We start from the raw sequence: 72,089 nt of genomic DNA on the forward strand, positions 1-72,089 counted from the left end.
TCTCGATCCACAAAATTCATCTCTGTGATGAAAACAACAAGTTGTGCAAGGAAAGGATCCTTAGTGTATATGATTTCCATAATCATTAACACTAAAGGAAAGGAATTGAAAGATATTCCTATAGTATCTCAATTCTCAGATGTTTTTCCAGAAGAGTTACCAGTACTACCGCCAGACAGGGAAGTCGAATTCAGAATTCACCTGCTACCAGGGACAGAACCGATTGCCAAGGCACCTTATCGTTTATCACCAGCAGAGATGCAAGAACCGAAGAAATAGTTGGATGAACTTCTGGAGAAAGGATTCATACAGCCTAGTTCCTCGCCATGGGGAGCACCAATCTTGTTTGTCAAGAAAAAGGACGGATCAGTGCGTATGTGCATTGATTACCGAGAACTCAATAAAGTCACGATTAAAAATCGGTACCCATTACCGAGATTCGATGATTTGTTTGATCAATTGCAAGGAGCTCGATTCTTTTCCAAGATCGATTTATGCTCAGGATATCATCAATTAAAGGTACAGGAAGAGGATATTCCTAAAACTGCCTTTAGAACAAGGTATGACCATTATGAATTTACAGTCATGCCATTTGGTTTAACCAGCTCTAGCTGCATTTATGGACATGATGAACAGAATATGTAAACCATATCTGGATAAATTCATAATTATCTTTATAGATGATATTCTCATTTACTCTAAGAGTAAAGAGGAACATGCAGCGCATCTGCATGCACCCCTTACATTATTGAGAAAAGAAAAGCTTTACGCTAAATTCTCAAAATGTAAGTTTTGGTTAGAAGAAGTGCAATTCCTTGGACATTTAGTTAATCATGAAGGAATTCATGTGGACCCCACAAAGATCGAGGCAATTACTAAATGGAAAACCCCTGAGTCACCAACAGAAGTAAGAAGTTTTCTAGGACTGGCTGGTTATTATAGACGGTTTATCCGAGATTTTTCTAGAATAGCTATTCCCTTAACAAAACTAACTTGTAAATCTGTTAAGTTTGAATGGGGACCAAAACAGGAAGAAGCCTTTAGAATTCTTAAGCAAAGATTAACCAACGCACCCATATTAGCATTACCAGAAGGCACAGAAGACTTTGTAGTCTATTATGACACGTCTAAGTTAGGTTATGGATGTGTGTTAATGCAACGTCAAAAGGTTATAGCCTATGCCTCTTGACAACGTAAGAATCATGAAGAGAATTATACAACCCATGATCTAGAGTTAGGAGCGATAATTTTTGCCCTTAAGATTTGGAGACACTACCTGTATGGTAGCAAGTTTACTTTTTTCACCGATCATAAGAGTTTAAGATATGTTTTTGGGCAAAAGGAGTTAAATATGAGACAGAGACGCTGGATGGAAATTCTTAGTGATTATGATGGTAATATCCAGTATCATGCAGGAAAGGCTAATGTAGTAGCTGATGCTTAAGTCGAAAATATCATGAAAAGCCAAAAAGGGTACGTTCTCTTAAATTACATCAGCGGATAGATTTAAATGAACAAATTAGAGAAATACAAGAATCAGTAATCAAGGACGATACTGAAAAATTGAAAGGAATGATTAAGGAATTAGAACAAGGAACATATGGAATTTGGAGATTCCATAAGAAAAGGATCTGGATACTTAAACAAGGAAAACTACGTCACCGAATATTAGAAGAAGCCCATAAGTCTAAGTACACGACACATCCTGGAAGTGATAAAATGTATCAAGACTTAAGGAAGAATTTCTGGTGGATAGGAATGAAAAAGGATATAGCAGCTTATGTTGCCAAGTGTTTAACCTGTTCACAAGTTAAAGCTGGACATCAGAAACCCTCAGGTTTATTGTAACAATTAGAAATGCTAATATGGAAATGAGAATTGATAACAATGGATTTTGTTACCAAATTACCCAAGACACAAAAGGGTAATGCTACAATCTGGGTGATTGTAGATAGATTAACCAAGTCTGCTCATTTCTTACCAGTGAAGGAAACTTTCAGCATGGAACAGTTAGCTAAGCTATATGTAAATGAAATAGTTTTGTTACATGGAATTCCTTTATCCATAGTGTCTGATAGAGATAGCCGTTTTACTTCTCATTTTTGGACAAGTTTCCAAAAATCAATGGGAACCAAGTTAAATCTAATCACAGCTTATCATCCTCAAACGGATGGACAAAGCGAAAGGACAATTCAGACAATGGAAGACATGCTTAGAGCTTATGTAATTGATTTCGGAGGAAATTGGGATGATCACCTACCATTACTAGAATTTTCCAACAATAACAGCTATCATACCAGCATCAATACTGCACCTTTTGAAGCACTTTATGGACGAAAGTGCCGAACTCCAGTCTGTTGGGCAGAAATTGGAGAAAAGCAATTATCTGGACCCGAGATAGTACAAGAAACAACAGACAAGATTATTCAAGTCAAGGATAGACTAAAAGCAGCACGCGATCGTCAAAAGAGTTATGCCGATAATAGGCGAAAGCCATTGGAATTTCAAGTAGGAGATAAAGTATTGTTAAAAGTTTCTCCATGGAAAAGAGTGGTCAGATTCATCAAGAGGGGAAAGCTAAGCCCCAGGTATGTTTGACCTTTTGAGATTATTAGAAGAATAGGACCAATAGCGTACCAGCAACAACTGCCAAAGGAAATGGCAGGAATACAGGATATATTTCATGTACGTAATCTCAAAAAGTTCTTAGCAGATGAGTCATTAGTGGTACCTCTTAAAGACATAGAGGTAAATGAGAAACTTAAATTTGTAGAAAGACCTCTACATATTGAAGACAGAAAGATCAAGAATCTCAAACACAAGAGACTAGTTCTAGTCAAAGTGAAATGGGATTCCAAGAGAGGACCAGAGTACACTTGGGAGCTCTAATCAGAGATGCAGAGGAAATACCCACACCTGTTCCAGTAGACCTCGAGGACGAGTTCTAAAACAAGGTGGGGAGGATATAACAACCCTCCTAAAATATTTATAACATCCCTATATGTCCTAAACTACACCCCGTATACGAAAAACGACCCCAAATACCTTTAATTTTACAAAAATTAAATAAAACAAGTCTATGGGGCGCTCGCGGGCCACGACCCCCTAGACTAACTCTGTCGCGTGGCGCGACCTAGTGCCACCAGGCTCAACCAGGTTCCGACACGTGGCTAGGTCCCTGACTCAGCCAAGCTACGCCCTACTATGCCTAGCTCGCGGGGCGCGACACACCCCTGTGTGTCTGTCGCGGGGCGCTAGAGACCCCCTGATCAGCCCTATAAATAGAGAATTCGAGATTTAGTTTTCGTCGTTCAAATTTCTCAATCTCTCTTTAAATTTCTTTATAGTAGAAGTAATACCCGGGCATTATACCCACTAAAATAGCAAAGCTCTGCCTCGATGTAAGTATCATAACCCTCGGTTACGTATTAGATACGCTGCCTGATTGATCTAGTGCTCCGTAACGCATGTCGAGACTCTGCCTGACTCAGTCGTTGGAGTTCTATCTCGGGGAAGGTATAACTAATGTAAATTTGGGTTATTATACTAACGCGTGTGCATTGTTTAAATTTAATAGATTATAATCAGGAAGTCACAGGGAAGTACCTAAAATAGCATATTGAGTGATTCCTCTTTTCACAAGTTGTTTTTACAAAACCTAAATTGTTTTTACATTATAATTAACAGTGATTGAGTATTTGTAATTCTACAATTATCGTCGGTATGTTGGGGTTTTGTATAGAAAATTTGTTACTACACTGTGAGTAGTAACATTACCACCAGTCAGGATTGACAGTACCGTGGGTGGTAATTAAAGTAGAAATAAACAAATGTAATTGCTGGATTGCCCTCAATGTTGTAAAATGATAAAACATGTTTTGATTAAACTTGGATTCACTCGCTAGTATGTCTTGCTGATAAAATGTTTTTAAATGCGTTTCAGGTAACAAAATGTGAAAGCCAAAAAGAAGCCAGCTGGAGAGCACTGAAGGCTTGGAAAAGTGGCTATAAAAGTTACCTAAATAAAGAAAAAGATTTATTTCAATAAATTAGGGTTTATCCGTATAAACATGTTTGTAATGGAAACTTGGGTTTATCCAAATTTATTATAAAAATGTGGTGTTTTACTCTGATAAAATATTTCCTAACTACGGTCCTGATGAAATTTCCGCTGCCAAATTAATGATAAACACCAATACCACCAGCTCTAAGTAGGTCGCGGCCGCCCGCCTCCCGGGGCAGGGGTCGAGGTTTGCGACACTTAATCTTCTTCTAATCTTCTTATTTGGCTTGTGCAAAGTTGTAAGACTCCTAAACCCTATTTAAGTTCATTATTATGTATGGATTATGGTAGTACAAGTTGATCATCATAAAGATTAATAAAAAACTCACCAAAAACCCTAATCTCAAAGCTAATAAACACTAAATATAACTATATTATGTGTTGATTTGTGTAGATTAGTTCATATGATCTTGTTGTTATATTGATTATGTTATGACTATTTGTATGAAAAATGACATTATGATGATCTCAATGCTTATATGTTGTAGTAATTTATAAGCATAATAATCTTGTTATGTTGAACTTAAAAATGTGATTTAAACATATATATGTTTAAATCACACAAGATGATCAACTTCAAATGTTATGAGCATGTTTATGTAAACATGATTAAGTAAGTTTTAAACCAAGAACAACCATGTGGCAAAGTCTTAAAAACTCTAATGAACTTGATTTTCACATAAAGCAAGAGTCTTAAGAGTTATTACAAGATATGGGAATTTTTAAGAATGAAAAATACTTAGAATCAAGTTTATATAATGGTGAACTTGAAAAATGGTTATTTTAAAGTCTTGGATAGATTTGTGTAAATAACATGCTCATAAGAATTTGAAGCTAAAAGCTTGTGATTAATGTTTGTAAAAATGATTTTGGTAATACTTGATGAATTAATGATGATTTGAAAATTGATTGGTGATTTAAACACGTTCTGAAAACGTGTGAAACGTCATAGATTAGGGGAAACTATGGCGAATTTTTCTAAAAATATAATCGCGATTAAATTTGGGGTTAAAGGGTGATTAACGAAGTTAAACGCGATCAGTGGTCTATGACGTGACCGTGTCGTCCCGATCAGTCAAAAACCCAATTAAACCTAGGTAGCTAGGGTAAGTCGGGTATCGAATCCACGAAGAGCAGGTGGTCAGTATTGCATGACCCGTTCGATTAGTTATACTATTTACAAATAATGTACAAGATGATTATGAAGATTGCTATTTTTATTTATTTGTTTGGTTTTTATAATAAATCGGAATGAACCGACAAATTGATGTTATCGAAAACAATGATTTATTAACTAAACTTGTAAAGTAAACTACTTAATTGAAAACAGGAATTAAGAATACGGATCATACCCGGTTTCGGTAATTGTAAGTCCTAGGGTTCCTACATGTTTTAATTCAACTCAATTGCATACGATTAGCGGATTTAGTGTACCGTGACTTAGGTGCCAATAACTATCAACGTCCCGAAGAACGGACAAGAAGGCACTTTGTAATCAACACAAGTAAAACCTAACCACGACAACGCATAACTACACATAACCATTTCGCAAAGTCATAACTTTTAACATCGTTCGACAATTTACGAATACGAAACAAATGTAAACAATTGTCAATGGTTTCAAAAATCAATACAAATTGTCACAAAGTCGAATCAAAGAACAAATGCATAAACCCTAGAAAATACAACTACCTACACCGGGGTGAAACCGAAGAGACTAGCCGCTCATGGTTGGGTGGACGCGATCACCGGCCAACGAACACGAACACGGAACCATGACCTTGAGTCTTCAAGAGTGGAGGAGGTTAGGGTTGAAGGTGATGATGGAAGGTTGAAGATGGTGGTGATGGTGGAATGATTGAAGGTTAGGGATTATGGAGAATTGGTTAGGGTTTTGATGTTAGAGGTGAAAGAAAGATGTTAGGTGTGGATTAGAGAGGTAGGTGTTAATGGTTCATTGGGAGTGAAAGAGATGATAGGTTATGGCTCCAAGAAGTGGTTTCAAACTCAAGTCCAAGTGTAACTCCCCCTTTTTTCAAAATTGACTTTTTCTCTAAAAAATCCCATTTTTACCAATCAGCCGGTGTGCAGAAGATAATGCATCAATTTCTGGCCTTTCAAAACCTTATATTTTGATTCGTCTCGTCGAGCTATCCCAAATGCATATATTATAAGCCCCGAAACTCATTTTCTAGCTCAGGATAAGCCAAAATGAAGTTTGGACTGTTTCTGGCACAGAGTTTAGCTCAGTTTTGCCTCTTTTTGCATTTTCTTCAATTATGCTCTCTCTAGCATCCACCCAAAGCTTCAGTAAATCTCCAAAATGCACCTTAAACCCGTCAATGCCTGCAAAACACAAACCATATCAAAGTAGTGTTAACCGAAATTAAAACCATTAAGCTATGGAATTTTACCAACCCATCAGTCTAAAACGTCATTATGGAAGCTTTCATGAAAATGGTTAAGTCCTAAATAAAGAGTTCTTGTGAACTTGAAAATAAATTTTTACAAAAATAATGAGTAAAAATAATAACCATATCTAATAATAAACGGACGAATAAACAAAATGGACAACGGGTGAGTTCACAAGAAATATATATTAAACGATCACAACGACGTGTCTAGCAATATATTTTAGACAACCGGGAAAATATATGAATATATATCACTGTTAACAATTCCGGAAAGTTGAAAGAAAAATACAAGATTTCTAAGCATTCTTTAATAAAAGAATGAAAATTATAAAAATTACATACTTAGTAATTTTTACAAAATGCAAGATTTCTGAACATATGGATTCAATATTTGGGCTAGGGCCCAATGCTAAAATGCAAGGGCTAGGGCCCAATGATAAGATATTTGGGCTTGGCCCAAATTGCTAAAATACAAGGGCTAGGGCCCAATGATAAAATATTTGGGCTGGGCCTAAATTATTAAAATACAAGGGCTAGGGCCCAATGATAAAATATTTGGGCTAGGCCCAAATTGCTAAAATACAAGGGCTAGGGCCCAATGATAAAATATATGGGCTAGGCCCGGCCAAGGCCCAATGACATAGAAACGTGGGTTAAAGCCTAATGACATAGGTTCGACCCAATGACACGCGTGCGAAGCATGAGGACATGTGTAGGGCGAAGCCGTTCACAAATAATTCAATGCATATAAAATATATGTATGCACCTATGAAATCAATATCCATAACAAGTGAACGAACAAACTACCAACACTCTAAAATACAAAGTTGTTCCAAAACGACAAGCGAAAACACAATAAGAATTCAAGATGAACAACTTGTACGGGGTCCGAAAGACCTAGTGTCTAATAAAGTTAGTACACCTGTAGGTTACTCACACGGAAGCTCACTACGATATCATGGTACACGGAACACAAAATAGTGAGTTCATGTCCCTCCTTTCAATGAGTTCAATGTTTTGATTTTAAAACAATCGAGGGGAAATACATGCTAAAACTATGGGTATGTTAGCTATAGGTTTAGATGATAACACGATCAATGTACATAAGTAGGATGATGACATAGTAACCATTAATCACTTAGTGACCAAGGTGCAAAAGGTGTAGATCTATTGAGCTTGAGACACGTTCCACTCCTGGTTGGTATACCCTAGAGTGCTTTTGTGATCCCAGAAATGTCAAACTTGTCTCGGGTTGGTTGCGTACTTATGGTACATAATGCCAGGGGCTCGCTACCCACTGATAGATTCTTAAACTCCATAAATGCTAATAACATACCAGGATTTCATTTCAAGAATACAAAGATTTCATATGATAACAATAACTACATGAACTCCCTCAACTTTTGTTGACTTTTTAAAACTACATGTATTTCAGGAAACAAGTCTTGAGCCGGTGATACGCTACAGGGAACGGGAAAGTCTATGACAACGATGGCCGCTTTTGGAGGGTTTGTCTTTTATATCCCAACTTCGTATGGGTATATAGGGGACAAAACCTCACTATGTTTTATGTCAAAAACTATCTTTTGTGTTATGTAATATAACTATGTCTTGGTTGACGTTTGTGAACGTTGTGGAAACTAGAAAACTATGTTGGAAACTTGTAAACTTTGTTTGAAAACAATATATCTATAGCATCGTTGTGGTTTATTATGTTTACACATTTGGATGCAATGATTACCTTTCTTACGTCACGCGCAACACGCTTCCGCAACTAGCAGGGTGTGATTAAGATTGTCTCAACTCCAACATGGCATTTTGTATACTAAGTTAATTTACATACTAGCATGCACAACCTAAGTGCCAAATCAAAGATTCCATAAGTGTAACCTTGTCAACAAGTGAACAAGACCGTAGGTGATTGAATACTTAAGATAGACCACGAATACAGGCATTGTGCTACTCCTATAGCGCTATACATGTTAAGGTCGGCTAGAAAAGTTAATGACAAGTAGTTCGCATGTAAGAATGATTGAATATCTAGCATGAACAACCTAAGCATAACAAATAGCATGTTTGATGATTTGAGTGAATTCGTAAGTTTGATTGTGTGCATAAGTGAAATTCTTTATGTTATACATGTTACACCCTAAAAGTGATTAAAGCGAAAAAAGTTATTCGAATATACTCACGGTTTGCAAAGCTTCCACAAACGTGAGTTGATGAGACTTAAGGGTTGGACACTGAAGTTACCCTACAATGGGGAACGAAGGTGTGTGAGTTCATGGATCTGAATGGATGGATTACGTTTGGAATTTCAATGGTAGAAAAGTATATTCGATAATGAGGTTTCGTAAACCAAATGAGTATTAGAACTCATGTGATATGGTTTAACAAAGCCTACATTCTAAATCGGAACCTATCCTAAGTGCCTACGACCCGTTACGACTCGTTAAGGTAGTCTACGCTACTTAACGCGTCGTTCGCGCAAATGCGCGTTCGAGACGCCTAACTAGTCCTATGACAAGTACTATATGCCCTAACATGTTTAAATATGTTGCATAATCAGTTTAAGTGACAAAAATTAAGTTATATATGCTTAAATACAAGTTGTGCATGAAAAGGGCATTTTGGTCATTTCCCTAAGGCATATAAACTACCTATCATACAACTAATTAAACTTAAGTGACCATAAGGTATAACCTCGGAAGGTTATTCCCTATACAACTATGGTTACAATATATGCTTGGTCGGATCCTAAGATCGACCAAACGGGTCGGGTTCGAAAGTCTAAGCGGTTGTCAAGACCGCTTGACTTACAACCCTATACAAGCACTAGACTAAAAGTGACGAGTTAAACATGTTAAAACATGTTTAACTAAGTTAGAAAACAAGTTTGATATCAAAACAAAGTGTTTTGATACCCGAAAATAGTTTCGTCGCAAAATGCGCATAAACGGCATTTTGACCGAAACTTTGACTCGTCACTTCGACTAATCGACGTGGTAATCAGTAGGTATAGTCACAAGGGACTATAACCATCGTGATTACGCTCACGTTGCAAAGCTCGATTGAACTTTGACTTGACCAATTCATGGTCAAAGCAGAAAGTCGAACACTGTTTGACTTTCATGCTTGAAAAGCATAAACAAGCATGAAAGGAGCTTACAAAAGGTCCAAGCTAGGAAGAATTGAACTAAAACACTCAGGTATGAAGCCTTAGCTTCAACTTAGAGCAGATTAGATCAATTTGAGCAAGGAACAAGAATGAAACTTGATGGGTATTTATAGGAAACTTGAATTCACAAGATCACTACATGTGTTTTTGCAAGGATCAAGGCTTGATCTCAACCATACACATGTTACCCATAGATTACAATACAAGGGGAGCACAAAAATAAGCAAATGGTATGCTAAATCAGGGATTAAAACCATGAGAATAGGCTATTTCAACCAGATTCAATGTTTTTGTCCAGATAGGGGCCTCACCGTACGCTACGGGTATTCACCCAGGGCGTCGCCATACGCCAAGCCCCCCCTTCTGAAGTTTCAAAAATGGCAGAACAGGTCCCTACACATGATTTTAATGATTTTTGTCATTTTTAACACCCGTTAACCCATTTTCAAGGCTCAATGATGAAGTTAAAGAATAGGGAACATGAAATATGCTTGAAAACATCTCGGATGTCGGTTCGTTTGGTCGTATGGTCACGTTATTCGGTTAATTACGACGAAACACGAACGGACGCGAAAAACGATTCAAATTGTGCGACGAATGGTATTTTAGCATTCCAATCACTAAAATAAAATATTTTAATGATTACAAAAATTTTTGGATGTCCGGATATGTTCAGAACGTAAGATATGCGCGTAAATGCAAACTTATGCACTTTTTGACGCTTTTAGTCCCTGTCTGATCAAATAAGTTTATTTTCGCATACCGAACCCCTCAAAGCCTATTTCTAAGCTATGTAAAGGATATTTATGGTATTTTTAACTTATGAACATGTTCCGGAGTGTACGTTACTATACGAATCGGCAGACTTTCGCAGTTTGACGCAAATAGTCCCTGCGATCGAATAAACTTGTTTTTGCCATACCAAACCCTTTAAAACTTATTTCTAAGTTATGTAAAGGTTATTTAAGGTATGTTAAGCATATTTCACTGTTCCGGAGTGTTTGTTGCGTTAAACTGATTACGTTTACGCATCAGTTCGCGTATAACTTTCCAGAAAGCGATTTAAAGCTTGACATTAAACTAGGATTCATATGTGCAAAAGTCACATGTAATCGTACAAATTCCTAGAATGAAACATAAGATTTCATTGGATTTGCATTTGTATGATGGTCGTAGAGACACAGATGTCACACTTTTCCTTAGGATCAAATTGTTTAAATTTGAATATGTGAACTCACCTTCCTTTGTGTTGACACCTGATTTTAAATGTGTTCTAAAGGTACTTAAGTTCGGCTTCGGGAATCATGGCGTATCTTGTGGTTGTTGATGCATGTTTTGTCACTTAAATATGTTCGACTAACTTTAAAACTTTCTGGGATAAATGTAATAAGATCCATGAGGATCAAAGACAACTTTATCATGTCATGGTTATGTCGTGTTTTGGGACGCTAACTTTAAAAATCTATGTTTTAACTAAGTAATTATGTCCAACAATATAATGCATCAATCATCAAGATAGAAATGGGCACCAACTTCCGTCACCACTTCGTTTTATATTCCGCTGCGACGTTTTTGGGGTGTGACAACTCACTTGATCTCAACCATTAAATATCTCTCTTTCTCTCTCTCTCTCTCTCTCTCTCTATATATATATATATATATATATATATATATATATATATGGGTGAGAGTTGGCTACAAAATCCATTTTTCCTACAAAGTGTACAAAGTCATAGAACACCACAATTTCAGCCATAGATAACACTCAAAACCCACAAATAACAAAGTGAAGATTACTAAAACGTCATACTTGTGGGTTTCGTGTTGTGTTTTAGATGATAAAGCTTTGATTATCGAACGACTAACATTAGTGTGTTTTATGTTGATTATTATGTTGTGTTTTATATTCATAGTTCTATGATGTTGTGTTTGAAGTTTCAATGGACTGTTATGGTTTGGATATTGTTTTAGTGATCTTCACTCTGTTATTTGTGGGTTTTGAGTGTGTTTTATGGCTGAAATTGTGGTGTTTTATGATTTTGTACACTTTGTAGGAAAAATGGATTTTGTAGCCAAACTCTACCCATATATATGTATAGGGAGGGGCTCATGCGAGAACTCCATTTATTGTGAGAATCGCGAGAACCAATGTGAACACAACCTAAAATAGCTAAAAAAAACCTAAAAAAAACTAACCCCCACCCCCCCCCCCCAAAAAAAAAAACCTATCCCCCCCCCAAGCTAAATGCTAAAAACTAAAACCCCCAAAAAACCTAAAAAAAACCTACCCCCCCCCCCCAAGCTAAAATGCTAAAAACTAAACCCCCAAAAAACCTAAAAAAATCTAAATTTTTTTTTTAAATATTTTTTATGCTCAAATCGCTACTTTTAGTGGCCAAAAAATTTTTTTTTTTTAAATTTAATTTTTTTTTGCTTCGAAAAGTAGCGATTTTTATATAAAAAATATTAAAAAAAAAATTTGTGTGATTTTTAGCTATTTTTAGGCATTTTTGGTTGTGTTCACATTGGTTCTCGAGGTTTTCGCAATAAGAGGTGGTTCTCGCATGATCTTCTCCCTATATATATATATATATATATGGTAGGGTTCATGAGTGAACAATGATTTATTTGTGAACTAAATGAACTTATCCTGACAATTGATTTTGTAGATTTTTTCTTTGGTGGCAAGATTGTAATTATCTTTTGTAACTTACAAGTATTTTAATAGACACAAGGGTATAATTATATATTTCTATCTTCTTTTAATTAATTGATTTTTTCTCTCTCCTGGTTTTTCTTTCCAATTAAAAGAATATTTAATTACATTCTCTATATTTTTTTTCTCTCACATATTACCTAACTTAATATTTCATAATTTAAAAAAAATATAAACATTATCAAATATTGTTCCATCTAGAACACAATTAAAAATATTTAATTACATTTTCTATACATATATGTATTAGATCAATGTTTGATGAAAAGATGTATAGTAGAAACAATATGTACTAATACACAAGTGTATAAGTCTGGTATATATCAACATGTATACACTATGTACTTGAATAATACACAGGTGTATACGTCTGGTATATCCCGATCCGTATACACATATGTGCTTGAATAATACACAAGTGTATAAATCTGGTTTATACTGACCCGTGGAAACAAGATGTAATAATACACAAGTGTATAAGTCTTGTATATGCTGACCTGTATACACATATGTTAAAAATTATTATTTAATTTGGTTTAATATTTAATTTTAAAAGGAACATAACAGTTTATTTAAAATAAGATTAGCCCTTTAATCTGTTATAATTAAAATAATAGAGAAATAATTAAAAATGAGAGAGAGAGAGAGAGAGTTAAGAGAGAAGAAAATTAAAGGATTTTAATTAAAAGTACTTGGCTAATGTCAATCTTACCCTTTTAATCTAAAAAAATGATCAAGGGCCAAGATTAGTTCACTCAGTTCACTCTCATAAAGTTGTTCACTTATGAACCTAATCCTATATATATATATATATATATATATATATATATATATATATATATATATATATATATGTATACTAGCCATTTACCCGCGCGATGCGGCGGGAGTGACGATTTACAATAGAATACTCGTTTACCGTTAGTTTATCACCTATAGGTTTGGCGGGAGTGACGAATTACAATAGGATACTCGTTTACCGTTAGTTTATCACCTATAGGTTTGTTGTTCTTCGATTTCAATATGGCGCGATAAATTGTAGCAAGTGAATTTAGAGAGAAAAATGGCTCAAGATTTTAGGGTTTCATTGTTTAGAGATGTAATCCGGGTCAAGTAGGATCTATTAGTACCTTATGTAATTTAAATTGTAATCCGGGTCAAGATTTTAGGTTCCTTTGTCCAACTATTTATACTTGTATTAAACATAACTACAAAAACAACATTAAAATGTTAAGTGTTGAAAAGGTAACGCTGTCTGATTACTTACTGCACGTTGGCAGGTATTTACCAATACATATGCTCTAAAGGTCAAGTCAAGATTTGAAACCTGCCAACCGATGGGTCAATATTGTGTTTTATAACAGATGAAGTGATGGCATATCTAGTAAAGTTAACCACATAACCCAACCAACCATTTTCTTGCTACAACTAACTGATTCCGAAGATCCATTTTTAGAGTTCGAAAGCCTATTTTGACCCGTTAGTTGACCCAAACAATGAACTTGAGTGGCAATGCACACAAAGAATAACTTTACCTTTTGCTGTGCATGACACTTCGTACAAGTGTATACAAGATAATCAATTATGAATACATATTGGTAGCTAGCATCATAAATATGAAATTATCTTGTTTTTGTTGGTCCAATAGTTGTTCCCATTCAAGCATCAGAAATATGTAGGTGGTTTCTAATATATAATCAGAACATGCATACATACATACATCTGTTTTTTTTTTAAAAGTAGTTCACTACAGCATGATTGCTTTTTATTATAAACTTGAATGGCTATCATTTCAAATCCAGAAAACTGATTTGGGCTCGATTCAAGCCGACCGGTGTCACTGCAGTAGTCATAGAATAGAGTAAGTACGGAAGTTCTTTGTTGCGTCAAACCACAGGTTCAACCTCTGTTCCCTATTACCCTGCACATACCAAACAAACTTGCGATTAGTTTATGCACAGCTATTCATAATCATTTTATCATGAAATAAGGATACCTGAACAAATGTCTCGCTCGACCAATAGTTTCCCTTGACGCATTATGCAAGGTTCGCTCGGTCCAACAACTCAAGCAAATGTTTTCTATGTTTTTTAGGGGGAAGATGGGTGCATCTCTCCACAGGGCATACAAGACACAGGTCATTGGCGGAAGCCCGCCAAATTTAACATATAAAGTTTTTTTATATGTTAAATATGGCGAGCTGCCGCCAATAACCTATGTTTTGTATGCCCTGGGAGAGAAGCACCCATGTTCCCCCTAAAATGCAAAGAAAACATTTGCTTGAGTTGTTGGATAGATTACACAGGCTCAGTTTTTGCATCACAGCCTCAAACACTTTCAGTTCAGATAGATTACACAGGCTCAGTTTTTGCATCACAGCCTCAAAACACTTTTAGTTCAGACAGGTTAAGAACACAAGGTCAGCTTATGCATCATAGACTCAACACTTTTAGTTCAGACAGATTAAGAACACAAGCTCAGCTTTCGCATCACAGCCTCAAACACTTTCAGTTCAGACAGATTAAGAACAACAAAATCCGCATCTATGGTCAAGCCTGAACTGTTCTTCGACCTTTTAAAAGGAAGACCTTTAACACTGGGTTTCTAAGATAGCTCGTTGGAATGATGACCTGTCATAGCTTGGGTGTTACATAAACTGCCAGGTCCCTTTTAAGGATATCATTTGGCAAATCAGGCTTTAACTCTTTTTATAAGTGAGCCGTTTGCCTCGAATCGGTGGATCTCTCCACAGGGCATACAAGACACAGGTTATTGGCGGCAGTCCGCCAAATTTAACATATAAAGTTTTTTTATATGTTAAATATGGCGAGCTGCCGCCAATAACCTATGTTTTGTATGCCCTGGGAGAGAAGCACCCATGTTCCCCCTAAAATGCAAAGAAAACATTTGCTTGAGTTGTTGGATAGATTACACAGGCTCAGTTTTTGCATCACAGCCTCAAACACTTTCAGTTCAGATAGATTACACAGGCTTAGTTTTTGCATCACAGCCTCAAAACACTTTTAGTTCAGACAGATTAAGAACACAAGGTCAGCTTATGCATCATAGACTCAACACTTTTAGTTCAGACAGATTAAGAACACAAGCTCAGCTTTCGCATCACAGCCTCAAACACTTTCAGTTCAGACAGATTAAACAACCTTTAAAGCATGATGTACACGTGTTTTAAGCACAAGAAACAAATATGTAACCTGACAGACTCAGCTTATGCATCATAGCCTCAAACACTTTCAGTTCAGACATATTAAGAACACAAGCTCCGTTAGTTCTCGCAAAGTCAACCATCATAAAAAGAAATCAAGTATTAGTAAAGATTTGATATTAGTTATAACCAGTACACTATTAACTTAAAATAAATTTAATATAAATCACATTTTGTCAAGTTGCAAATATAAAAACCTTTATTCTAAAAAAAAGAAAAGAAAATTGATGAATGATGATAAACTTTACTTTACCTCTGCTTGAGTGAGCATGAGACCACTAAGTGAGGGAACATTCTGCATATGAAGCCCCCATCGATTCGAATGAAGCAGCATTCAGCGTCACTAAAGCCGATTCCGAGACTCTCCAAGCAGATACACTTTCTCCGGCAGCCAGAAGATCGGAGTGAGCTTGTTCTGTAATAATAGTGATCGTGACAGTCGTTAACCAAAGGTATAACTAATTAAATTCAGATCCTAAAAAAAGGTTTCCTTGCGAGTTGCGAGTGACATACCTGAACTGTTCTTGAATCTGACATGGGATGGTGAGACCGCATCTATGGTCAAGCCTGAACTGTTCTTTGACCTTTTAAAAGGAAGACCTTTAACACTGGGTTGCTAAGATAGCTCGTTGGAATGATGACCTGTCATAGCTTGGGTGTTACGTAAACCGTCCATTTGACTTCACACGGATCACCATATGCTTTCTCTCTCAATGCTCACACATCTCACAAAACAACATCACATCTCACAAAAAGGGATGCCAAAAGCAGGGAAGTACAATCAACAGGAAAAAGCAACACTTTACTTTTGTGTGAAAGACAGCTTGCTTGCTGCAGTCTCTATAATATATCAACACTCTTCCACACACTGTTTGAAAGACAGCATGCTTGAAAGACAGCATGCTTGAAAGACAGCATGCTTGCTTCAGTCTCTATAAATAATTCAGAGATATCTACACTCTACTCACACTTTACAAACTCTCAACTACACTCAACTGGAAGACTCAGACATGTAATTGAGAGATGAACACAACTACGGGTAAAGCCATGGCTGCAACACACGGTTGCAAAGTGAGAACTATGCAACCTGGATATTGCCCCGCCAAGATGCTACTCGGATCTTCTATGTACCCTCAAAATACAATCATCATCACAGTCTATTGTGTTATGTAACCCCGCTTTAAAGCATGATGTACAAGAGTAATTTTCCACTAAACTTAAACAACCTTTAAAGCATGATGTACAAGTGTTTTAAGCACAAGAAACACATATGTAACCTCACAGGCTCAGCTTATGCATCATAGCCTTAACAGTTTCAGTTCAGACATATTAAGAACAAAGCTCAGCTTATGCATCATAGAGTCGACAGGCTCAGCTTATGCATATAGCCTCACAGGCTCAGCTTATGCATCATAGCCTCACAGGCTCAGCTTATGCATCATAGCCTCACAGGCTCAGCTTATGCATCATAGAACACTTGGGAAATGAAAAAGTATATCAAAACATCCCACAGAACAAACTAAAATCAAAAGTACATAACAATCTATCTTTTCACTATTCCATATCTAAAATTGACCTAACTATCATAATTTTCATTGAACTACAACACTTATCATCCCCAAAAATGACCTAAATATCATAATTATCACAAAACCATGACACTTATCAGTCCCAAAAATGAAGGAAAAGATCAAAATATAACAGAACAAAGTAAAATCAAAACTACAAAAACAATTTATCCTTTCACTATGTCATATCTGAAATTAACCTAACTATCATCACCAAAAATACAAATTCAAATATCACAAAACTTTCAACCTAATTTGAAATAACCGCATCTACTAACAAATCCACATCAAGATTAAAGATAAATCAACATTTAGAACCTAACCTGAGTCGATTCATCACAAAACACATGCGAAAATCCTTCGTAAACCTCAGATTTCGTCCTTCGAACATCCGTCAAGCTCTTCCTATCACTTTAATAAACATATATCAAAGACAAGATGGTAATTGAACAAGGTGTTGAAAAAACACTTAATGCACAATGTACAACTGTTAAGGCACAAGAAAACACAAAACCATTTACCCTTTACACGGATCTACATCTGCCGTCCATTTTTTTAACTTTATCACACGGATCTAGATCTGGACCGTCCATTTCACTTCACACGGATCACCAATTGCTTTCTCTCTCAATGCTCACACATCTCACAAAACAACATCAGATCTTCTCTATTGATCATCATCACAGTGAGGAAGAGCTTGACGGATGTTCAATTACCATCTTGTCCTGGATCATCATCACAGTCTATTATGCATCATAGCCTCACAGGCTCAGCTTATGCATCATAGCCTCACAGGCTCAGCTTATGCATCATAGAACACTTGGGAAACATCCAAGTGATATATCGTATAGTACTTTATAGAGACTGCAGCAAGCAAGCTGTCTTTCAGACATGTACTTTTAGATCTGTGAATCTGTGATAATACTTTTACAACTGGAAGACTCAGACATGTAATTGAGAGATGAACACAACTACGGGTAAAGCCATGGCTGCAACACACGGTTGCAAAGTGAGAACTATGCAACCTGGATATTGCCCCGCCAAGATGCTACTCGGATCTTCTATGTACCCTCAAAATACAATCATCATCACAGTCTATTGTGTTATGTAACCCCGCTTTAAAGCATGATGTACAAGAGTAATTTTCCACTAAACTTAAACAACCTTTAAAGCATGATGTACAAGTGTTTTAAGCACAAGAAACACATATGTAACCTCACAGGCTCAGCTTATGCATCATAGCCTTAACAGTTTCAGTTCAGACATATTAAGAACACAAGCTCAGCTTATACATCATAGAGTCGACAGGCTCAGCTTATGCATCATAGCCTCACAGGCTCAGCTTATGCATCATAGCCTCACAGGCTCAGCTTATGCATCATAGAACACTTGGGAAACATCCAAGCCATCTAGGTCGTATAACTTAGGACCTTAGTCCGACAACCATCAAACTCTGCCATCTGTCCGGCCCTTAGAAACACCTTTGTCTTACTAATCTGCATGTGACATATAAACAAACAAGTAAACATAAAAAAAATTAAAAAGGTAAATCCTAACTAAAACATCGGATGTAGGAAATAACCGCATCTACTAACAAATCCACATCAAGATTAAAGATAAATCAACATTTAGAACCTAACCTGAGTCGATTCATCACAAAACACATGCGAAAATCCTTCGTAAACCTTAGATTTTCACAAAACCATGACACTTATCAGTCCCAAAAATGAAGGAAAAGATCAAAATATAACAGAATAAAGTAAAATCAAAACTACAAAAACAATTTATCCTTTCACTATGTCATATCTGAAATTAACCTAACTATCATCACCAAAAATACAAATTCAAATATCACAAAACTTTCAACCTAATTTGAAATAACCGCATCTACTAACAAATCCACATCAAGATTAAAGATAAATCAACATTTAGAACCTAACCTGAGTCGATTCATCACAAAACACATGCGAAAATCCTTCGTAAACCTCAGATTTTCACAAAACCATGACACTTATCAGTCCCAAAAATGAAGGAAAAGATCAAAATATAACAGAATAAAGTAAAATCAAAACTACAAAAACAATTTATCCTTTCACTATGTCATATCTGAAATTAACCTAACTATCATCACCAAAAATACAAATTCAAATATCACAAAACTTTCAACCTAATTTGAAATAACCGCATCTACTAACAAATCCACATCAAGATTAAAGATAAATCAACATTTAGAACCTAACCTGAGTCGATTCATCACAAAACACATGCGAAAATCCTTCGTAAACCTCAGATTTCGTCGTTCGAACATCCGTCAACCGCTTCACCAGAAAAGTAAGAATCACAAAAGAACATGGTAAGATATATAGCACTCATTGCAACTTATCAGAACATCAAACGGATCCCTTGTTCAAATCTGTGGATACCTTGCCAGATAAAGCTTGTGATAGATCTCATGAAACCCTAGATCTGCTCATCAAACGGATCTGGTGATAGATTCAAACGGATCTGGTGATAGATCTCATGAAACCCTAGATCGCCGAGAAGAGAGAGAGAAGAGAGAGAGAAGATCTGATGTTGTTTTGTGAGATGTGTGAGCATTGAGAGAGAAAGCATATGGTGATCCGTGTGAAGTCAAATGGACGGTCCCGATGTTGATCCGTGTGAGAAAGTTAAACATTTGGACGGAAGATGTATAACCTTGTAAAGGGTAAAAGGGTTTGTGTTTTCTTGTGCCTTAACAGTTGTACATTGTGCATTAAGTGTTTTTTCAACACCTTGTTCAATTACCATCTTGTCCTTCACATATGTTTATTAAAGTAGTATAGATATAGATATATATATATATAAAGTATATCGTACATTACAGCTTAACGTACTTCACGTACGACAACGTGAGTGATTTGTTCTATAACATGCGTGATTAATGTTTTCAATATGCGTGATTATTGTGTTTCAACATGCGTGATTTTGGATTTTTGAGTTATAACGTGCGTGATTTTAAAATGAACGTGCGTAATTACCTGTCTTACGTGATGTACGTTAAGCCGTAATGTACGTTAACCTTCCTCTCTCTCTCTCTCTCTCTCTCTCTCTCTAAATATATATATATATATATATATATATATATATATATATATATATAGGGGAAGGTTCATTTGAGAAGAAAATTAAATTGAGAAGAAAAAGAATAAAGGGTACAATTATAAAACATTAAATATTTTTTCTCTCATCTCATTTATTATTATTTTTGACTAATTAATTAGTCATAAAGAGTATCATCCTACACACTAAAATTTTTGCCTAGACACATCAAAATTTATCCTACACGTTTTTGAAATTTATCCTACACATACTGAAATTTATCCTACACAACTCGTAATTCATCCTACACACCTCATAATTTATCCTACACTTTAAATTAATTTTTTTTCTTCTTTGAAAATATATATATTTTTTTAAATAAGTTAAAAATTTAATTTAGTGAGCTATTAAAAAGGAAGACTAATAATTAATGATCTATCTAATTTTACCAATATACCCTTACACCCATATTAAATACAAAAAATAAATGAAGTAAAATGAAGCATTATTATTGGTTGAAGTTTGTTCTTTTTTATTCTTACAAAAAAAAAAAAATCTTCTCATTTGAACCCTCCACTATATATATATATATATATATATATATATATATATATATATATATATATATATAGAGGACAATCATTCACAGAATAAATAAAATAACAATTTTTCGAAACTAGAAACCATAAAGAAAAACTGAACCAAACTGAAAGGAGTTTTACATCAACACGTGTTTGGTCCAGTTCTTCTTTCAGTTTGGTTCAGCTCGATAAATTAACACGTGTTTTACATCAACCAAAAACGATAAAACTGAACACTAGCTAGTACCGGCTGCAATGTTGTTCCAATGATAATGATCAGTTCACATAGTCTCGGTACTGGTACCGATATTTATTTATCGTCGTAGACAAAGTTGTATGGAAAAGTGAAAACCATAATCGATCGGTTCAGATCGTCATGATACTGGTACCTATATTCATTTATTGTCCGAGACAGAGCTGTATAAATGAAAATTTTTCAAAACCAGAAACCATAAAAATGAATACAAGTACCAGTACCGATGTTGTTCGTTACGATACAATGTGAGTTTATCAATAGAAGAACAATTAAAATAAATAACCGTACCGTTGTTCGTTTGATTTCGACTCGATTCACTACCCTAACGACATGATATCCTTTATCATGTCCTATTCTCATTGTCCCTCATCCCTATTCCCAAGAAGAACAATAAATAATATTTTTTTCAGTATTTTTATTTTATTTTTTTAACGAGTAATAAAAATAAACTACACGTAATTAACCGGGAAATAAAAAAGACAATGACTTAAAATAGAAAAAGAAAAGTTTCGTCAATGAGAAAAATCATAAGACCTATACCAAAAAAAAAGATGAATTATTGGAAGAATCAAATCGAAACACCACAAAATTGTTCAACTTGTCACAAAATGTTGGAAAAAAAGACCACCATTATATATTGATAAAAGAAAACCTTGATTGAGACATAAATAAGAAATAAACGGATGAAATGAAATTCCTAAAAGATGACATACCATAAATCTTTATATGGTAAGAGTCGTGTTATCTTCATAATTGGCGACTATCATCATATACGTTTGAAAATGATGTGCCAAGTCAACCACTATCTCATGTCTTGTGGAGTGTTTTAAACGATCGTATTAGCTTATCAGTTTTGTATATCATATCATATGAATAATAAAACGATTGGTGTCTCTAAGAATTTATGTATCATATTCGAGCTTAAAAAATTGTGTCTCTATGCCTTAACGATAAACAATGAAATTACGAAAATGACAAAATTGTAGTATTCGATAAACAATGTAATTACGAAAAATGAGAAAATCATATTATCCGAATGAGTTACATACCGTATAGCACCGGTTTGAGACTTCACCAATTCTTCTGCCCGTTTCCTCTTTTGACGTGTTTGCTATCCGAATGCTTGTTTAAGAGCCATTAACTCCTAAATAATCGAGTTCAATTAACACTAAATTTTCAGAATCGGTGTTCAATTAACACTAAATTTTCAGAATCGGTGTTCAATTAACAACAATAATTAATCAATACTCAATTATAAATAACATCACTATACCTATTAAAGAATCAATACTCAATACTCAACAATAATTAATCAATACTCAATACAATTAACACTAAACCTTCTCTTCTGATGTTCAGTACAATCAAAACTATTAAAGAATCGTTACTCAATACAATACTCAATACTATTAGGCCAGAGGGTGTGGTATATCGCCCCTAGCCACATCACCACTTTTAGCGCCTACCCATCCCCTGCGCGCCAAATGGGGACGCCATCGGTCCTCTGCCAGCCCAATAATGAGCGCTATTAAGTATGCATGTGGGACCCATTTCTTTTCCACCAATCACATTTCCTTCTTTTTTATTTCCTTTTTCTTTTTTTTATATTGTTTAAAAGAGGCTTTAAACCATTGTAAATATTTTAAAAGAATGGGCTTTAAAGCCCCTCCATATGAGGTGACGCCTATGTGGAGCTGATGTGGTGTGATAAAGCCCCTAGGGGCTTTAAACCACACCATATATCCTTAATGAATCATTACTCAATCAACACTCAATACTATTAAAGAATCAATACTCAATACAATAATTAATCACTGACATGTTTGATCGATCGATGTCCGGAATCGATAATCATTGGCCGATTGATCGATGTTCGGAATCAACTTGTTCGCTTGTCGCCACTGGTGAGTTGTTCACTTGTTCTTGTTCGAGAGTTCAACTTGTTCGTTCTTGTTCGATAATCACTAGCCGATCAGAGTTGTTCACTTGATTTTGTTCGTGCGTCTATTCAATATCCATGGTGAACAATTCCCGCCCAAGTTACAATTATGTTTCGTTATTTTTATTTTTTTTAATCAAATTAGTATTAGGCCTAATAAATCTAATGTCAAGTGGGTTAAATTCTAAACTATAAAATGATTTGAAAATGGGCCTACATTAGAATTGGTATGTGTTTACTATTTAAAAAATAACATATATATATATCAGTTTTTTTTTTAAATCACGTGCCCCTCAAAATTATAGGCCCTATTCGGAGATCCTCCCCACACATAATCTTAGCTGCCATAGAATAAGATGTAAAAGTTATAATTATAAGATGTATTCTAAAACGTGATAATAGAATGTTACCATCTATTTTTATAACACAAATATTTTCAGTTATTGGATATATAAATAACAATCTATAGTAATTATTTTTATAAACGATTATCAAGTTATTGAGATAATTAGTTGCATTTTCGATGCAACTTTTATTTTAACTTGATTAGAGGAGGTTCTTTGTTAATTGATTACCATGTACAAAGCAAAAAAAAGGGCAAAAGGGCTAGTGAATACATATAATAAAGAGAAGCCAAACTATAAATAAAGAAATTATCTAGAGTTATTAGCTAAATGTGCTAAAACATTAAATGCAATATAGAAAGAGCCCACTAACTCTATCATATTAACATCTGATGTGTGTGAGGTGTTATATATTTTAGATGTATATTTAAGCCCTTTTTACACTTTTAGCCAAGTTTTAAATTTATAAAACACGATATTTACTAACACTAAACACACATATGGGCAAGTGCACCCATCGCGGACGTAGTATAGTGTTGGTAAGATACCGAGGTCGTCCAAGGACACAAGAGCTTTTAGTACCGGTTTATCCTCAACGTATAATCAAATCAAAAAGTTAGAAAAAGTTTTTAAACTAAGAAAATAAAAACTAACTAAATACTGAAAAATAAAATAAAAATAAAAACAGATAGACAAGATGAATCACTTGGATCCGACTCGTGTATTAGTATAACCTTTGATTATTTTCGCACTTTTGCACTTGTTTAAGAGATTATCTTAGTTATTGTAGTAGGCCCCTCTTTTGAAGGCGACGTTACCCTCAACCCAGTAGTTTGAGTCAGCAAGGATACAATCCTAAAGGGTTGGATTATTGGAAGATAATGAATTAAGTTTTTAATGCAAATTATGGTAGGCCCCGCTTTTGGCGGTGACGTTACCCTCGGCTAAGTAGTCTGAGTCAGCAGGGATACAGTCCTAAATAGCCGGGTTATAGTATTAATAGTAGTTAACTTATGAGGGGGTCAAAGAGTTCGGATCCGCGCCATCCAATACCTATGGGCATTGAAGGAGATCCTACTAAATTTGACACAGGTCCCTTGCAGGACCTCTAAACGCTGAACAAGGGCAAGACCCTTACCAAACCGTTCCCTTAACCCCCGACCAGGTAGCCAACATACCTCCATATAGACCGTGGAGATATGAATGATGAACATCTTTTATTTTATATAGACAGTAAAATAATGCTAAGACACCACGGACAAACGATAAGGAAAGATTACCTTCAACATAAGCAACTAGTTATTAAAGTCATTAATACAAAACCAAATAAAAAGTGCAAAAGATTGAAAATAAAAAGTATTATACTAAACACTTGTCTTCACCAAGTGATGTAAGAGACTTAGGCAAACATGGCCTTGATTGTCAAGAACTCTTACGATCAATCTTGGATCCCGAGACGACTCACACACTCTATGATGGACAATGGATGATGGTGGTGGATGATGGTGTTATGGTGGTGGTGGGTGGTGGATGAAGTGTGAGAGAGGTGGTGTGCCAAGGGATGAGTTGAAATGAAACCAAGCACTCCTATTTATAGGCTGAACAGAAGGCTGGGCATGGCCCCGTGTCTGCTGGACACGCCCCCGTGCCCGTCTGACACTCTCTCTCTTCATTAATTGTAATTCGCAATTACAATTAATGCGCCTGCTGTACTTTCGCCACGCCCCCGTGCTCACTGGACACGGCCCCGTGGTGGGCAATAGAAGCTTCTATAGGTTTGTCTTTTCTGCTGCTTCTTGGGCACGACCCCGTGCTGGCTGAGCACGGGGCGTGTTCAGTCTTCTGACTTCTCTTTTCTGCTTGGGAGGATGCCGTTGAGAGGTCGGGCAATCCACTTTTGTTCCTTTTCTTATATTTATGTTAGATTTAGCTGTCTTTTTGCTTCTTTTGTGAATTTGAGCTCATTTCATCCTGAAAATACAAAAGGAAGACAAAAACACTCTTTTTCCAACATTAGTACTTAAAAAGGGTTAGTTTTATGCCTCAATTGATGTAATTTATATGTTGCATTTTACACACATCAAATACCCCCACACTTGAACTTTTGCTTGTCCTCAAGCAAAACTCTTTAATATGTGGCTTACACTCCCAAATGGAATGGGTAGAAGAGAAGGTTTTTGGCTTGTCATAGAGTGTTGGGAATCCAAGATCTTTTTGGGTTTTATTTTTATTTATTTACAATCCTATTCGTTATGATTTATTTAGAACGTTTCATAAGAGAAATTACTTATTTGGGCATAGCATGCCTTTTTAAAATTTCATTTATACACAAGTTCACATACCTCACGGGGGATCACTCAACACTCGGCCGAAGGTGTATTTTTAGTGAATCACTCGAGAGCGGCATGGAACTTATTCCTACCATAAGCTTGCCAAGCAATCAATCCTCCTCCTTTTTAACTATATACCTTTGTAAATATCAAGAGGAATTTTTGGGTGAAGGGTTAGGCTTGGGCTAAAGGTGGGTGGTTGGGTTAGTGGTTAGTAAAAGGGCGAAAAGCGTAAAAAGCGTCGGTTTTCGTAAAACACTTTGTTTTAGTGACTTTTTATTTCGAAGTACTTCTCCAAACAAGCTTTTGTTTTAATAGCTTTGTTTGTTTATTTCTAACTTCATCATATATATATATATATATAGGGCTTGGTTATATAAGAAACCCTATCTTTTTAAGAAAACTATGGAAACCCATTGTGAACCATTTATTAGCTTACATCAAAGTTGATCAATGGATATGATTATTTTGGTATGAATAAAATTAAAAAGAAATAAAAAGGACTGCCATTTAGTACCATCCAAGGGCATTTTCGGAAGTGAACATACACATTGGGAAACAGAAACCACTGCCATGCAGTAGCCGTCTAATCAAAGAAATGTAAACACAATTCAAAAGTTTTTCTTCTTTACCATTATACTCATTTCTCCCCTCCTGTTCATGTTTCTCTCTCGTTCAAAAAGAAACATTGAAAAGCTACTTCCCAAACCCTAACACATAAGCCGATAGTGTCCAGCTTGGAGAATGAGGAAGTCGTTTATAATCTTGTCGTCGTCGGTGAAGCTGAAACGATTAAGGAAGATTCAGACTTCAATTAAAAGGTTAGTTTGTTGTAATCGGTCATGTAAAAAGTGGTTTTCTTCAACCGATTTATCGGAAAATGGCACCTGAGTTAGTTTTCTTTTATATATGTAGGACTTCGAAACACAGGTTAGGGAAAAAAAGGTCTGAGAGCCCTAGCGTTGTGATTATATCCGACGAACCCAAGCCAGGACCTTCCAAACAACAATCTGACTTTGGTCCGACCCAACGGGAGTTAGGTTAGAATTTTTATGTTTCTGAACACTTAACATAGTTCAAGGTGACCTGTATATGGATAGTGTGTTGGATAAGAAATTGTGCATAACAGAATTTTGTTGGATGCCTTGCAGTGTATGATGATACCGATAGTGTGTCAGCAAGCCATGGGAAAAGACGGAAAACAGGTAACGGTTAAGCAGTAATATTGTTTATAATTTGTATAATGTCTTGTTGGGCTAATCGTTTTCGTTACGAATCTATCGGTGCTAAATGAAGGTTGTGTGGAAAGAAAATGGGGACATAACAAAAAGCACAGTGGTAAGTTCCTTTTGTTGCAATAGTGGCTAATTGCGTATCCAGATAAATCTGAGTAACATGTTTGAAACTGTAGGGAAGAAAAGCATTGTCGGGGATAGTTCTAGGTGTGGAAATAAAAGAAAACGTGGTTAGTTAAATATTGTTGGCTTTGATTAACATGTGTTAATTGGGCATGAGGTTGAAAATTCACTAACATGTGATAATCAGCAGGTGAAAGAAACAGCGCCGATGATAATTCTGGCAATGTAATGCGAGAAAACCGTGGTTAGTTATTTTTTAAGCCCTTCAAAAATTTGGATGTTACGAATGAAAAATTGTTACATGTTGTCATCGGTGGTTGTAAAGTAGACTAATTGTTTGGGATGTTGTTGTTTCGTATAAAATTTTATTTCAGTAAGTAGGGCAGAAGTGACGGCTACATCGAAGGGTGGGACGTTAAGGACCAAAAAGAAGAAGGGTTCGGATGATAATGGGAAAGGTAAAGCAGGGAAACCAAAGGTAGTTGGTAACAAACCGGAAAAGGTTCAGAAAGCCCGTAAGCGAGCAAAAAAGGATGAATTTCCAGGCATAAGGACAAGATCTGCGTCATTGCAGTTTTATAAGTGTGTACGGGCATTGACAGAACAACAACGTGACGCAGTCAGGGAAATGGGCTTTGGACGTTTGCTAACTTTCAGCGTTGATGGTTTGCCGGCTAAGTTAGGTTATTTTGTTGTGGACAATTTTAATCCCGATAAGATGGTGATATGTACGCCTGCCGGTGATATCAAGGTGAACAGGAAAGTGATACATAAGTTATTAGGGATTCCGACTGGTGGACAAAAGTTTAGTTCGATTGGTAAGCTGCCGATGCTGACTGATGCCATTGCGGATTGGAGGGCGAGATACCCGGGGGCAATGGTGCCTCCAACAAAGATGGTGAAAATGATAGATGAGTCCGATGGCGAAGACAGTTTTGATTTCAGGATGGATTTTGTAATGTGTTTTGTGGCAGTGCTGGTTGATTGTCATAAACAAAGTTGTTTACGTGAAGAAATCTTAGAGTATCTGGATGAAGAAATGGACTTTGCAACAATAGACTGGTGTGACCTTGTTGTAGAAAAGCTGAGAACTTGCAAGGATACCTGGAATCGGCTTGACCCACAAAGTTTCTTCGTCGGTCCTCTAACGATTCTGATGGTAAGTGTACTTTTAATTATTTTAGATAATTAACATGTGTTAGAATAGTTGATTATTTCCGGGGCTGAACGGATCGTTGTTTCTTGTAGTTGTTGTACGTTGATAGCATTGAGTGCACGGGGATGGAGGTAGACAGTGCGGTGTGTCCTTTAGCTTTTTGGAACTTGAAAAGATTGAGAGAGAGAGAAAGGCTTGAAATCCTTGCTGGTGGGTTTGGAACAGGACGGTTTAAAGGATTAACACGTCCCAGAAACTATAACGTGGAACAGTGGGCAAGTAAAGAGGTAAAGTTATATGCTCTAACATGTGTTTTTTTGCAATTAGTATATGTTCATAGTATGAAAATGTTGAAAAACTATTTTCAACAGGAGAGGTTGACGATAGTACGACAGTTAATAAACGTGACAAAGAAGAACAAAGTCAAAATTGAGGGTATGTTAGAATCGCTATTGGTGGAGAGCCATGAAGACGAAGAAGTACAAGCGTTGAAGGCAATGTTTGAAAGTATGTTTGAGAAGAAAGTTAGTGAAAGGGAGGATCACGATGACGCGGTAGATTTAGCGTCACACAAGATCAATTCGGTCCTGGGAGATTTGAGAAATGATGAAAGGTTTCACATCAACGAAGGAGAGAACGCTGGTTAGTAACTGTTATTGTTTGTGTTATTTAGTTAAATATTTTGTAATCCATTTATCGTTGTGCAAACGATTTCGTAGGGGATGGCATGGACGACGATTTTTCGGATGGGTCACCAATAGCGAGCTTGTACAGGAAGTCACTTATCCGGCAAAACAAAAAAATCTGTAAAAGTAGATTGAAAGCAGTAGGATCTTCAGCAATAGACTTTGATGCCCAAGAAGGTGTGCTGACAATGTTTATGAAATGAACACGGAACCACGTGTTAAATGTTATACCTGTTGTGTTGGTTATCATTCTTAAATTGATCACTGTAACACATTTGACGGTGTGTCAACCAGTATTGATTGACATATTTTTTTGGGGTTGCAGCTGATGTTGCGGGCCAATCATTCGTAGATGATGGTGGAGAAGACTATGCTGAAAAGATTGAAGATGGTGGAAAGTCGGGTCAGGTGCGGAGATCTGCAAGACTCGGCAAGTTAAAGCATGTTAGTGAGACAGAAGAAGGGTTTGTGACCCCAAAAAGAAGAAAGACAACTATGAAGTTTGGTGGACAAGACACGGATGGTGGCAAAGAAAAAGGTAAATTGTTACATGTATTAACATCTTAAGAGTACGTTTATAGCGCAAAAAGAGTTTATGTACCTTTACTATATGTTATGGAATGAAATGTTTAGTCTAACACATGTTAAGGTGATAATTATCGTATAGTATAACCTTCCTTTGTGGTTGCAGCAGATGGTGCGGGGGAATCATGCGTAGTTGCTGATGGAACTGAGTGTACCGGAGCGCTGGAAGAAGGTGGTATGTCGTCGCGGGTAAGGAGATCTCCCCGTCTGAATAAGTTAAAGGATGCTCCCGAAATGAAAGCAAGCTTTGTGACCCAGAATTGCCCGAAGACGAATATAAAGATTGATCGGGAAAAAACGGATGATGGCAACGAATCAGGTAAACTGTAACATGTGTTACTAGTTTCATCATACATTTAGATTTAGAATTAAACGCGTAGTTTGTTGCTCGTTAAAATTTATTACCCTCTAATATGCGTACGTGTCTGAAACCCATTTAATATTTCTGTGATGTTATAGGGTTGAACAAGACTAAGAAGCAACTGGAAGAGAGAGAACTGAGGTTTAGTGAACTTGGGGAAAACACAAATGAAATCGTCGAAGGTGATAAGAGTGTTCATGATGCTGGTAATTCAAGTGGAGGTGACTGTAGTGTTGGTGGGGCCGAATCAAATAAAGGAGCAGGAGGCGTGGATAAAAGTGATGCTGAAGAAGTGCATAAGCCGCTGGGTTTAATGCGTGCAATACTGCGTATTAAAGCAGCAGAAGTGCATGGTGCACGTGATAGTTCCCGTACCCTTTCATAATGTCTGACTTTAAAAGTGTGCTTTATTACTTTATTTGATTTAACATGGGGCATCTTGTTTTGACAGATGACCGTGGTTCGGACATGGAGTTTGTTAGTAAAGATGAACATAGAGTGGATACAGACAATAAAGTGGCTGCTAATGACAATGATGAACAGAACACCGATCTGGAAGCGAATGACGCCAAAAAGGATGAGATTTACGAAGCACGGTTTGTTTGTGATCAAGAGGTGGCCAAAATGGTCGAGATGGAGGTTAAGGATAGCAAACAGGTTGAATGGAATGAGAAGGAAGGTAATCTTCGGAAACCGTTTTATTTGTTTAGCCATGCTTAGCCATGCCTAATTTATTCGAAAAATGTTTATGCAAGTACAGATCGTAAGATTGAGAATGAAGTTAGGGCTGCATCTGATGGAAGAAAAGAAGAGAGTGGTGGCGTCGTGTTTGCATCCGTGGAAGGTGCTGATAATGATAAGGACGAAGATGGGGTTCTGGATGGCAAAGGCAAGGGGGCTGTTGATGAGTGTGACCGTGATTTTAACGGTAATTATTTTTGCAGCTTCTGGTACTAAGTTGTGCATGAGATGTGACAAAGGCAAGGGGGCTGTTGATGAGTGTGACCGTGATTTTAACGGTAATTATTTATGCAGCTGCAGAAGGTAAGATTGAGCATGATGGGATGCATGCTACTGATGTAAATATGCAAGGGTGCAGTAGCGCGGGGGTAGACTTAGTTTCGGGCGACGGTTTCGAGAAGGCCCAGGATGTCGAGGGAAAAGGGAAAGCGGCTGAAGAGGTCCCTCCTGCGGAAAAGAACGGTAAAGACTTTCATGCTCTAACATGTGTTAACTGGTTCCCTACCTGTATCATTTAGTGAGTTAACATGTGTTAATCATACACACAGTGTGCGAAGGCGATACCGTTTTTGATGAACGGAATTTAGATGGCCCCAATTGGAGTCTTGGAATGACACAAATTGGGGGTCAATTCGACGTGTCACAGGAAATCGGTACGATATAGCATTAAACAAACTTAGTATTGATGGGTTAGTTCGAGTCATATATAATATACTTATTTGCATTAAACGTGCAGGTTGCACAAGTGGGAAGATGGATGATATTGCTCGGACAGAAACAGTGCTGGAGCGTTCCGGTGAGCTGAAACACAATCATTTACTGTGAAAAGTGTTGTATTCTGTACTGCGTTACGTGAGTTATTTATTTTATATGTGTTAGGCGATATGGAGGCTACCACAGACTTGAGTATGGTTATAACGGTAGAACCAGTTAGCTCCTATGACCCGGCCATTGCAATCCACAAAGGGCACTCCGGTCTGGAATTTTGTGGGGGTGATATGAATGAGGTGGAGGACAATATTCCGCTTGCAAACCGTGTGCGTATGTTGGCTGAGTTGGGGGCCCAAAAAAGGAAGCTCCCTTTCAGAGAGAAAGTGGTAGCGGAACCAAACAGATCACCTTACTATATAAGGTCTGTTGACATGGGTCAGCCAATAACTAAGAAGGAGGCAAATCTGTGGGAACATATACGCTGATGAAAGCCCATTGCACCTTTTAAATGGGCATTCTCGTAGGAAGCGGGCAATGGAGGCAAACGTGTAAGTAGAACTGCAACGTGGTTTATTGTTTTATAATAATAGGGTAAACCATCAACCAAGTTCCACACTAGATAATTCGTTATATTTTGATTTTTTCCGCAGGAGGGAACAGGGTTCGTCGTCGGTGGTTGATGTAGATAGTCCGATACACATGGTTGTGTAAGTAGGGGGGTCACCGTACCAAAATTTAGTAAAATAATAAATAACATGTGTTAAAGTATGCAATTTATTTTATAATTTGTACATCTGACACCAGGGAGTTGCTGTTTAGAAGCCCTACCCATGTAGAAGCGTCTCGGGCTATGTTCAAGAGTTTAAACGTTGGTAATGAGGTCTCAGATGGTATTATCGACTGTTGGGCGGAGGTGCTAAACTTCCAAGAGAAACGGAAATCACGGGAGGCTTACAGTAGGCAATTCTTTGGTACTAAAGTTGTGGTGAGTGTCATGTATATAGAGATTACAGTGTGGCAACTTTTTGACCTTATTAATTTCTCTGTTGTGCCTAAAGTTTCCGTGGATGCTAACATCTGAGGAACGCGGAGTCGAGGCGCGGATGCACAAGTTTCGGCTTGGAATAAAAGGTGCGGTTAACAGCGGTGAAAATGTTCCTGACTTTCGAAATCAAGACATTGTTTTCTTCCCGATATTGGAGCACAAACACTTTTACTTGCTAGTGTTTGAGTTACACGACCCCGGGATTTATGTCGTTGATAACGACAAAGCCCGACAAGGTCAGTTGATAGAAGATAGTGTCTACTACCTACACAAGGACACAGCGTATAAGATCGTAAGTTACTAAACTGACAATTGTTGAACAAATCAGTGTGATAATATTGAGGATCTGCTTTTTTATTGACCATGGCTTGTATATGTGTATGCAGAAAGATATGTTTGTGCAATATCTTCGGGAGGTTGGGAATCCGCGAGCCGATGACATAGAGTACTGCAACATCTAGCGTATGCCGGTTCCTTAGGCGACCACCGCAAACACAACTGATTGTGGGGTCTTCTTGATGCGGCACATGGAGTGCTACATGGGGAAAAACAAAAGTTTTAACTGTGGGTTCAGCATGAGTGGGGCGAGGAAGATGGCGGAGGTGCGAAAGTTGAGAAAGAGGTATGCTGCGCACATCTTATGTTCGGAGGTGAATGTGCTGCTGCCAAAAATCAAGCAGGATTGCCGAATAGAGTAACACGTGTTAGGGGGGTGAAATGGAAGTTACTGTAGCAACATTGTGCATTAATTGCGCCAGCTTTGTTTTTGGAGACATGTAATGTACTTTGATGGATTTGGGGATGTTGCTTTAAACTTATTGCGGGGTGGGTGTTTTGTTGGGTATGGCATGGTCACGATGTCTTTTTGGGGGATAGACTATCTATATACAATCTGATGTTTAGTTAGTTGGTAATTCTATACGCTAAAGAATATTGATGTGTTGTTGGATGTGTTAGAATATTATTAATCTAGTTGATTGACGTAGTTGATAATATTTTATTAGAGGTTGTTTGAAATTATATAAAGGTACGTGTAACATTATAGAAAATGAGAAAATGCTGCTTCCAAGGGGAACACTCTTTCTAAAAATGTAGTACGAATATTGGAAATTGGGGAAAGTTGGTGGCATAAGACTACAAACATAGGGGTTGGTGTCTATAAAACAACTTTATTGGGAAAAGGAACCATTGCTTTTTGGCACCTTATGGTCACATCAAAGTCAAGTCACAAAGACCTATATTAAATGTACCCAGGGAAAACCTCTATAAGTATTGTAGTGAAGAACCAAACTCATATTCTGTAATACTTCACCACTTCACTTAACCATAAACTGTTAACGGTTCCAAAGTCTTGTAACGTGATGGACCCGTTTAAAGGTAAGGTTACGGCTACCCAACCAGGCATGGAGAAGCGGATGCAAAAGGGGAAGGAAGCATGTGAGGGCCGGTACGGGGTGTGCTACGAAAGAAAAGTGTCTCACAAGAATCGAGAAGACGGGAAAACTGGAGTAGCTTCTGGTGATGATGCCTCAGAAAGCGGAACCAAAAATGTAACTGATGTAGCTGGTGTGTCGCAAGAAACGTCACGCCGTAGGGAACACGTTGTTCCAGAAGCGGAAAAGTTGAAGGGGCTACGAGATGAGTTGGTTAGGTTGCTGACGGATCCAGACCATGAATTATGTGGTTGCCCGTTGTGTCCATACTCACCCGAAACAATCCAGTCCTGGTGTTACCATGACCCATGGGAGAGTGAGCGCAGCCCCTCTCCTCTATACTTTCATGATGAAGAATTTCCCACACCATGATGAAAAGCATGTTACAAATGGAGGATAACAATGGGTAGTTAGTATGTTGAAAATGGTTGAAGACGTGTTAACCTGATGACCCTATGTTGTAACAAAACGACATACCAATGTCGTTTTGTTGGTATTTTATTATGTGTTTTTTTTTGTGTAACCTATTAGTAGAATGTGTGTTTAAGTTGGCTAGAGGTGAAGGCTAATTCTATAACCTGGCGTGGTTTAATGTATATGTTGTTTTTGTGTGGTTAACACCGATTGTTTTGATCCTTTCAAGTAAAAAAACCCAAGCATTATGGGGACTAACATGTGTTAAGCAGTTGTTTTATTTTTGTGTAACCTATTAGCAGAATGTGTGTTTAAGTTGGCTAGAGGTGAAGGCTAATTCTATAACCTGACGTGGTTTAATATATATGTTGTTTTTGTGTGGTTAACACAGATTGTTTTGATCCTTTCAAGTGAAAAGACCCAAGCATTATGGGGACTAACATGTGTTAAGCAGCTGTTTTTATGCCATTGTAAAAAAAATAAAACACAAAAACACAGTTATCAAAATGCAGATAATATTAACATAAGCCCATTAATAGCAAACAGAGGTCCCCAAAGATCTTCGGTCCTACAAACACAAAAGTGGCCAAGGCCATAGAGTTTCTTACAATCCTATTTATGGTTAATGGGATCCAAATAGTTCCACCTTCTTACACACATAACAGAGAAGAGCAGGATGATGTCAAAAGACTGGAACTGTGTGTAAGAAGGCCAAAATGAAGAGAGTCTCCCATTACATAGTACTAGAAAACGACAATAGAGATTTTAATCAGAGGGTGAGTCGCCAGTGGCGGTCTGCCTTTGTTGTTCAGCAGCTGCCTTTGCTGCTTTCATTGCAGCCACCTTAAGGCAGTTGCGTGAGTCGTGGTCGTCGACATACAGACCACAACGCTTGCATAAACGAAGCTGCTTTGGACGTTTTGGTGGTTTTGCCTTTGCCTTCTCACCGGGCCCAGAAATGCGAGTATGAGTACCACATCCTTTATTGCGTGCAACTTCTGGATTAGCAACTTCGACTGGAATGTTGATTGGCTGTCCAACTATTTCTTCCATTTGACACTCGTTTGATTCATTTTGAGTTGTAGACAATGGTTGCTTGGAAAGCACATTGATCTTGAAATCCCTGAGTTGGTCAACCAATTTTGCCAACGCATCCTCATCGGTTCTGGCCACATCAACACATTCAGTAACGAGGTCGAGGATTTCATTCCGCATAACGGACGATGCGTGTGGGTTGACTCCGTATCGACTGGAAATTGAAAAAACCTGTTTGGGGAGGGCATCTCGACGCCACCTATCGTTTATGTATTGTGGTGGAATCCTTTCAACATTTTTCAATCAATAGACGCAAAAGACATGGCGACACAGATATCCGATACGTGTAAAATTCCTGCATGAGCAACTGGCGGATTGGTCTACAGTGTTATACGTAACCTGTTTTGAACATAGACAGCAAAAAAGAAAAGCCCTTTAGATCTAACATATGTTAGAGGATTGGTAATAATGAAATTGCCTAACATGTGTTACCTGATAGACGTTTGTGATGTTGTTCCTTTTATCCAAATAAGTGACGTCTATCAGAAGACTCGAATTGCTGGGCTCGGTTTGGTTTGTGATGTAGCATAAAAACTTCCCTTTAATTATCTCTTTTTGAAATTGCGCGAAAACAGCGTTTGTGTAAATGGCGAACGCGTGCTGTTCTATCGCTAAATCAGTATTGCCAGTGAACATTGTGGATGAGGTTTTGTACTCCGATACATGTTGACGATATCGTTGGCTGTCTACCCTATTTTCAAAGCACATCATAGATTGTACAAGGGTGTTTGCGCTTGTTGAGTTGACCTTGAAGGCAGCGTTAGAGCTTTCGCAGCGGGAGGTGGTCTTCATTAAGCAACACATGGGCAGTTCCCTGAAGTAGGCTGGTACCCATAGATGTTTGATGTTGTACATGTCGTTCAACCAGCTGTGGTCTTGAAGCCCAAATGTTTGTAGGAGGTCATTCCAGCGGGACTCAAACGTTTCAGGTTTGATATAAACATTCCAAACCAACCGGTGAATGCAGGACCGAAGATCAGTGTTATCGAGCACGTCGGCAGAGATCTGAAAAAGTTAATAGTTACTAACACGAGTTAGATTAAAACAGTGTGAGAAGACATATAAAATTTGTGTCATGTTGAATAACACATGTTAAGGGCTAACAAATCAAGCTAACCTTGGAGGGTAGTTTTTTCATTATATGCCACATGCATAGACGGTGTCGTGATTCGGTAAAGACCATAGGAACAACTTGTAGCATGGATGGGTCTTGATCACTCAGCACGAGAGTTGGTTGAGTACCGTGTGCCTTCAAGAAAGCCTTAAGCAACCACACATAAGATTCAATGGACTCGGTTGATATCAAACCCGCTCCAAATGTAACACATTGGAAATGATGATCCACACCCGTGAATGGCACAAAAACCATCTTGTACCTATGAACAAAAAATTGATTTGATGTTAACAATATGTAAAACTTTTTGGGGTTAAGGGTGTATACTTGGGGATCAGGCCTAACATATGTTAATGGGGGGGGGGACTAACCTGTTTGTGCTGTAAGTTGCGTCAAACGCGAGGACATCGCCAAAAGCTTTGTAGTTTAGCTTTGAAATCTCATCAGACCAGAATACAGAAGACAACTTTCCATTTGATACAGTGTAATCAAAATAGAAGTTGGGTAGGTTGTCAAAACGCTCACGCAGGCGTTCAAGGAAAACTTGTGCGTCGCGTTCACCAATAAAAATTCGCAACTGGTGGCTAAAGTTTTTAAAATCCACCGGAGTCCCATTGACATTGTGATGCCCTCCTTTTAAAGCTACAAGACATCTATAAGCTCTCATTGGTCCGATGCGGTTTAGACTCATATTGTGAATAAATTGTTTCGTGGAGAATGACAGCTTCCGTGATATCTTGCTAAGATCACGGTGGTAACTCTCAACATGTTCATGATTATGAATATCATTGAAACTCAGAACTGTGTATGAATCGTTCGAGATCGAGACTAGTATGCTTGCCTTACAGTCACACCATGTGAAGTTGGTCCTCCGGTGCTTAACAGAAGATTCATCTAGGGTGTCGAAAGTCCTCTTTGGTTGTGGTTTTCCATATTTTGAGCATCGAAGATACTTGTGTGTGGGAATTCATTCCAGACTTTAGTTTGCCCTTTTTTTTACAGAAAAACCTGCTTCAAACGCATAAAGTTCATACATGGAAAGAACATCCGCAAAAGTTGGATAAGATTTCCCACACACTGGTATGAACTTATCAGCGACATTAGGAATCCAGTAACGGGTTCCCTGAGGGGTATCAAAAACAAAGTATGGATTCGATGGCCCTGCATCATAAAACGAAAAAGGTTAGGAATCTGCTATACATGGCATGACAAAAGGTTAGAAATCTGTGATATGAGAATAAAGTGGGCTCCCATTGTGCATTGTACAACCATCTAACTGGCCGCGTGATGATTCAGCAAACATAGAAGGACCATGAGATGATCCAGAAACAGCAACAGTCATGGCCTGCATATGCGAATCTTCCCCTGCTACATGTGAACATTATGGAATATGTTTGAACAATGCCATATCTGGGGAAGAAAAAAACAAACCGAGTGTAAAGAAAAAACAAACCTTCTTCATTATCCATAACCTGGTCATCATTAAACGCGTTGTTCATGAAATTGTTGGATATCACAACATCCGGGGATCTAACAGGGGCTTCAGATGACCGAGAACAATCAACATGCATATAAGTGTATACAGAAGCTTCGAATGGAAAAAGTGAACATGGACATGCAGTATAGTTTGGATTATTAGATTAAAAAGTTGTAAAAGACAAAAAAAAACAGAACTTCGAGAACAGTTAAATTACATATATGGACAAACCTGGAGCATTAAATTCCTCATCATTTTGGAAGTCGCTGCAAAAGAACCGGTTGGGGAAACTATGGACCGGCGACATTAATTCTGAGGTTGGTGGATTTGTCTCCATGGATATTAATGGAGAAATGAACAGGGGAGTAGAAGATGACTATGTGGTTCTGTTGAAGAATATATAAAATGAGAAATTGTAAAAGAAATATGGGGGTGGGTGCATGGTACAAATGAGTTGATGGGGGATGATGTGCATTAAATGCTGATGTCAATTCAAATGGGTTATAATATCTTGCCTAAGGAAATTACATATATAACCTTGAAGCAAAAAGTAACAATAACTGTGGGAGGGCTACGTGGCTAAATGATGGCCACTATTATAGTTTGCTAAGTTTTCCAAGAATATAGGGTTTCTTACTAAGCATTATCCTATATATATATATTAGTCACACGAAAAACCGAGCTTGTTACTAAAATAAAGGGTGAAAATAAAAAGGGTTTTTTTTGGTGGGTAAAAAGGTTTTAGGGTAAAGAAATGAAAGGTTTAGGCTCAAAGGGGTTAACTAGGGGGATTTTGGGTAGGTGATAAAAAAATTGAAAAATAATGGTGTAGAAAGAAAAATGGTTAGTCCTAATGCCTCCATCATTTACTTACTTGGGTTTAAGTTGGTAAGGACCGGGAATGAATCGTCGTGGCAAGTTCTAGAGTCGTAAGAACCAAGCGGCTATTCACACAAGAAACGAAAAATGAGCATTTAGTCTAAAGACGTAAATTTGTATGCTCAATAAAGGCTCAAAACTCACTTTTGTGGGAATGGGTTTTTATGTGATCAAGTATATATAATCAAATTTTAACTAAGCTTGTCATGCCGTTTCATAATTTTCTTATGTTGGTTCTTGTTATCACGACGCTTTCGGTTGTAAAATTGTAAAAATATAACCTTATTAATCTTAGGATTCCTAACTTAAACTTTAGACAAGTAAAAAAATGAATATTTTTGAAAAAAATTGGGGTGCTTAGCGGTTTCAATAGAGTTTCGTGTAAGGTTTGTTATTAGGACTTGCAAAATTTCAAGGTTTTAGCTTCCCCCCCACACTTAAATTACACATTGTCCTCAATGTGTCCCAAAAATAAATTTTTAGGTTGATTGGATGTGTAATGTGGTGTTAAAAAGAAAAAAAATTTATGTTACTGGCAGTCTGGACACGGCCCCGTGTCCGCTGGACACGACCCCGTGGTGAACTGCCAGTAACGAAAACTTACAGAAGGTGAACACGGGGGCGCGTTGGTTAGACACGGCCCCGTGTCTGGCAAAAATACGCAGGACACCAAACAGCAGGTCTGGGAGGTGAGCACGGGGACGTGTCGACTGGACACGTCCCCGTGTGGACAGTCTGTAAGCCTGAAAAACAGGTTTCTTCCCCCGGTTTCTCCATTCTGGGCCTATAAGTGATAAGGTTTAGCACTCCAAGCCTTGGTTTGTACCTGTTTCATCACTTAATACCACACCAAGCAACATAAACATCCTACATTACCATAGTTAATTGTCTTCAAGCATAAAGTAAAAGAAAAATAAAACGGAAAATAAAAGTAGTCAAGGAAAGTAAATTGTTCAACACTTGGCACGCAGGCCATAAACTGTTCGATAGAAAAAGAGACTTAAACCTGTGGGCTCGCCATCACCCCGCTTCTGTTCCTTCAAACCTCCTACTCCATGTCTTCATCGCTATCATCACCTCCATCCCCATGCCCCGCCATATACTCCCGGATGCTGCTGATATCGTCTTGTATATCATTGATGTTGCGTTCAACAGCTCCAACCCGGTGGTATGTGTTGTTGGCGAGGTTGTAGGTGTTCCTGGTACACATGAGGTTTTCCTGCAAAAGATCATGTAAGCTTTGGAAGTTAGGAAAACCGCCTCCTTGTGAGGAGGATTGACCCGGATCGCCATGGGGTTGGTACTGGTAGTGGGGAGGTGGTGCATGAAGAACTAGGGCCTCCTGTGGATTCCATGCATAGCCTTGTGCTCTTTGGAAGCTCACCGTCCCGTCTTCCGCCTCATAAAGTAAGTTCATGGCTCGGCAAATGTGGTAGTCAACTCGTCCCGACCATGGACTTCTTTCAAAGGACCTCGGAATTCTCGTGAAATGCTTGAAAAGACGGTACACCCACCCCCTAAAGAAGATAGGTGTTGGAGCGCGAGCAAGGCGGTTGAGATGCATGTTTCGTAACAGGAGATATGGAACATCGAGAGGCTTCTGGTTGTGGATACAGTGAAGGACAACCAAATCTTTCAACCCTACAACGCCACTACTGTCGTGACGTTGGTTAAGAGAGTAGGTGAGGAGCCTGTGAATGTAGCGGTAGAGCGGGTCTCTCAGCTTAGTACTCTTGGTGCTGCTAGGGTTGTAGATTCCTTCACCGATTTGAGCCCGTGCGGCTTGACGTTCATTTTCATCCAAGTCTCGTAATCCCCCAGTATTTTCCTCATTTCCCGATTCCTCTTCCCCGTACAGTCCTATTATAGCTCCAAACTGTGCCATGGAGATCGAGTACTTTGTCCCGCCACACCGAAATGCAACCCCTTCATTGTCGAACGGGTCATACCTCGAAGTGAAAGTGAAAGTACTGTAGAACTCCATGGTGCATTGATGCACCGACCGAAGCCGAGTGTTCAATGCAACTGCTAGTGGTCCCGTAACGATGTTGTTGGATCGGTCCAGCTGGTTCACCATGGTTAACAGGTCCGTGCATGCTCGTCTGGGGTACTCCTCGGGTCTTATTTGAAGTATTTCGTATCTTGCCCGAGCATCGAGTTCGCTTGCATTGAACCTTGTGAACTTTGCCATCTGAAAGAATATACCAAAAAATTAGCACGAAACAATGAGATTTTTAAAGAAACTGCATATAGTAGGCTGGACACGGCCCCGTGTTCAGTGGGCACGGCCCCGTGTCCAGGCGTCTGTAACCCAAAAACTTCATTTTTCGTCTCGGTCCCGAAAATCTGAAAATTTTTAGCCAAGTAGTTGTGGTTTCCCCCGAAAATGAAACCCTAAGTGTCGTTTTTCCCAAAACAACCTGTTTACCCTTCCAATTTCATCTTTTTCGGTTCAAAAACAAGGGTTTGAGGTTTTAGTGAGAAATCGGACAAATCTATCAACAATACAAGTGTATTTACTTCCTATTATACTAATCTAAACTAATACTAACAGATTGCATCAAAAATTTGAAGTTCGATCCGGATGAACTTGAAGAACCCTAGATTTTTCCCCAAATTTTTGATGTTTAACTACATGCAAGTAACTAATCTAACTACTAATGATGATAGAATCATACCTTGATGTTGTTAAACGTGGAGGTAACGTCGAAAATCTGCGGAAAATCGCCTGGAACCAGAGCATTTTCGGCAAAACGGGGCGTGTGGAATGAGGTAACTGTTATAAAAAGAGGGTTTTATCCCAACAGTTGCCTCGACACGGCCCCGTGTCCAGTGGACACGGCCTCGTGCCGAGCAAAAGTTTTGAATTTTTTTTTATTGTGCTCGTGTGCATGCCCCTTTTTCTGAAAAATGGTTAGAAGACTTACCGGTTTTTGATGTACACTCGCTTGTTCGTAACATGTCGGGTATGATGTGGGTGCTTTTCACTCATTAACCGTTTGAAGTGAGATCTCCTCTTCTTCATCCTTAATGGATCCTCGGTAGAGTTTTAGCCGTTGGCCATTGACTTTAAATGGTATCCCATTTCGAGCTTTAATTTCTATTGCACCGTGAGGAAAAACATGGGTGACGGAAAAAGGTCCTGACCACCTAGATTTTAGTTTACCAGGAAATAATCGAAGTCGCGAATTAAACAACAGAACTTGATCTCCTACCCGAAATTCATTAGACTTAATATATTTATCATGTAAATTTTTCATTCTTTCTTTATAAATTTCGGAGTTAGAATATGCGTAGTTCCTTAATTCGTCTAATTCATTCATTTGACAAAATCGATTTTTACCGGCAGTTTCTAAGTCTAAGTTTACATTTTTTATTGCCCAGTAGGCTCTGTGAGCTATTTCCACCGGCAAATGACAGCTTTTTCCATAGACGAGCTTATACGGGGTTGTGCCTATAGTAGTTTTATAAGCAGTTCGAAAGGCCCATAAAGCATCGTCTAATTTGTCAGCCCATTCCTTTTTATTTTAACCTACGGTTTTTTCAAGTATTCGTTTTAAACCTCGGTTAGTCACTTCGGCTTGCCCATTTGTTTGAGGGTGATACGCTGTTGAGACCCGGTGATAGACCCCATACCTTGTTAATATTTTTTCGAGTTGATGATTGCAAAAATGGGTACCTCTATCACTTATCAAAGCTTTGGTGTTCCAAAACGAGAAAATAATTTTTTCAGAAATTTTACCACTACTCTTCCATCATTTGTTGGAAGAGCTTCGGCCTCCGCCCATTTAGACAAGTAATCGACTGCCACAAGTATATATTTGTTTCCTTTTGACGGTGGGAAAGGTCCCATAAAATCGAGTCCCCACACATCAAAAATTTCACAAACGAGAATGCCGTTTTGAGGCATTTCGTTTTTGGAAGAAATATTACCTGATCTCTGGCAAGCATCACATGTCTTTACAAGGTTTTGTGCATCCTTGTAAATGGTTGGCCAATAAAATCCTGAATCAAATACCTTTCGTGCGGTACTAGTGGCACCATGATGTCCTCCGTATGGACCTTCATGACAATGACGGAGAATTCTTCGTGCTTCATTACCATGGACGCACCTTCGGATGAGCTGGTCGGCACACATTTTGAAAAGATAAGGGTCTTCCCAAAAGTAATGCTTTACATCAGCAAAGAATTTCTTTCTTTGGTGATGCGGCCATCCTTTGGTGACTATACCGCTAGCTAAATAATTAGCATAGTCGGCATACCATGGTTCTTGTCTACTCTCCATCATCTCCAAGGACTCTGTGGGAAATTTCTCGTTGATTTGCTCGTTCCTGGTCGCCTCCAAAGCTGGGTCTTCTAGGCGTGAGAGATGATCTGCAGCAGTGTTTTTTGCTCCACGTTTATCTTTGATTTTGATGTCGAACTCTTGGAGGAGTAGAATCCATCTGATCAAACGGGGATTTGCGTCTTGTTTCTTGAAGAGGTATCTGATAGCTGCATGATCTGTATAGACTACAGTTTTAGAAAGAACGAGGTAAGAACGGAATTTATCAAAAGCAAATACCACAGCCAGTAATTCTTTTTCTGTAGTTGTGTAATTTTCTTGTGCATGGTTAAGCGTTTTACTAGCGTAATAAATTGGGTGGAAATGCTTTTCTTTTCTTTGTCCCAAGACTGCTCCAACGGCAAAGTCACTTGCATCACACATGATTTCGAAAGGAAATTTCTAATCGGGCGCTATCATGATAGGTGCATTGACTAGCATTTCCTTGAGGGTTAGAAATGCTTGATTGCATTCCTTGTCAAAGATGAAAGGTGCATCTTTTTCAAGTAATTTTGTTAGAGGTCTTGAAATTTTTGAAAAGTCTTTGATAAACCTTCTATAAAATCCGGCATGCCCTAAGAAACTTCTGATTGCTCTAACGGAGGATGGTAGAGGTAATCAGAAATAGTTTCTATTTTTGCTCGATCAACTTCCATACCTTCGCTTGAGATTTTGTGACCGAGTACTATTCCCTCCGTTACCATGAAATGGCATTTTTCCCAGTTAAGGGCGAGGTTAGTTTCCTCACATCGGGATAGCATTCGTTCGAGGTTATCGAGGCACTGGTCATATGAGTCTCCAAAGATAGAAAAGTCGTCCATGAAGACTTCCATTGTCTTTTCTATCATATCATGGAAAATGGCTACCATACAACGTTGGAATGTTGCAGGTGCGTTACATAGACCGAATGGCATGCGTCGATAGGCGAAAGTTCCGTAGGGGCATGTGAAAGTTGTTTTCTCTTGGTCTTCTGGTGCTATTGGTATTTGAAAGTACCCTGAAAAACCATCCAAGAAACAATAAAATTTATGACCGGATAGTCGTTCTAACATTTGATCAATGAAGGGCAAAGGAAAGTGGTCTTTCCTTGTTGCTTCATTTAATCGCCTATAGTCTATACAAACTCTCCATCCTGTGACGGTTCTTGTTGGTATTAGTTCATTTTTCTCGTTAGTTATTACCGTCATACCTCCTTTCTTTGGGACTACTTGGACGGGACTTACCCATGGACTATCGGAGATAAGATAGATTAGTCCGGCGTCAAGTAGCTTGATGACTTCATTTTTATCCACTTCTTGTACATTGGGATTTACCCTTCGTTGTGGTTGAATTACTGTTTTGTAATCATCATTCATTAAAATTTTGTGCGTGCACATGGAAGGACTTATTCCCTTAATATCTACAAGCTTCCAAGCGATCGCGTTTTTGTGTTTTTTAAGGAGACTAACTAATTTCTCTTTTTCTATGCTACTTAATTTAGAAGAAATAATTAAAGGTAAACTACCATCTTTGTCTAGAAAAGCATATTCCAAACCTTTAGGAAGTTCTTTGAGCTCAATGGGTGGGTCTTTAGAAGACACCTTATTTTGTGGCTCATTTAGATCAAGAATCTTAAAGGTTTGTTCTATGGGGGATCTCTTCTTCAAAAAAGTGGTCATCTTCTTCAATTGTATCGGGTGGTTCATCTTCATCTTCAATTAGGGGGTCATTATTGCCAAAAGGATATTTCATTGAACACTCAAGATCTATGCTCCTTTTGAATGCCCCTAACTGAAGAGGTAGATTGTTGAATTTCCGGTTTTTCAAAGCTTTATGAGTTTGTACAAAAGGTTTTCCCAAGACTAAAGGAGCGTCATCGAGGATGACAAAGTTGGTTGGGATTACCATTTGATTTGCTTGAACCAAGACATCCTCAACTACACCGATTGATTTTATCAGTTTCCGATCGGATAGAAAAATGGGTATTTGAAGTGGAGAAAAATAACTAATACTTAATTTTTCAAAAATGTAGTTAGGCATTATGTTAACACAAAGATCTTTATCGATGGTGATATTACTAATAAACGAATTTTGAAAGAAACATGGAACCGGTGCAATGTTAATTTCAAAAGGATCTTCTTTTATTAGCGAGGTTTGATCATTAGTTAACTTAACACTTACCATTTCTTTGATTTTAGCACTAGTGTTTAACTCTTTTAAAAACTTGGCATGAGGGGTTACTAAACAATGATTTTTGAAAGTAGGTGACAAGAGATTAATTTCTTCAAAATTAGACTCTTCTTGAATTTTAACATTATCAGACTCACCTCCTTCGTTGTTTAACTCATGTGTCGGTTTTTCACTTTCTTGTTCTTCCATTTTTACATTTTCAACTATCTCTACGTTATTATTACAATTTAATTCTTCTCTTGCGCGGGATTCCTCTTCCCTTGCGCGAGATTCTTTTATGCAACGTTCGATAGTTTTAATGTGTTCTAATATCCTATTGGTTACTTCGGTAAGAGAAAAAGAATTGGGATCCTCAAAGCTTGAATCCGGTTGTTCGATCCTTGGTTCCTCATGGTACTCATATGAAGTAGATGGTTCACACCATTGTTCTTCATTGTAAGTATATGATGGATAAGGGTTGAAACTTTGTTCTTCATAGTACTCATATGAGGTGGGTTGTTCACGCCATGGTTCCTCATAGTAAGTGTATGAAGGTGGTGGCTCATATCTTGAGTCATAAAAGTATGAGTATGAAGGCTCATACCTTGGTTCCTCAAAATATGAGTATGAGGGAGGAGGTTCATACCTTTGGTCTTCATAGGATGTGTATGAAGTTGACGGCTCGTACCTGGGCTCCTCATAATGGTTGTATGAATTGGATGGTTGATATGAGTTACTATATTGAACCGAGTGTGTGTTACGACAATTAGTGCAATAATTACCCCTATAATCATCCTCATCATAGGTGTAGTTGTAACCTCCTGAGTATTGATCCATAAGAATCACTCAGCAGACCACAACTGAGTCTCGGGACCAGAAAACAAAAATAAAGACGGAAACAGAGGCTGGACACGGCCCCGTGTCTGGTGAACACGGCCCCGTGTTCAGGGTCTGTATCTGGGCGTTTTAATTAATGTTACTGGTCACGTTGAGCACAGGGGCGTGTTCAGTGGACACGGCCCCGTGTTCAGACTCTGTATCTGGGTATCTAACTAAAAATATGCAGCACGGGGGCGTGTTCAGCGAGCACGGCCCCGTGTTCAGGCTACTGTAAATGCAAACTAAACTAAAATGCAGAAAAAATGCGCGCGTTTTAAAAAGGTTTTGAAAAACTGATTAGGCCGTCGATTTTAAGCTTTCTTAAAATCCTTGTGTCCCCGGCAACGGCGCCAAAAACTTGATGTGTGTGAGGTGTTATATATTTTAGATGTATATTTAAGCCCTTTTTACACTTTTAGCCAAGTTTTAAATTTATAAAACACGATATTTACTAACACTAAACACACATATGGGCAAGTGCACCCATCGCGGACGTAGTATAGTGTTGGTAAGATACCGAGGTCGTCCAAGGACACAAGAGCTTTTAGTACCGGTTTATCCTCAACGTCTAATCAAATCAAAAAGTTAGAAAAAGTTTTTAAACTAAGAAAATAAAAACTAACTAAATGCTGAAAAATAAAATAAAAATAAAAACAGATAGACAAGATGAATCACTTGGATCCGACTCGTGTATTAGTATAACCTTTGATTATTTTCGCACTTTTGCACTTGTTTAAGAGATTATCTTAGTTATTGTAGTAGGCCCCTCTTTTGAAGACGACGTTACCCTCAACCCAGTAGTTTGAGTCAGCAAGGATACAATCCTAAAGGGTTGGATTATTGGAAGATAATGAATTAAGTTTTTAATGCAAATTATGGTAGGCCCCGCTTTTGGCGGTGACGTTACCCTCGGCTAAGTAGTCTGAGTCAGCAGGGATACAGTCCTAAATAGCCGGGTTATAGTATTAATAGTAGTTAACTTATGAGGGGGTCAAAGAGTTCGGATCCCCGCCATCCAATACCTATGGGCATTGAAGGAGATCCTACTAAATTTGACCCAGGTCCCTTGCAGGACGTCTAAACGCTGAACAAGGGCAAGACCCTTACCAAACCGTTCCCTTAACCCCCGACCAGGTAGCCAACATACCTCCATATAGACCGTGGAGATATGAATGGTGAAAATCTTTTATTTTATATAGACAGTAAAATAATGCCAAGACACCACGGACAAACGATAAGGAAAGATCACCTTCAACATAAGCAACTAGTTATTAAAGTCATTAATACAAAACCAAATAAAAAGTGCAAAAGATTGAAAATAAAAAGTATTATACTAAACACTTGTCTTCACCAAGTGATGTAAGAGACTTAGGCAAACATGGCCTTGATTGTCAAGAACTCTTACGATCAATCTTGGATCCCGAGACAACTCACACACTCTATGATGGACAATGGATGATGGTGGTGGATGATGGTGTTATGGTGGTGGTGGGTGGTGGATGAAGTGTGAGAGAGGTGGTGTGCCAAGGGATGAGTTGAAATGAAACCAAGCACTCCTATTTATAGGCTGAACAGAAGGTTGGGCACGGCCTCGTGTCCGCTGGACACACCCCCGTGCCCGTCTGACACTCTCTCTCTTCATTAATTGTAATTCGCAATTACAATTAATGCGCCTGCTGTACTTTCGCCACGCCCCCGTGCTCACTGGACACGGTCCCGTGGTGGGCAATAGAAGCTTCTATAGGTTTGTCTTTTCTGCTGCTTCTTGGGCACGGCCCCGTGCTGGCTTAGCACGGGGCGTGTTCAGTCTTCTGACTTCTCTTTTCTGCTTGGGAGGATGCCGTTGAGGGGTCGGGCAATCCACTTTTGTTCCTTTTCTTGTATTTATGTTAGATTTAGCTGTCTTTTTGCTTCTTTTGTGAATTTGAGCTCATTTCATCCTGAAAATACAAAAGGAAGACAAAAACACTCTTTTTCCAACATTAGTACTTAAAAAGGGTTAGTTTTATGCCTCAGTTGATGTAATTTATATGTTGCATTTTACACACATCAACATCCCACCTCAAACTCACAATGTAACAGTAATAAGCATTGAGTGTTTGTCACACAAGAAACGAAATCGGTAAGCCGATTGGGCCTTGGTAAAAATATCAACAATCTGCAAGGCTAATGGAACAAATGGAAGCGAGATGCTCCCAAGCTGTAAATGATGACGAGTGAAGTGACAATCAATCTCAATATGTTTTGTCCGCTCATGAAAAACAAAATTCTTTACAATCAACTTAGCACTTTTGTTATCGCAATGTAGAGGAGTAGGTTGAATAATGTTAACTCCCGTATCTTTAATATCTTCAAGAAGCCAACGTAACCTAACAATCTCACATGTAGTCATATCCATAGCACTATACTTAGCCTCAGTAGAAGATCTAGAAACAACATTTTGTTTCTTTTTTTCTATGACATTAACGAATCTCCAAGGAAAACACAAAAAACCAGTGGTGGATTTACGATAGTTAGGATCGCTATCCCAATCAACATCACTATCGGCACACAACTCTAAAGAAGATGTCGAAGGAAACAAGAGACTCCGAAACTGAATGCCATAGAGATATCTCAGAATAGAACATAATTAGGTGCAATAAGAAATTGACTAACTACATGAACAACATGAGATGTATCCAGGTGAGTAACTGTAAGATAAACCACACTGCCTACAATAGTACGATATAGGCTCAGATAGATAAAGGAACACCATTAGTAAGAGAATACCATGCATTAGATTCAAGAGGAGTTTCCACAGTTGTGTTATTAGTAAGTCGTGATCGTTGAAACAAATTAGATATATTTTGTCCGAGAAAGAAGGTATCCTTTCTGAGACTAAGCCACCTCGATTCACAAAAAAATAACATAGCAAGCCCAAATCCTTCATACCAATCCGGTGAGCCAAATCACGCTTTGGTGACTCAATGCAAACATGTTCATCACCTGTAATAACCATATCAACCACATTAAAAGACAAAAGAATGCGTCCTGAACTCGTACATCGAACAAATACTGTTGAATCATGATTACTAGACTACAAACTAAGTGAAGTAATCACTTTAGAGAAATTCTCAAACCAAGCACGAGGGGCTTGTTTGAGACCATATAACGCTTTCCGTAGCCGACAAACTTCACCGGGTTTATAAGCAATACCTATGGGAGGAGTCATATACACCTCCCCATGGAGTTCACCATTCATCTATTTGACAAATCTTCCACTGATGAAGAAATGCAACAACTATGAGAGTACGAACTATAGTCATTTTTCCCCTTAGGGCAAATGTTTCCTCATAATCCATACCATACTTTTGTGAATATCCTTTCTCTACAAGTATGGTGTTATATCGCTCAACAGACCCATCTGTCACACCCCAACCGATGGCGAAAACATCAAGGTGAGACACTGAGCAAAACAGATTGTCCAAGAGATTCCATAACAACTAAAATTACCAAATATTTAATCATTACGTCCCATACCGTAACATCTAAAGTAACACAGTTATTACAGACAAATTGTTCTCAAAGACAGATAAAAACAGTTCCGACAACTCATAAATTATTTAGTTTGTTTCTAGACCACCTAAGCTTGATTCCATGACATCCTGCAATCCTAGCATCTTAAACACCTGTCACATACGTTAAAATAAGTCAATACACACAGTGTAAAGTTGAGCATACAAGTTTAATAGTATAATAGATAGCGAAAGCGGTTTACGCATAACCAGCATGTAACATGTTGAAAAGTGAAGCTAGCAGGTTATTGACAATGAAATATGCACAGACATGACTGCGAGTTGTAGAATGCGCAACACATATCACCACTGTGACACATGAAGTAAAACCCTTAACAACCCCTGTCCACACAGGTGCTGAGTCCAAACTATAGTACTATCGTTGCTAAGATGTCAGGCAACAATCACTGTGTAAACATAACATACAAGCATTCATCGAATAACACGTATAACATACAGTAACAGTTAGCGTATAAAAGTATTTGCGTTGTGTGTCGATCGTGATTTGAAATAGGTAACCTATGTAACACCCAAAAGTGCATAAAGCAAAAAGGGTTCGAGTATACTCACAGTTCGTGTTAAACAGTTAACACAAGCTTGGATTGAAGGGAGCGCTATAGAGTTAGCCTGATTACAGAACGATAGCATAAGCGATGAACAGTGCGTGAAATAGCGTGTCGGTGGAACAAGTGACGAAGGGTGGTCCGATCGGATGACCTTCCGGACGGATGGCCATTCGGTCAGAGGGTCGTCCGTTTGGGATGGATGTGTTTGTGTATGATGTGAACTTTGAAGTTTTCGTTGTAGCATTTATAAAATTGAGAGGTATCTCTACCTATCAGGTCGTCCGGTCGAACGGTCATCCGGACGGATGGTTGTTCGCTCGGATGGCAATCCGTTCAAGTGAGATGCTTCAAAGATCCAAGTCCCCTGGTAGGATAGTCATTCGATCGGATGGTCATCCGATCGGATGACTATTCGTTTGGGACTTATATTCTTCAAGGTTTTGCAAAATGTTTAAGTGATGAAAGAAATCACAAGTCATCCGTTCGGATTGTCGTTCGATCGGAGGGTGATCCGATCGGACGGCAATCCGCTCAGTGACCTGTTCATTTGAAAATTTATAAAAATCCGTTAAGTTTAGAAAGTTTGCGGTTTAACCGAGACGGTATGACAACGGTTTAAACAACGGAAACCACATCAAGTCCAAGTCGTCTGATCGGATGGGGATCACCCCGTTCGATTAGTAACTGTTCTTGACGGAGTTTCATGTTCAACCCGTTAAGTCTGTCATCTCTTCGGTAGTAATCCGTTATCAAACCGGCACTTCACTAGAGAATGAGTAGAAGGCCTGAATGAGCTCAGATTCTATCGGTTTTATGTGAAAAGTTGGGAATGTTGAAGAAAAGTTTGAAACATTTGAACTATGTTTAGATTTAGGTGAAATCAGTGTTTAAACATAGGGATAAAAGTTTGAGTGTCACAAGTGATGAAATTCACATGGACAAGTCAAACAAATTAAATGAAGAATAAAGGACTTGACTGAACAAAAGAGATGGATTTCGCTAAGACGACCAAATAAATTAAAATGACATCTAAAACCATATGAAAATGGTTACTTGATAATCATTTCGGTAAAGATACCCGATGTATGGGTAGGATTGTGGGTGAATGCGTAAACCAAGAGACGGGAACGCGAAATAGAAAGTCAAAAGACTCGGAATATGAGTCATGACTAAAAGACGATGAGAATATGCAAACAGAAATTTTGATAACTATGTTCAACTATTTTAAAGTCGAACAGGTCGAATAAAGAACGGAGTTTGACATTCACAAGTGATGAAATTTCACACGAACAAGTCAAACAAGTTGAATTAAGAATAACGCTTGATAACGTAAGTAAGCGCGAACCGAATAAATAAAAGCGCGAGATATTAACAAATCTATATAAAAGATTATGGGATAGGGTAGAAAGGGAAAAACGCAAACTAGTGAAATAAGGATGTTAAAACATTAAAATGAAGAATCCGAGTAATGGGTCGTAAAGAATTATAAGTATGAACCAAGAAATGGTAAGAGTAGAACAAACCGACGTGTAAATGACGTAAGGAGTCATAAAATCGGATGATTAGTCCGAAAGTAAACATATACGTACATTAAATAGAGACACAAATAAAAGATGATCTACGGGATCATCATAACCTACGAGATTAAAAGTAGTGCTAAGGTCTACGGGACCAAGAAGACCCTTGGGTCGGAAACAGAAAGAAAACGAATTGTTAAATCTCACCTTAAAAAGGTGGAAATCTAGAGAAAAAGTCTACGAGGCTAAGAAAAAGAACCTACGGGTCACTTAGGTAAAGCGTGGAAAACTGGTTACAATTCTCCATGTAAAATAACAACGGTCAGGAATAAAAATTTAGTTTTTAGTCAAAAGCAACGTTTTAACAAACATAAGCAGTATGAAAGGATTTAGAAAACCTTAAACTCACATAAGGCCGGAGATGACAAAATAGTATACCCGGATGACGGGGTATGAAGTGACGACGACTAATTAGTCTAGCCGGTAAAACTATTCAAAGTTAGGAAAATGTCATGACAAATGCAAAGCGCTTGCTAATATAAGACAAGCGCGAGATAAACATGTTAACAGACTGATGAAACTAAGTGGTCAAGTGACAATTCGGTCAATAAAGATAGAGGATATAAGCTAAAAATAACGGCACACGAGGCCTTGCACATGAAAGACGTACGCGTCAATATAAACAAAAACATTAGATCGAAAGGAACGAATGAATGTCTTGAAAACGAAACTAAGATCGTTTAGTCTAAATTAAAAGAAATACGTAAATAAGGTTTCGGGGACGAAACCTCTTTAAGGGGGTAGACTTGTAACACCCCGAGAATATAAACCTTTTCATTTATAAATTGGACGTCGGTAATAAATAGAATGAACTAACTAGGAGTAAAAAAATAACCTAGTTAGAGGAAAGCCTTGTAGTAATTTGTTAGTGTGTTGAAAACACCTAAAATAAAAACCTAATGATAGTTGGAGGGTTAAAAGTGTCAAAATTGAAATAAGTTTTATTAAAACAAAAAAATAAAACCCAAACACACACAAGAGTGTGTGTCTGGTTCGACTAAAACACAGGGGCGACCAAGAGCTCTCCTCAAACCCTAGTTCATGCTAAAATTGATCAACTGAAGGCACAAATCTGACCCAAATCGAAATCCAAGCAAAGATTAGCGATCTCCTTCGTAAAAGGATCCTAAGGTATGCGAAAATTCGTTATTTGATTCCATCCAAAATTCTGGATGAACAATTATAATTCGAAATTAGTGTTGCATGAATGTTGTAAGGATGAATTTGAAGTGAAATAGTGCCTAGGAATAAACCCTAGTCATTAGATTGATGAAATTATGCTCAATACTTGTAAATTCCATTATCACCAATGTAGGTGATTAGTGGGTTTTGTAGAAACATGATAAACACTAGGATTAGGATGGTTATTCTAGTGTAATTTGAGTTCTTGGAAGTGATTTCAGAATATAATATGAAAAAAATTTACATGAACATGCTTAATTGATGTTAATCTTGGCTAAATGACAAGTTATGAACTTGATTGTAAATATGTAAAAATTATGCCCACTAGGTGCTTGTTAAAATGTCTGAATGAAATCGCGGTCTACTCGGTTTTGTAAAAAACTTGATTATAATAGGTATTCGGATGAATGCAAAATAGTATGATGAAACGGGTCTCGCTTATAAAAGGGAACCCTTGGTTTTTGCGAAAATGAATAAAGAAACTAGTCACGATAATCGCTTGAACTAGTTAAAGAAATTAGAAGTATAATGAATTTGATTAGAACATTGGTTAAAATGGTGGCCAAGAGATAACGCCTACCGGATAATTAAGGAATGCTTAAACTAGTTGATAGATTTAATTATGCATTTCATATACTAATGGACGTTTGACTTTTAAAAAGTCAAACTGACCCACAATACGATAAATGATAATTTGGTATAAAATCCGTAAGGTGGAATAATCGTATTAAATTATGATTAATCTAACCACCTTGAGAATATTGAATAATAGTTGATGCTCGACAAGCAAGGTGGAAGCTTGGGAAAGAAGCGGGTCAAACGGAGCGAGTACGCGGAAAAAAAAGAGCATAACCGAATGCAAGGTAAGTGAAACTTACACCTTTTGTAGAATACGTATCTATTCTATAAGTTATAAATACAATAGAGATAATATTTGAAATATGGTTACCGACGCGAAATGATACGGGTCAGAACTAAAAACAAGTGTTAAAAACCATTGTAATGGTAAAACGGGGGAACGGTAAATTAGTCACGAAAAGACTAAGATAAAATGAGTTTTCAAACGGCTACTTATTAAGTAAGCCTAAACTAACAAAAAGGGTATAACGGATCAAATGGTAATATTGATACCATTTGACAATTAGCGACTAATAAGTATATGTCGAGTCTCATGCTCGCAGGATGAACGGTTCGTGAATTAGCGATTCTATGAAATAGAAAATAAGTGAAGACAAGGTATTAAAACGGGTCAATTTGTTGATCCGAGCCAGGTACGTATAATTATGTGGTAGTTAAAAGTGCTATTTTGGTCAAATAGATAGTGATGGTCCTTCGCCGTAAAACGAAGGACATAAAATTGACCAAAAAGCCCTTGATGGGTAAATCGGGCAAACAACCCTTATGGGCTGTTTAGAAATATGTTTTATGGTAATGTAAACCTTAGATAAGCATAAGAGTTATAGGGATAAGGGTTCTCGGGCCAAATGTCTAAAAATGGTCATTTGCGTAAAATGACTAGTTGAAGGGTTAAAATTTGGGTAAAGGGGTTTATTATGCTAAATCCACCACAAAAGTAGTTGTGGTGGATTATGAGTAGTTATTTAGATATGAGAATGCGAAGTGTAAAGGGGGAAAAGCGAGTTGATGTTTAAATGCATAAACCCCTCCCTAAACGGGTCAAAATGGGATTAAGTGTATTGCTTGTGTACTAGACACATAATTCATCATAAAATTTTGAACCCGAGCAAAGGATTTTAAGTTAAATACATTGGTGTATGTATTTGGTTGTTTAAGGATCAAGTTGGTGGTTTTAAATGCGAACGGGTCAAAATGTTGATTTTTGATAATAAGCCGATTGCTTAAAAATTTGGAATTTTATTAGTTTGGAATGTTGAATTTTAACTCCAAATGATGGAGAATTTAAATACGAACGCGTAGGAAAAAAAATCGTGAAAAACAGATTTGTAAAATGAAAGTTATGCATGTTTTAATGCATAACAAGTTGAGTTAGTTGAGCTGGGAATGTACAGCATCAAATAGACAAACATTCTGGAAAAACAAGGCCGTCGCGTTACGCGACGAGGGTCGCGGCCCGCGTAGGCAACTCCCCCACTCTGTCGCGCCCCGCGAGAGCTGATATCGCTGGCAATTGGTGTTATTTTAATTATTTGACCCATATGACTTGTTTAATCATGTTATTTAACTACCAAAGCTAACTTTTAAGTTGGTTTTGGTCATAGGTATATGTCAAGAGATTCCCAGATGAAGATCAAGCTAATCGAAGAACCGAACGTACGAGATTAAAGCTTCCGCACGGCCTTACGTCGTAACTTTTAAACGACGAACTAAATTATATTATGTTGTAAAACTTTTAAACTGTAAAAGTTTTTAGTAAACCCGTATTTTATATGTAGGTGTATTCGTAAGTGCACAACTAATTGTCGTTTTTAGTACTAAAACCCTTTTATAATAGTAAGGGTGTTACATTACCGTAGATTATTATCCTAATGTAAATCATGTACCAGCTAGTTCACCAAAAACCTCAAGATTTAACCCACCAATAAATCACTAATGACTACCCGAACCCATGTTCGACCATAACCAGTGGCGAAGTATAGAAGGGGCGGGGAGGGGCGCCCGACCCCCCGAACTTTTCGCTCAGTAGTGTTATATATGTAGTTTTCGTATAGAAATTTTTAGGTATATACGTTTTCGCCCCCCGGTTCTATAGAAATTTTTTGGTATATACGTTTTCGACCCCCAGTCATTCGGGTCAAGCTTCGCCACTGACCATAACACATCAACAATGTGATTTCTACTAATTCTACACCAGATGTAACCATCAAAATGACATGTATAATCATTACAACAGAAAAACACAGCCATGATAATAGATTTAACAAGATTATACTAATAAAAAAACAAGTTACTGAGTGCAAGAGATGATGAGGATCGCTAAGGGTTGATGACCAAAAGTTTGAGTCTTGATTCCTTAATTCGTAAACAGATGTGGAGAGGTAGGAATTGTGGGATCGCAAGTGTAGGGATTTAGGGTTGAGGAGTTATGAACATAAGTTGTTTACGTAATATAATAAATAATACGGGAAGGGGCAGTTTGGGATTAATTTGGGGTTGGGCCAATTGCAAAATAAAATGGCATAATCAATGTTGGGCTATAGAAATTAAAGAATCAATGAGGGTGTTGGGCTGCACCCAAAACGCAAAGTGGAGGTGGTAGCTAAATTATTTGTTTTTTGCATATTATCATTTTGTTTTCAATCAACTAATATAAAAGTATAATTAATTGACTAATATAAATGTATAATATGCATGCTATGGTTCGGTCTCATAAGTTTTGAGTTACGCGAGTAGGTTGAATCGCTAAGCGATACATATGCTTTGGTTCAAACAGTTCGGGTTGATGCAACGTGATATGGATTTGGTTTCGAATATTCGTTAGCACACTCTCAATTAAATAAGTATAAAATTAATTCGTTGAATAAGATAAGTATATAAATCGATTATAAATGCGAAACTAGTGGTTTTTTTCTCGAGAATTTCGGGTTGTCACAAAAAAGAACTGAACGTACGCTGACACAACGACCTCAAGAAGCAGCACCATACACCTCCACTGTCACTAGCGGTGCAATGTAGGGTTGCAATTTGATGCAGACAAAAGTAGGCAGATTTATGGCTAGAACTCAAGATGCAAAATTATTAACCGAATTATTTTTAACTGTCATTGCGTTATAGGCTAGTGGTATTTTAGGGATGGAATAAGGCTTAGAAACTATGAGCTTCTGGGTTTGATACCCTTAAGTAAGTTTTTTCATATTTATTGGGTTTTCTCCTGAATTTGTTTATAAGCATTATTGCCTAGTGAAGATGGATATGATCAGATGATTTCGTTGGTGACACGATGATACTTTAGTGGTCCGTCAGTAATCCAAATTTGTTGTTTAAAAATGGGAAACTCATTTAACAGAGGGCTACCCACTACAAATTAATTTAATATTTAACCCAGTTTGAATTTGAATTTTAAACCTAATAATAATAATATATATAAACAATTAAATATTTGTCTATCTAAAATATTTAAAAAAAATGTATTCAAATCTTATTGTTCAGTTCGCTTTTTATACTATTTGAAATTGAAATTTCTGCAACTGTAAACCAATCCTTTCTTTACGGCTTGAAAATTGTGAAATCAACGGATCGAAAGTTAACAAAAAAAAAATTGATCAAGAAATCAAACCGTTAACCGTTTAAACAATTTTAAAGTTTTAAACCTAGCCATAAACACCTCTACAGTTACATTACTTGACATTACCAATTATTTACCGTCAGGGATCGTTGTCGGATCGTAAACTAAGAAGGGAGATCTCTTCCGCGGCTAAGGATACCGTGCACCTACTTTTTTTTTCTACACTTTTATAATTTTCTCTAAAGTTTATTGGCCTGCTCGTTGTTTTCCTTTAAACCCTGTTTCGACACGACTCCCGTTTTTAAAGCTTATATTAATGGCAATAGACTAGGTATCTATCTACCTACATTACATAGGGTTGGTAAGTGGTGTTAATCCAACATGGCCCTCTCTTGAATCCTTCCAAATTGTAAGTGGATTTCCTTTTCTCTTTTCATTATCTTACCTTCTAATATTTTCAAAAGTCCGTATTATGCAAAAACCAAATATTAAATATTATCAATAGAGTAAATTGTTGAAATCAACGCTAAAGTTTAGGCATATTTGTCATTTTCATCAAAAACAATTTTTTTGTGCAATATAGTTCTTTACTTTTGGGATTTTTTTGTCATTTTCATCGAAAAGTCTAATTTGCTTTATTTTATAGAGTAAACTGTCACTTTGGTCCCTGAGGCTTGGTCACTTTTGACACTTTAGTAAAAAAATCAAACCTTTTAAATCTGGGTCCCTGTGGTTTCACTTTTATTGCCATTTTGGTTCAAAAGTGAAATCAGCTGATATTTGTCTAATAAAATCCTGTTTTTTATCATTTTCCTCAGGGGCAAAATTGTCAATATAATTTTATTATAACACATTATTAGTTAAATTAATTAAATTAAATAAATTAAATAACTTTTTGACCCTATAAAAGCAGACTTGTCATCTTCATCTTCCCCAAACCCAAACCCTAATCAACCATCTTCTTCAAACACCATTCTCCTACAACAGTGCTAATCGATAATGGTGGTATGCACATGTGGAGCCCCAACCCAACTGAGAATATCCTGGACAACATAAAACTCAGGTCGTCGATTTCATCACTTCAACAAACCATCAAGCTGTGGTTTATCAATCCTTGTAATATGGGGTTGTATGGGGCTATTGCTCTGGCTGAAATACACATGAACCCTAATCTCTACAATCCTAAAATTCAATCAATCATGAATCGAAAAACAAGGACTTGTATGGGGGTATTGATCTGGTTGGAATAACAATAAGAAAGTATAGGAAAACTCACAGATTTGCGAAAGGGTGATCAACTGCAACGACGACCGGAGTTCATCCAATTCTGGTGAGATTGTTGCTCCGGCGAATTTTGCAAACGAAGATCAGAACATTTTTTGGTGGAATTGTTTGTGTGTAAAGTTTCTGAGTTGTTGTTTAGACTGGTTTTAATACTCAAACTCGACCGACACTCTGCTAAAAGGAATGATTCACGAATAAAGGAAAGCTCTGATTGATGGTTTAATTTAATTAAGAGTTAATTGCCCGGATGGTCCCTGTGGCTTGTCATTTTTTCACGTTTAGTCCCTACATTTTCAAAATAGCATGTTTGCTCCCTATGGTTTGCTCACTTGTTACTCAGGTAGTCCCTAATATGGATGAACGTTAGTTTTTCCAGTTAAGTCCATGTAAATTGACTTAAATACCCTTTTATATTATAAAAGAAAACTTAAACAATAAATAAGAAATTTTATTAAAGTAACTGTTCCATAATCACCAGAGTAGTTTCTTAAATCTAGTTTTGGCTTCCAGTGATGTGTGATTAATCTACAAACCAATGTTGACTGTATTTTCGTTTCCGTGATGCGTAATCATGATTACAACAATTTTAATGCCTTACATCTCTGAGGTTATACATATTTTTAGACTAATTTTTTTATCTTGTTTAAAAATATTAATTATTTTGGGAAGTTTTTATGATCATTTGCATTGTTTAAATGAATTTTTGTACGACATGTAAGATTAAATATATTTATTTTATATTTAATCTGGTAGCCATTATAATCATTTACATTATATGGATCAAAATATATAACAATCCTATTAAATAATTAGTTGGTAATTGTTGATGGGCCCAATTACCCTTATTAACTAATTAGGGTTTCCTCATGGGTGCTTATATAAGGAGAATTATATGGAGGTTAAGGGGTTAGACAGTTACACAATCAGACACCCTATTAGCCATAACATCATAATGTTTGACCTCCCTCTCCTACGGCCGATACCCTTTTCGGTTTTCTTAGCCACCATCATTAGATTGCACCCTAAGGAGGAACCAGACCAAAACTGACAACTATGTCAAACACTATTGCTGCATCTACATCTGGATTCTCTGCTGGCCTGTACTGATGCAATAAAAGGTATGTTTTCATCTTTTCCTTCATGTATAAACAGAACTGAACCAACATGTGGTATCAGAGCATATGTTGATTAGTCAGTTCTGTTTTCGTATCCATAATTCTGGGATTGAAACTTGGAAAACGGATTTTTTGTAACTTTAAAACGGGGACAGCCGGTTTCGAGTCATGAAGATCGACTCGAGATCTCTGTTTTCGGGAAAAAGGATTAATTATATGTTCACTCGATTTCAACTGGGTTATGTTTTGACCGAAATCTGTTTAGAAAAACTATTAAAATTCAGGTTTCGGGTTCCAGAATTTATGTTTTATGTTTTTTTAGGGTTCATCATGTTCTTAGGAAAATTCGAAAATTCTATTATGTTTTGGAATGTTTTAGGATTAATGGGTGTTTTTCCATGTTTGATCCAATTTTATTTTTTAAGTTTATTCGAAAACTGTTATTAGATAAACAGTTATAATTTTCGAAATATGCTGATAAAATTAGATCATCTTAAAACAGGAAATAATATCTCATAATCCCTTAGAATTCGAATTTTCAGTTATGCTTTCACATTCACAGCTGTTAACAGGAAGCTTCGAGATCATCAGATTACGATTCGAGACCATCAGTCTCGACTCGAGACCATAAGGTCTCGACTCGAAATCATCAGGTCCTTAAACCTTCACAACTCGAGACCAACAGATCTCGACTCGAGACCATAAGGTCTCGACTCGAAATCATAAGGGCTCAAAGGTCTACAACTCGAGACAAAGGTCTCGACTCGAGACCATAACTGTCACACCCCCAAAATCCACCTGCGGAGTATCACCGCTTGGGAGCGTGACTGACCAGGATCAAGCCACCAATCATATAGAACCATATATATAGTATAAGTAATTGCCATTAAACCAAACCAAATCCATATGAAAGGTGTTCCAAAACATAAGCAAGTTATCACTGCGTAGCGGAAGCGTATAAATAAAACCCATCATAATAAAGTATCAAATGTCATAAGTGTTTAACAAGACAATCACGATCCAAGCCCACAACGACCAGCTCCTCCCTGTGCAAGCTCCATGTATCTAACGACCTGCAAGGCATGTAACAGATGATCAACAACTAGTTGAGCGAGTTCACAGAAAGTAAATGCGTAATAGTAAGTTCGTTTGTAACATGTGGCTCTACTGGGCTGATAGTACGTTCTATTGGTGGGGGCTTCCCATGTTGTATAACCACTAGACTATTAGTAACCATAAGTGTTCTTCACAATCGAGAACAGTAGTACTGATGTGCGTGAAGTGTGTTATAATTTTGATGTATATTTAAGCCCCTTTTTACACTTTTAGCCAAGTTTTAAATTTATAAAACACGATATTCACTAACACTAAACACACATATGGGCAAGTGCACCCATCGTAGACGTAGTATAGTGTTGGTAAGATACCGAGGTCGTCCAAGGACACAAGAGCTTTTAATACCGGTTTATCCTCAACGTCTAATCAAATCAAAAAGTGAGAAAAATGTTTTAAACTAAGAAAAATAAAAACTAACTAAATGCTGAAAAATAAAATAAAATAAAAACAGATAGACAAGATGAATCACTTGGATCCGACACGTGTATTAGTATAACCTTTGATTATTTTCGCACTTTTGCACTTGTTTAAGAGATTATCTTAGTTATTGTAGTAGGCCCCTCTTTTGAAGGCGACGTTACCCTCAACCCAGTAGTTTGAGTCAGCAAGGATACAATCCTAAAGGGTCGGATTATTGGAAGATAATGAATTAAGTTATTAATGCAAATTGTGGTAGGCCCCGCTTTTGGCGGTGACGTTACCTCGGCTAAGTAGTCTGAGTCAGCAGGGATACAGTCCTAAATAGCCGGGTTATAGCATTAATAATAGTTAACTTATGAGGGGGTCAAAGAGTTTGGATCCCCGCCATCCAATACCTATGGGTATTGAAGGAGATCCTACTAAATTTGACCCAGGTCCCAAGCAGGACCTCTAAACGCTGAACAAGGGCAAGACCCTTACCAAACCGTTTCCTTAACCCCCGACCAGGTAGCCAACATACCTCCATATAGACCGTGGAGATATGAATGGTGAAAATCTTTTATTTTATATAGACAGTAAAATAATGCCAAGACACCACGGACAAACGATAAGGAAAGATCACCTTCAACATAAGTAACTAGTTATTAAAGTCATTAATACAAAACCAAATAAAAAGTGCAAAAGATTAAAAATAAAAAGTATTATACTAAACACTTGTCTTCACCAAGTGATGTAAGAGACTTAGGCAAACATGGCCTTGATTGTCAAGAACTCTTACTATCAATCTTGGATCCCGAGACGACTCACACACTCTACGATGGACAATGGATGATGGTGGTGGATGATGGTGTTATGGTGGTGGTGGGTGGTGGATGAAGTGTGAGAGAGGTGGTGTGCCAAGGGATGAAGTGGAATGAAACCAAGCTCCCCTATTTATAGGCTGAACAGAAGGCTGGGCACGGCCCCGTGTCCGCTGGGCACGCCCCCGTGCCCGTCTGACATTCTCTCTCTTCATTAATTGTAATTCGCAATTACAATTAATGCGCCTGCTGTACTTTCACCACGCCCCCGTGCCCGCTGGACACGACCCCGTGGTGGGCAATGGAAGCTTCTACTGGTTTGTCTTTTCTGCTGCTTCCTGGGCACGGCCCCGTGTCCGCTGGACACGGGGCGTGTTCAGTCTTCTGTTTTCTCTTATTTGCCTTGGGAGGTGCCGTTGAGGATCCGGGCAGTCTACTTTTATTCCTTTTCTTGTATTTGTGCTAGAATTAGTTGTCTTTTTGCTTCTTTTGTGATTTTGAGCTCATTTCATCCTGAAAATACAAAAGGAAGACAAAAACACTCTTTTTCCAACATTAGTACTTAAAAAGGGTTAGTTTTATGCCTTAATTGATGTGATTTATATGTTGCATTTTACACACATCAAATACCCCCACACTTGAACTTTTGCTTGTCCTCAAGCAAAACTCTTTAAATGTGGCTTACACATCCCAAATGGAATAGGTAGAAGAGAAAGTTTTTAGCTTGTCCTAGAGTGTCGGGAATCCAAGGTCTTTGTAAGTTTTATTTTTATTTATTTACAATCCTATTCGTTATGATTTATTTTGAACGTTTCATAAGATAAATTACTTATTTGAGCATAGCATGCCTTATTAAAATTCCATTTATATACAAGTTCACATACCACACGGGGGATCACTCAACACTCGGCCGAAGGTGTATATTTTTAGTGAATCACTCGAGAGCGGCATGGAACTTACGCCTTCCATAGGCTTGCCAAGCAATCAATCCTCCTCCCTTTTAACTTTTTACCTTTGTAAATATCAAGAGGACTTTTGGGGTGAAGGGTTAGGCTTGGGTTAAAGGTGGGTGGTTGGGTTAGTGGTTAGTAAAAGGGCGAAAATCGTAAAAAGCGTCGATTTTCGTGAAATACCTTGTCTTTAGTGACTTTTTATTTTGAAGTATTTCTCCAAACAAGCTTTTATATAGCATTTGTTTGTTTTTGACCTCAATTTTTTTTTTCATCACATAAAAAGGTGAGTTTACGAAAAAAAACCGAGCATGTTACTAAAATAAAGGGTGAAAAATAAAAATGGTTTTTGGTGGGTAAAAAGGGTTTTGGGGTAATGAAATGAAAGGTTTAGGCTCAAAGGGGCTATCTAGGGGGATTTTGGGTAGGTGATAAAAAAAATTGAAAAATAATGGTTTTGAAAGAAAAATGGTTAGTCCTAATGCCTCCATCATTTACTTAGTTGGGTTTAAGTTGGTAAGGACCGGGAATGTATTGTTGTGGCAAGTTCTAGATTTGTAAGAACCAAGCGGCTATTCACACAAGAAACGAAAAATGAGCATTTAGTCTAAATATGTATATTTTATGCTCAATAAAGGCTCAAAACTCACTTTTGTGGGAATGAGTTTTTAATGTGATCAAGTATATATAATCGAATTTTTAACTAGACTTGTTATGCTGTTTCATAATTTTCTTATGTTGGTTCTTTGTTATCACGACGCTATCGGTTGTAAACTTGTAAAAATATAACCTTTTTAGAACTTGTTATTCCCAACTTAAACTAAGACAAGTAAATAAAAATAAAAAAAATGAAAAAGTTTTTGAAAAAATTTGGGGTGTTTAGCGGTTCCAATAGAGTTTTGTGTAAGGCTTGTGTTTAGGATTTGCAAAATTCAAGGTTTTAGCATCCCCCCCACACTTAAATTACACATTGTCCTCAATGTGTCCAAAAATAAGGTTTTTGGTTGATTAGAATGTGTAAAAGTGGTTTAAAAAGCAAAGATTTTTGTTACTGGCATCCTGGACACGGCCCCGTGGTGACCGGGCACGGCCCCGTGGTCAAGTGCCAGTAACAAAAATTAGAGAATTGAAACAGAAGCCTGGACACGGGGGCGTGTCCGCTGAACACGGCCCGTGTCCAGTTACCTGAACTGGGTGTTTTCCTGCAGGTGGCTCAGCACGGGGCCGTGTTGGTTGGGCACGGCCCCTGTTGAGCCTTCTGTGATGGAGATTTGTGTCGGGTTGCTCTGTTCTTCGTGCATGGTTCCATTTTTCTCGTTCCCTTTTTCATCCATTACCACCATGAGTGTGTTTTATTCTGCAAAATAAAACTAAAAGATTAAACTAAACTAAGGATAGTTCCGCGGAATGCCTCCGTGGTGCGCCACGTTTATAAGGGTCCTTGGCTAGACCCGATTCGAGGTTATATGTTTTCTGAGTGGGATGCTTGGCGTCCCATGTTACACCGTCGGAGAGCAGCATCCAAGCTCGAATCAATAACCTTCATGTAATTGACCGGGTCGTCATCTTCTATTCTCTTCCCAACTCCGAATTTCACTTCATCATCCCCATACCTCAAGGTGAGTGTCCCGTCATTCATATCCACCACTGCTTGGGCTGTGGCAAGGAAGGGTCTCCCTAGTATAAGGGGGACCTCGGTGTCTTCCTCCATATCGAGTATGACAAAGTAAGCTGGATAAACGAATCTGCTTACCTTTACCAAGACATTCTCGATGACACCTTGTGGGAATTTGACGGATCGATCAGCGAGTTGTATGCTCATTTTTGTAGGGCTCGTGGTTCCCAAGCCGAGCCTTTTGAACATTGATGAGGGCATGAGGTTAATGCTAGCCCCTAGGTCGGCTAAGGCATTGCGAACGGGCGATTCCCCTATTGAGCATGGAATCGTGAAGCTTCCGGGATCGATTTTCTTTTGGGGAAGTTTATTGAGCACGAGGGCAGAGCATTCTTCGCCTAAGTTAACTAATTGCAAATTTTCAATTTTTCTCTTATGCGTAAGGAAGTCCCTCATGAATTTAGAGTATTTGGGCATTTGGGTTAGGACTTCGATAAAAGGAATATTGACGTGCAATTGTTTTAACAGACTTTCGAATTTTGCGAATTGCTCATTTGTCTTTTGACGAATTAACCTACCGGGGTACGGAACTCGAGGAGCCTTGGTCGGCTCTGGTGATGGAGGAGAGTTCTTCTCCTGCAGAGGTGTCGGTACTGTTTCTTCCGTTGGCGGTGGCACTTCTGCAGGCCCTACGGTGCGGTTTCGTAGTGTGATGAGGTGAACTTGCGCCTTTGGGTTTGTTTCGGTATTGCTAGGTAATGCACCTTGCGGTCTCTCGGAAAAATTTTGAGCTATTTGATTTAATTGTTTTTCTATGTTTTGAATGCTAGCTTGTTGATTTCTAAAATTAGATTCTAATTGTAGAAATCTTTCCGAGTTTTTCTTATCAGTGTCAGAGACGAGGCGAGATATAGTATCTTCGAGCCTTTCTCGTCCACCTTGTTGTTGAGTGAAATTTTGTGACTCATTTCTTGGTTGCTGAAAGTTTGTTCGTTGGGTTTGTTGGTTACTACTATTGCCGGGTTCCCTCCAACCAAGGTTTGGGTGGTTTCGCCATCCTTGGTTGTAAGTTCCCGTTGGAGGACCCGACGGCCTAGGTCTATTATCAATGTAGTTTACCATTTCTTGTTGATCGTCTGTTTCTTTCATGCAACTCCAATTTTCATGTGACCCACCACACCCTTCACAAGCCATAACCGAGACTGTTTTTGTCATTTCCAATTTTTTTATCTTTGAAGAAAGGGCCTCGATTTGGGCTTGTAAAGAAATGCTTTCATCGACCTTATGGGCGCCCGGGGCGATAGACTTATTTACCCGGGGGGTGTGCCATTGAAAATTGGTTTGAGCAATTTCCTCAATTTGATTATATATTTCGTGTGGGCGTCGATTACCTAAAAGTCCCCCGAAGCTAGAATCAAGTGTCTTCCTAGTGTGTGGCAACAATCCATTATAGAAAGTGGATACTTGTTGCCATATTGCGGGGCCGTGATGGGGACACTTGCGTAATAGCTCCTTGAACCTTTCCCAAGTTTCATATAAGGATTCCCCGTCCTCTTGTGAATATGTATTAATTTCAGACATTAACTTAGCAGTTTTAGCAGGAGGGAAATACTTATATAGAAATTTTTGGGCTAGTTCATCCCAGGTGTTTACCGATCCAGCGGGGAGGGCGTTGAGCCAAGCTTTCGCTCTGTCTTTTAGTGAGAATGGAAACATACGGAGGCGGATGGCGTCGTTTGATGCTCCATTGATCCGAAAGGTATCACATATTTCCAAGAAATTAGTTATATGTAGATGGGGATCCTCGTCCGCAAGCCCGTGGAAGGTTGCGGAGTTTTGGAGCATTTGTATCAAATGCGGCCGAAGTTCGAAGTTATTGGCTTCGACATTCGGAGCATTGATAGCGGCGCCTAGATTACCTACGGTGGGTCGTAGATAATCCATAAGGGTACGTTGGTCCGCCATTGGAGGTGGATCACCCGAAACCTTCTCTTGGTTTTTGGCTTTTAACCTTTTTCTGAGAAAGCGTTCGGGTTCTTCTAGTGGTTCTTTTATGTCTTTATTGGAACTGGAGCTCATACACTATGTGAGGGTGGCGTCGGGTTCCAAGTCCTGCAATAAAAACAAAAAAGAATGTTGGTCAGAAGGTTCACCACGGCCCCGTGTTGAGCGAACACGGCCCGTGGTCGGGATTTCAGTGATTGTTTTCCGGATCCCAGTTACTGGAAGTTGGACACGGCCCCGTGTTGCACCGGCACGGCCCCGTGGTCAGCCTTCTGTAACTTAGAAAACAAAAACTGCCAGTGACGATGCTGAACACGGTCCGTGTCCGACCAGGCACGGCCCCGTGTTGAGCTCTGCAGAAGCTGAAAATCTAAGAAAAAATCCTAAAAAATTAAAGAAAAATAAAAATATGATTAGGTCGCTGATTCCTAACTTTCTTAAAATCCTTGTGTCCCCGGCAGCGGCGCCAAAAACTTGATATGCGTGAAGTGTGTTATAATTTTGATGTATATTTAAGCCCATTTTTACACTTTTAGCCAAGTTTTAAATTTATAAAACACGATATTCACTAACACTAAACACACATATGGGCAAGTGCACCCATCGTGGACGTAGTATAGTGTTGGTAAGATACCGAGGTCGTCCAAGGACACAAGAGCTTTTAATACCGGTTTATCCTCAACGTCTAATCAAATCAAAAAGTGAGAAAAATGTTTTAAACTAAGAAAAATAAAAACTAACTAAATGCTGAAAAATAAAATAAAATAAAAACAGATAGACAAGATGAATCACTTGGATCCGACACGTGTATTAGTATAACCTTTGATTATTTTCGCACTTTTGCACTTGTTTAAGAGATTATCTTAGTTATTGTAGTAGGCCCCTCTTTTGAAGGCGACGTTACCCTCAACCCAGTAGTTTGAGTCAGCAAGGATACAATCCTAAAGGGTCGGATTATTGGAAGATAATGAATTAAGTTATTAATGCAAATTGTGGTAGGCCCCGCTTTTGGCGGTGACGTTACCCTCGGCTAAGTAGTCTGAGTCAGCAGGGATACAGTCCTAAATAGCCGGGTTATAGTATTAATAGTAGTTAACTTATGAGGGGGTCAAAGAGTTTGGATCCCCGCCATCCAATACCTATGGGTATTGAAGGAGATCCTACTAAATTTGACCCAGGTCCCAAGCAGGACCTCTAAACGCTGAACAAGGGCAAGACCCTTACCAAACCGTTCCCTTAACCCCCGACCAGGTAGCCAACATACCTCCATATAGACCGTGGAGATATGAATGGTGAAAATCTTTTATTTTATATAGACAGTAAAATAATGCCAAGACACCACGGACAAACGATAAGGAAAGATCACCTTCAACATAAGTAACTAGTTATTAAAGTCATTAATACAAAACCAAATAAAAAGTGCAAAAGATTAAAAATAAAAAGTATTATACTAAACACTTGTCTTCACCAAGTGATGTAAGAGACTTAGGCAAACATGGCCTTGATTGTCAAGAACTCTTGTTATCAATCTTGGATCCCGAGACGACTCACACACTCTACGATGGACAATGGATGATGGTGGTGGATGATGGTGTTATGGTGGTGGTGGGTGGTGGATGAAGTGTGAGAGAGGTGGTGTGCCAAGGGATGAAGTGGAATGAAACCAAGCTCCCCTATTTATAGGCTGAACAGAAGGCTGGGCACGGCCCCGTGTCCGCTTGGCACGCCCCCGTGCCCGTCTGACATTCTCTCTCTTCATTAATTGTAATTCGCAATTACAATTAATGCGCCTGCTGTACTTTCACCACGCCCCCGTGCCCGCTGGACATGGCCCCGTGGTGGGCATTGGAAGCTTCTACTGATTTGTCTTTTCAGCTGCTTCCTGGGCACGGCCCCGTGTCCGCTGGACACGGGGCGTGTTCAGTCTTCTGTTTTCTCTTCTTTGCCTTGGGAGGTGCCGTTGAGGATCCGGGCAGTCTACTTTTATTCCTTTTCTTGTATTTGTGCTAGAATTAGTTGTCTTTTTGCTTCTTTTGTGATTTTGAGCTCATTTCATCCTGAAAATACAAAAGGAAGACAAAAACACTCTTTTTCCAACATTAGTACTTAAAAAGGGTTAGTTTTATGCCTTAATTGATGTGATTTATATGTTGCATTTTACACACATCAAGTACGTACAAGCTTTACGTAGGTTTACGTAAGTATCCTTCACAACCGAGGATAGTAGTAAGTATAAATACACGTAGGTTTTACGTGAGTATCCTTCACAACCGAGGATAGTAGTAAGTATAAGTATACATAGATTTTACGTAGGGGTCCTGCACAACCGAGGACAGTAAGAAGCATATGCATATGTGAGCTTTCCGCATGTGTCCTGCACATCCGAGGACAGTAAGTAGTATAAGCATACGTAGGTTTACGTATGTGTCCTGCACAACCGAGGACAGTAGGTAGTATAAGCATACGTAGGTTTACGTATGTGTCCTTGATGCGTGTGTAGTGTAATATTATTTTGATGAGTATTTAAGCCCCTTTTTACACTTTTAGCCAAGTTTTAAATTTATAAAACACGATATTTACTAACACTAAACACACATATGGGCAAGTGCACCCATCGTGGACGTAGTATAGTGTTGGTAAGATACCGAGGTCGTCCAAGGACACAAGAGCTTTTAGTACCGGTTTATCCTCAACGTCTAACCAAATCAAAAAGTTAGAAAAATGTTTTAAACTAAGAAAAATAAAAACTAACCAAATGCTGAAAAATAAAATAAAATAAAAACAGATAGACAAGATGAATCACTTGGATCCGACACGTGTATTAGTATAACCTTTGATTATTTTCGCACTTTTGCACTTGTTTAAGAGATTATCTTAGTTATTGTAGTAGGCCCCTCTTTTGAAGGCGACGTTACCCTCAACCCAGTAGTTTGAGTCAGCAAGGATACAATCCTAAAGGGTCGGATTATTGAAAGATAATGAATTAAGTTATTAATGCAAATTGTGGTAGGCCCCGCTTTCGGCGGTGACGTTACCCTCGGCTAAGTAGTCTGAGTCAGCAGGGATACAGTCCTAAATAGCCGGGGGTTATAGTATTAATAGTAGTTAACTTATGAGGGGGTCAAAGAGTTTGGATCCCCGCCATCCAATACCTATGGGCATTGAAGGAGATCCTACTAAATTTGACCCAGGTCCCAAGCAGGACCTCTAAACGCTGAACAAGGGCAAGACCCTTACCAATCCGTTCCCTTAACCCCCGACCAGGTAGCCAACATACCTCCATATAGACCGTGGAGATATGAATGTTAAAAATCTTTTATTTTATATAGAGAGTAAAATAATGCCAAGACACCACGGACAAACGATAAGGAAAGATCACCTTCAACATAAGTAACTAGTTATTAAAGTCATTAATACAAAACCAAATAAAAAGTGCAAAAGATTAAAAATAAAAAGTATTATATTAAACACTTGTCTTCACCAAGTGATGTAAGAGACTTAGGCAAACATGGCCTTGATTGTCAAGAACTCTTACTATCAATCTTGGATCCCGAGACGACTCACACACTCTACGATGGACAATGGATGATGGTGGTGGATGATGGTGTTATGGTGGTGGTGGGTGGTGGATGAAGTGTGAGAGAGGTGGTGTGCCAAGGGATGAGAGAAAATGAAACCAAGCTCCTCTATTTATAGGCTGAACAGAAGGCTGGACACGGCCCCGTGTCCGCTGGACACGGCCCCGTGCCCGTCTGACATTCTCTCTCTTCATTAATTGTAATTCGCAATTACAATTAATGCGCCTGCTGTACTTTCACCACGCCCCCGTGCCCGCTGGACACGGCCCCGTGGTGGGCAATGGAAGCTTCTACTGGTTTGTCTTTTCTGCTGCTTCCTGGGCACGCTCCCGTGTTTGCTGGACACGGGGCGTGTTCAGACTCTGTTTTCTCTTCTTTGCCTTGGGAGGTGCCGTTGAGGGTCCGGGCAGTCTACTTTTGTTCCTTTTCTTGTATTTATGCTAGAATTAGCTGCCTTTTTGCTTCTTTTGTGATTTTGAGCTCATTTCATCCTGAAAATACAAAAGGAGGGCAAAAACACTCTTTTTCCAACATTAGTACTTAAAAAGGGTTAGTTTTATGCCTTAATTGATGTGATTTATATGTTGCATTTTACACACATCAGTCCTGCACAACCGAGGACGCTGTTATGGTAGTCTAGTGGTAGTGTCAGTATGAATCTATTCAACCTTATTCCTTCAATCCCATTCCCAACCCTGGGAATCCCATGCCTTAGTAAGGGTGTGAACTCACCTTGGTTTGCTCGGTATGCTAAGTAAGTGCTCACAGTTAATTAATCACGTCCTAAATACGCACGTATACATAATCAGTTTACATCCAAGTTGTTCACGTATAGGTATAATCACAGAAGTACTAGCATGTATCCATTATCACTAAAAGTCATGCACATCACTTAACAACAGTTAAATATCTCAGTTAACATTTAACAGGATTAAACCATGTTACTGTGCAAAGTATTCAAATTGGCGAAACACAGATTTTGGCGAAACACATAATTAACGAGACACATTCTGTTTCGCCAACTACCCTTGGCGAAACACCCCTCTATTACGTCAACATATCTTTGGCAAAACACTTTCTGTTTCGTCAAGATCCCCTTTGGCGAAATAGAATCCAGTTACGTCAAAATCAACACAGAAAACAAAATAAATTCCTAACTAAATTCTTTAGGCCGCCCACTACCACCAATTAGAAAATTTGGCCGCTCATTCTACCCAATCCATCACTGTTTGCCATTTATCATATTTTCAAGTCAAATGTTATACAGCCACCTACACATATTTCGATTACATAAGCAATACAAATCACTTAAAATAATTCGGTTGGCAACATGCATTAGTGGGCCGATTCTATGGCCAATCCCTTTCCTTGGGCCGCCCAAACCTACCAATCGGAAATCACAAGGAGCCGTCCACTACTACCAATCACTACAAGTTCATGAATTATTGTTTTATCATACAAAACAAATAATACAATGCCTACATCAAATCAAAACATGGTGGCCGACATGTGCAGAACACCTCAAGATATCATTGGACCACTTAGTTTAGTGGGTTTGAAAATTTTACAACCTATACATAATATCTATGCACATGCTTTGAAACAAACATAGCCGCCCAAAACAAACACCATTTGACCGATTCTAACATGTTGGCCGACAACTCCATTAATCAACCCTCATCCATTCGTTTACTAACTCACAAGGTCTTTCATGATGATGACAATCTTTATTACATGAAATAATATGATTGGAGCTTATAAGGGTTGCAATGAAATGATTGGACCAAATAAGGGTTTGACTAATACACACCAACAATTGATTTCAATATTTAATATTCAGGAAATACATACTGACAATTCAATATATATAAATCACATGGCTTGCTCAGATTCACATGCCTACAATTCCCAAGTCAATAATTATATACTACCAAGACACAAGCAGGAATATTATTCGAATACACGATTTACACATAATCGGATAATAACAATAAGCACTAACCATGAAGAACAAAGAAGAAGTCT

At 38.1% G+C, this 72,089-nt stretch overlaps 1 protein-coding gene, 3 long non-coding RNA genes and 1 other non-coding gene across 5 annotated transcripts; 2 read left to right on the forward strand and 3 right to left on the reverse strand.

The window, feature by feature from the left end:
- Positions 1 to 14,096: 14,096 nt before the first annotated feature.
- On the reverse strand, positions 14,097 to 14,428 carry LOC110871531. Its single transcript, XR_002553814.2, has 2 exons — positions 14,368 to 14,428; positions 14,097 to 14,292 (listed from the first exon to the last, which is right to left on the reverse strand). It is a non-coding gene; the product is annotated as an uncharacterized LOC110871531 (long non-coding RNA).
- Positions 14,429 to 26,631: 12,203 nt separating this feature from the next.
- On the forward strand, positions 26,632 to 27,005 carry LOC118480855. Its single transcript, XR_004863886.1, has 3 exons — positions 26,632 to 26,733; positions 26,845 to 26,898; positions 26,990 to 27,005. It is a non-coding gene; the product is annotated as an uncharacterized LOC118480855 (long non-coding RNA).
- Positions 27,006 to 35,517: 8,512 nt separating this feature from the next.
- LOC110870677 (protein FAR1-RELATED SEQUENCE 5-like) lies at positions 35,518 to 37,116 on the reverse strand. Its single transcript, XM_022119853.2, has 4 exons — positions 36,764 to 37,116; positions 36,396 to 36,654; positions 35,711 to 36,283; positions 35,518 to 35,598 (listed from the first exon to the last, which is right to left on the reverse strand). Exons 1-4 carry the CDS (start codon positions 37,081 to 37,083, stop codon positions 35,518 to 35,520), a joined length of 1,233 nt encoding a protein of 410 aa, XP_021975545.2. The 5' UTR covers positions 37,084 to 37,116.
- Positions 37,117 to 49,587: 12,471 nt separating this feature from the next.
- Positions 49,588 to 58,730, reverse strand: LOC118480856. The gene is made up of 2 exons (XR_004863887.1): positions 58,459 to 58,730; positions 49,588 to 49,767 (listed from the first exon to the last, which is right to left on the reverse strand). It is a non-coding gene; the product is annotated as an uncharacterized LOC118480856 (long non-coding RNA).
- Positions 58,731 to 65,962: 7,232 nt separating this feature from the next.
- LOC118481601 lies at positions 65,963 to 66,069 on the forward strand. Its single transcript, XR_004865810.1, has one exon. It is a non-coding gene; the product is annotated as a small nucleolar RNA R71 (small nucleolar RNA).
- Positions 66,070 to 72,089: the final 6,020 nt, after the last annotated feature.

Source organism: Helianthus annuus, chromosome 8 (assembly GCF_002127325.2).
Source record: "Helianthus annuus cultivar XRQ/B chromosome 8, HanXRQr2.0-SUNRISE, whole genome shotgun sequence".
Classification (NCBI taxonomy): Eukaryota; Viridiplantae; Streptophyta; class Magnoliopsida; order Asterales; family Asteraceae; genus Helianthus; species Helianthus annuus.

Coding starts and splice junctions, on each gene's coding strand:
- LOC110870677 (XM_022119853.2), bottom strand. CDS start 37,083: ATGAGTCTAAACCGCATCGGACCAATGAGAGCTTATAGATGTCTTGTA. Junction 36,655..36,763: donor GCAACTTACAGCACAAACAG/GTTAGTCCCCCC, acceptor TTTTGTTCATAG/GTACAAGATGGTTTTTGTGC. Junction 35,599..35,710: donor ACATCACAAACGTCTATCAG/GTAACACATGTT, acceptor ATAACACTGTAG/ACCAATCCGCCAGTTGCTCA.